At 45.6% G+C, this 72,089-nt stretch overlaps 2 long non-coding RNA genes and 3 pseudogenes across 3 annotated transcripts; 4 read left to right on the forward strand and 1 right to left on the reverse strand.

Annotated features, from left to right (window-relative positions):
• The first annotated feature begins 542 nt into the window (after nt 1-542).
• On the forward strand, nt 543-3,154 carry LOC138850486 (ADP-ribosylation factor GTPase-activating protein 2 pseudogene; annotated as a pseudogene).
• A 3,189-nt stretch (nt 3,155-6,343) lies between these two features.
• On the forward strand, nt 6,344-11,912 carry LOC127493523 (syntaxin-18 pseudogene; annotated as a pseudogene).
• A 6,609-nt stretch (nt 11,913-18,521) lies between these two features.
• LOC127488716 (uncharacterized) lies at nt 18,522-30,915 on the forward strand. Its single transcript, XR_007916494.2, has 2 exons — nt 18,522-19,722; nt 30,607-30,915. It is a non-coding gene; the product is annotated as an uncharacterized lncRNA (long non-coding RNA).
• Nucleotides 30,916-37,104: 6,189 nt separating this feature from the next.
• Nucleotides 37,105-41,325, reverse strand: LOC100339116 (forkhead box protein K1 pseudogene; annotated as a pseudogene).
• Nucleotides 41,326-45,168: 3,843 nt separating this feature from the next.
• On the forward strand, nt 45,169-54,874 carry LOC138850487 (uncharacterized). Of its 2 annotated transcripts, none has more exons than XR_011390296.1 (4): nt 45,169-45,355; nt 46,043-46,089; nt 46,332-46,450; nt 51,953-54,874. It is a non-coding gene; the product is annotated as an uncharacterized lncRNA (long non-coding RNA). The 2 variants fall into 2 exon arrangements; XR_011390295.1 differs by having other exon boundaries at nt 45,176-45,355; nt 46,355-46,450.
• The last annotated feature ends 17,215 nt before the right edge of the window (nt 54,875-72,089 follow it).

The raw sequence follows: 72,089 nt of genomic DNA on the forward strand, positions 1-72,089 counted from the left end.
TTAAGCTTTTATTAGATACATGTTCAATCACTAGAACTCTTTGTTAATAGGCCTATTTATTCATGTGTATTGTCTAAGTTTATCTTTGTTAATATTCTTGCCCTGAATTTTTTGTTATCTTATATTGATCTATCATTGCTCATAATTTTTAGTAAAAACTGTTGTAATGGTATGTTTTTTACTGCATTTATCCTTTGTATCTTTATATTTAATGTGAATGTATTGATTGGCAGGTTACAGTTGTGTGTTACTTTCTTTTTTAATACAATCTCAGTTTGTTTATTTCACATAGACATTTAGGTCATTTATATTTGGAATGTTTATTGAATAATTTACATTAAGTTTTTTAATTTGTTCTTTTTTCTTTCTATTTATCTGTTCTTATACATTTCACTTTACCTCTTTTTCACCTTGTTTAAATTAGCTAAGCATGCTCTAGGATTCTGATTTATTTTATTTATTGGCTTATTAGACAATCTTTTGCTTTGTGTTGTAGTTGCTTTAGGAAATATAATATATAAAGATAATTTACAGGAGAGAAAATGGCAGCGGAACCGAGCAAGACCAAAATCCAGACTCTTTAAGAGGCTTCGAGCAATTCCCACCAACAAGGCCTGTTTCCACTGCGGCGCCAGGAATCCGAGAAGGGCCAGCATCACGTTTGGTGTTTCTTGTGCATTGACTGCTGCGGGGTCCAGCGCTCCCTGGGCGTCCATCTCAGCTTCATCAGGCCCACAGAGCTGGATTCCAACTGGAGCTGGTTCCAGCTGAGGTGTATGCAGACGGCCTTTTTCCACCAGCACGGCTGCACAGCCAGTGATGCCAACAGCAAGTGCAACAGCCGAGCAGCCCAGATGTACCGGGAGAAGATCCGGCAGCTGGGGAGTGTGGCCCTGGCCTGGCGTGGCACTGACCTCTGGATAGACAACGTGAGCAGTGCTCCTAGCCACTCCCCAGAGAAGAAGGACTCGGATTTCTTCACGGAGCACACTCAGCCCCTGCCTGGGATGTGCCAGCCGCTGAGCCTGCAGGGATCCAGCAGCCAGCCCCGTCCGCAGAGAGCAGTGGCCTGGCCCAGCCGGAGCACGGTCCCAACACCTACCTGCTTGGCACCTCGCCCAAGGCACCTCTGGAACTGAAAAGCTCCATCATTGGCAAGAAGAAGCCAGCAGCAGCTAAGAAAGGCCTGGGTGCCCAGAAGGTGAGCGGCCCCAGCTTCAGCGAGATCGAGCGGCAGGCCCAGGTGGCAGAGCAGCTCCGTGAGCAGCAGGCGGCGCGTGCTAAGAAGCAGGCCGAGGAGTCCATGGTCGCCTCCAGGCGTCTGGCCTACCAGGAGTTCCAGCTTGATCGGAAGGAGGAGGAGAAGCAGCTCCAGAATCTGGAGGGGAAGACGCGAGAGCAGGCGGAGCGGCTGGGCGTGGGCTTGGTGAGCCGGAGCTCCGTGTCCCGCTCGGTGCTGTCCGAGATGCAGGTGATCGAGCAGGAGATCCCAGTGACCGCCAAGTCCTCCCGCTCGCAACTGGACCTGTTTGACAACATTTGGACGTTCACCTCTGGACCCCCAACGTACAAGGACACCCCCTTTTCCTTGGGGGAAATTTTGGTTCCCGCTGGGATACGGATACCACCTGGGGCATGGACAGGGTAGAGGAGAAGGAGGCAGAAGTGACCATCTCGAGCATCCGGCCCATTTCAGAAAGAGCCACAAGCCAGAAGGATGTGGAGAGCCGGAGCTCAGGCCTCGAGTCCAGCGAAGCACGCAAGAAGTTTGCAGGTGCAAAAGCCATCTCATCCGACATGTTCTTTGGGCGGGAGGTGGACGTTGAGTATGAAGCCAGGTCTTGGCTGCAGCAGCTCATGGGCAGCAGTGCCATCAGCTCTTCAGACCTCTTTGGGGATGTGCATGGAGCCCATGGAGCAGGAAGCGTGTCTCTGGGCAATGTGCTACCCTCAGCGGACATCGCCCAGTTTAAGCAGGGTGTCACGTCTGTGGCAGACAAGTTGGCTGTGTTGGCCAATGGCGTGATGAATTCTTTGCAGGATCGCTATAGTTCCTACTGATAGCCCCGTGGCTCAGGCATCACTGGGGAGAGCAGCAAGAAACCCATGGTTCTCAGGGCATGGGTGCCTCCTGTGGAAGCTGGGTGGCTTGGTTACCTAAGTGTGTGCTGTGCAGGGGGGTGGCCCTAGAGGACCCTGGGGGGGGACTCCTGTGGATTGAGCCCCTCCCCTGTGTGCCCTCAGCCTCTCCTCTGTGCAGTGTCCTTCCACTCCTGCCCCCAGAGCTGCTGCTCACTTGTCCTGCACACTGGAGGGATTTCTCTTGGGGTGGGAGGCCCAGCCCTTCCCCATGCAAGGAAAGGGAAAAGTGTACACCTTCTGCTGGCTCCAGGATCCTTCTAGGTGGTCTGAGGGCTCGGGCCTCTGCCCTCTGGCACCAGGGAGACACCCAGCAAGAGGGGAGCTGCCGAAAGCCCCCCAGGGAGGGGTTCTGGGCTTGCTGCTGCCTCTGCTGCTGCTGCCAGTGCCTCTTCTGGGTATCAGGAGAAGGCAGAGGAGAGGAAGGACCTTGGTCTGGGCCTTACTAAGGGCTAGAACCTTCACCTGGTACCTAAAGGCTTCATTTGGGATCAGGCCTGAGTGATCCCATGTCCCCTTCCTCCTCCTCCCCTGTGACTGTAATTGCTTGGAGAACTTTCTGGGCCTCTCTGAAGCCTGGCACACCATCTACTGTGGGCCATCGGCCCTCCGTTTTCTGAGATGTTTGGCCCTTCCCCTGGCCCGTGGCCACAGTGGGTCCCATCTGGCCTGTGTCCTGACTCTGGTTGCTGTGAGCCTCACACCGGCCAAGAAAGCAGAAGACATGAGGGAGAGAAGCAGGCTCAGAGGGACCTGGCCTGGCATGCCCCTGAGAGCTCGAGGGGCTGCGTGGGGGCCTCTCTCTGGCAGCCGGGCCATGCACTGTGTCATCTTTGGTGCCATCCTCCCCTGCCATGCTGGCACTCTGGGCCCCTCCGCCACCTCCGGGTTGCAGGTTGGGCTCCAAGCAACACAGACCACTCCCTCCGCACTCGCCCAGAGTGACGGGACTCTTTCTGGACTGTTTGTATTGAAACAAAGTGGTGTCAAAATAAAGCCCCCACGGGGCTGGGGCCCTGCCCAAAAAAAAAAAAAAAGAAAAAGAGAGAGAGAGATAATTTACAATGTTTTAACATGATGCTATATTAAACTTCATGTACTACAATATTATATTTTTGTTTCTCTTTTCCTGGCTTTCATAATAGTGGTTAGTTTTTAAAATTCTATATATTTTTATCTTCTATGCAATATTTCTATTTTTGCTTAAACAACTTATATTTAAAATAGATTTAATTCCCTAAAAATGTCCATCTATATTCAGTATTTTTAGTGGTTTTTGTACATTTTTTGGATGCCCAGATTTCTATGTGGTATTATTTTCCTTCTAATTAAAGAGTTTCATTTACCATTGAATTCCTAGGGGCCAACACCGTGGCATGGAGGGCTAAGCCTCCATCTGCAGCGTCAGCATCCCATATGGGCATTGGTTCTGGTCCCAGCTGCTCCTCCTCTGAACCAGCTCTCTGCTATGGCCTGGGAAAGCAGATGATGACCCCCAGTGCTTGGGCCCCTCCACCTGCATGGGAGCCTGGATGAAGCTCTCCTGGCTTAAGATCACTCAGCTCCAGCCATTTTGGCCATTTGTGCAGTGAAACAGTGAATGGGAGACCTATTTCTCTGTCTCTCCCTCTCTGTGTCTGTAATTCCACCTCTCAAATAAGTAACATCTTAAAAAAGGAAAAGGTTGAGTTCCTAATTCATTAACCTGGCACATTTCTGGCAGTTGTGGTCATTTGAGGAGTGAACCAGTGGATGGGGGAGCTCATTTTCTTTCCTATTAAAATAAATATTTTTTAAAAAACCTAAAAGCAATAAATTATTTAATTGAATGGTTTAGAGTCAAGAGCAAATTGATTCTAGCTGAAAAATCTTTAATAATTTTATTTTATTTTATTTGAAAGGGGGAGCGGTGGGGGATGGAGATCTCCTATCTACTAGTTCAGTTTCCAAAGGCCTGCAATTAGCATCTGGGAAATCAATTCACATCTCTCAAAGGGATGGCAGGGCTCCAACTGCTCGAGGCAGTATTTGCTGCCTTCCTGGGTGCACATTAGCAGGGAGCTGGAATCAGCAGCAGAACTGGGTTTCAAACACAGACACTGATATAGAATGTGGGCATCCCAACTGGCTGCACAGCTGCTCCACCAAAGCCTGCCCAGTTTCCATTGTAGCAAAAGCACATTGGTATTTAACAATGTCAACTATTTTTTTAAAAAATTCTCAGTTTAATGATGCAAAAATAGTTTTAGAACTGGAAAGAACTGCACATTAGTGGGGCTGGCGCTGTGAAGTAGAGGGTGAAGCTGCTACCTGTAGTGCCAGCATCCCACATGGGCACCGGTTCAAGTCCCGGCTGCTCCACTTCCAATCCAGCTCTCTGCTATGGCCTGAGAAAGCAGCAGAAGATGGCTCAAGTGCTTGAGACCCTGCATCCACAGGGAGATCTGGAAGAAGCTCCTGGCTCCTGGCTTCAGAATGGCGCAGCTCTGGCCATTGCAATTATCTCGGGAATGAACCGGTGGATGGAAGACCTCTCTCTCTGCCTCTTCTTCTCTTTCTGTGTAATTCTGACTTTCAAATAAATAAATAAATCTTTAAAAAAAAGAATTGTTAAGTAATCATACATTATTTACTCTTTAAAAAAGATCAGAAGGATGACTAGATAAAACACTACCCCAAATATCCATTTCTTTTAAAAAGACAGAAACTTAAATCATACAAATATTTTTGTAAGACCAATCGTATAGTATGCATACAATACAATAAACATGATTTTTAGGAGTACTGAAAAGATTCTAAAGCAGTCATAACTTTGTTTTTTTTTTAAAGATTAATTTATTTATTTGAAAGTCAGAATTACACAGAGAGAGGAGAGTCAGAGAGAGAGAGAGAGAGAGAGAGGTCTTCCATCCAATGGTTCACTCCCCAAGTGGCCGCAACAGCCAGAGCTGCACCGATCCAAAGCCAGGAGCCATGAGCTTCTTCCTGGTCTCCCATGCGGGTGCAGGGGCCCAAGGACTTGGGCCATCTTCTACTGCTTTCCCAGGCCATAGCAGAGAGTTGGGCCGGAAGAGGAGCAGCTGGGACTAGAACTGGTGCCCATATGGGATGCCAGTGCTTCAGGGCAGGGTGTTAACCCACTGTGCCACAGTGCCAGCCCCTAAAACAGTCATAACTTTGGATATTAACATTCTATGGAGAAAATAATTGCAGAAAAATGAGAACATCAGGGCTTTTTTTTTTTTTTTTTTTACTCTTGAGGCATTCTTAAAACCATCATGCTAAGAAATTGAGTAGAAGGTGATTGTCAAACAACATTTTTATTCAGAAGTTTCACTAAATAAAAAAAAAAAACCTACAAAATTTGCTGTCAAAATCCACTGAAAAAATAGCACAGAAAAACATGAGCTCTTCAGAATTAAGAATTGTTGCAGGGTTATAATTAGAAATAGGAGGAAAAGTACCTAGCACACAATGTTCTCGATCATGTCTAGGGGATCTTCCTGGAACTTAGCTTCCTGAGAGGAAGCACATTTTACTGTTTCTCATAGTGGAATGAGTCTGATAATTTTTTGTGCTTTATTATCACTATAAAACTATAGATAGTTATGGCAGAGCTGTCCTTTTGTGCCTTATAAGACTTTCATCTGAACTATTCATACTGTAATTACCTCAATTGAATCATATGCATTGTCAGAATTCTACAGGTCAAGTTTGATTACTAGTCAAGATGTCTTTTATAATGTTCAGGTATGTTTTAGCTTTGGAACACAAAATGTTATTGTGTGTGCAGAGGTACAGAAGTAGAATCCAGGGCATAAATAGAACATTTGTGCATCAAATATTCTTTGAAGAAGGAATGACTGCAATTGCAAAAATTTTTTTGAAAGCAAGAAACAATGGCTTAATGGGATGTAAGAAGCCACTGCCAAGTAGGGGAGATATGCTATTTTATTATCCTGCAATAGCCAGAAGGATTTTGGAACACTGGAAATGGGAAAGAATTAAGCAGAGGAAATTGTCAGATTTCTAATAATATAAGAGGAACAAAGAAAGAGGGGGGGAAGCATAGGGGAGAAGGAGAGAGAGAGAGACAGAACCCAAAACAATTTGCATATTGCTTAGGTTATAAGTTTCTTTGAATCTCCCAGGTACTTTTTATGGAAATAGCTTAAATTCTAGGAATTGGGGCTGACATTGTGACATGGCAGGTAAAGCCACCACTTGCAGTGCCCGGATCCTATATTGGCACCAGTTTGAGTCCCAGCTGTTCCTTTCCAATCCAGCTCTGTGCTATGGCCTGGGAAAGCAATAGAAAATGGCCCAAGTCCTTGGGCCCCTGCACTCACATGGGAAACCCAGAAGAAGCTCCTAGCTCCTGGCTTTGGATCAGCACAGCTCTGGCCATTGTGGCCATTTGGGGAATAAACCAGCAGATGGAAGACCTCTCTCTCTCTCCCTCTCTCTCTCTCTCCCACTCCCTCTTCCTCTCCCTCTCGCTTCTGCCTCTCTGCTGCAACTCTGCCTTTAAATAAATAAATAAATCTAAAAAAAACCCTCTAAGAACAACTAACTACCTTGAGGGAAATAAATCACAATAAGAATCCAGTGAAATAAGATATACTGATGTAACATCAACATCAAAACTTGAAAAATGGATTGCATTGGCTTGGAAGAAAGTTCTGGACATAATAATTAAGCATTTGTCTATAACAGTGCTGTATAACCAATATTCTATTGTGTGCTGGTATAAGAAACTGCCTACGATGAAAGAAAAATATTTTCAAATGTTTAGGCTATGAAGGAGTTTTTGAGATTCTTCATTTACTTTTCATACTGTCCAACATCGATATAAAATAAAAATCCAAGAAATCCAAAAAATCCAAAACAGCTATTGCAAAAAATGTAAAAATTCAGTTCATACACAAAAGTTTAGAAAATAGAAATACTCATCTGGCTTGATAATCATTTACATCTGAAAATTCACAGAATTTATAGGAATCTGGATTCCTATGACCTTACTGCATTTTAAGGATTATGTAGTCATTTAGGAAAATTAGAGAGCTGAAGCTTCCTAAAGACTATCCTGTGGCCACTGTGGAAAGATAAACATTGTATTGCTCTGGGAGAGTGAGAAATAAGAGAATATCAGGATTAGGGTGTGACTAAGGAATACACAACAAATCTGCCATTAAAGTTTGCAGAAAAAAAAATCTAGGTAATAACAGTGACTTCAGATAAATTTATTTCATCAGTTCATAAGATAATGTTAGACATGGTACAGGCTACAACAATAATGTTTTTAGATATTGATGACAGTTGAAATAACCATGTGAAAATAATCAAATATACAATTCATATTTTTATTTCCAGATAGCACTAATGGCATGCTTGATCACTGAATTAGCCACATAATTTTAGAGCAAACTAAATTTCCCATTAAAAATTAAAAGCATAGAGAATGATGTTTTCAAAATATGATATTAAATTAAGATTTTTGAGAAAGTCAAAGAAATGAATATTATTCCTTTACAATGAGAAAGCTATCTTCTGTATAAATGAATAACTGTGCTGTCACAGAAAGCTCCAATTTAGAAATAAAAGCTAATAACTAATAGGAATAACTAATATCTAATAGCTCTAGGAACAGACACTCTGCAGCTTGAGACACACACAGCCCCAATCTGAGAGTGGTTATGTCTCAGCCACTCTGCTTCCTGTTGAGCTCCTTGCTAACACATCTGCAAGGCAGTAGCATGACAGCACCAGTGCTTGGGACCCTGACACTTATATGGGAGACTTGGATGGATCCTGGCTTCAGCCTTGCCCAGCCCTGGGTGTTATGGCCATTTGGGGTGTTAATCAGCAGATGAATGACCAGCCTCTTGTCTCCCCTCCCCTCCCCTCCTATCCTCTTCCCTCTCTTCCCCTCCCCTCCCCTCCTCTCTTTTTCCCTCCTCTCCCCACCCCTCTCCTCTCCTCTCTTTTTTTCCTCTCTCTTTCAAGTAAGAAAATCTTTAAAAAATAATAACTTTAGATTAAATTGCAGATTTTCTTTTTTTAAAGACTTTTTTTATTTGAAAGGCAGAGTTACAGAGAAGCAGAGGCATAGAAAGAGAGAGAGATGTTGTCCATCTGCTGGTTCTCTCCCTGGATGGCCACAATGGCAGGAGCTGCATGGCTCCAAAGCCAGGGGTCAGGAGCTTCTTCTGGGTCTCCCACATGGGTGCAGAGGCCCAAGAACTGGGGCCTACTTCTACTGATTTCCCAGGCCATAGCAGAGAACTGGATCTGAAGTGGAGCAGCCAGGATTTGAACCAGCACCCATATGGGATGCCGACACTGCAGGTGACAGCTTTACTTGCTATGCCACAGTGCTGGCCCAAAATTTTTTTAATTTATTTTTTATTTAGTAAATATAAATTTCCAAAGTACAGTTAATGGATTACAATGGATTCCGCCCCCATAATTTCCCTCCCACTCACACCCCTCCCATCTCCCGCTGCCTCTCCCATTCCATTCACATCAAGATTTATTTTCAATTATCTTTATATACAGAAGATCGATTCAGTACATATTAAGTAAAGATTTCATCAGTTTGCATCCACACAGAAACACAAAGTGTAAAATACTGTTTCAGTACTAGTTATAGCATTACTTCACATTGGACAACACACTAAGGACAGATCCCGCATGAGAAGTAAGTACACAGTGACTCCTGTTGTTGACTTAACAATTTGACACTCTTGTTTATGGCGTCAGTAATCTCCCTAGGCTCTAGTCATGAGTTCTGGCCCGAAATTACAAATTTCCAAAGAAACACTATTTGTCAACTGCTAATGTAGCCATTAGTTATTAGAAATACCAGTGATTGGCTGGCACCACGGCTCAATAGGCTAATCCTCTGCCTGCAGCGCCAGCACACCAGGTTCTAGTCCTGGTCGGGGTGCAGGATTCTGTCCCAGTCGCTCCTCTTCCTGTCCAGCTCTCTGCTGTGGCCCGGGAGTGCAGTGGAGGATGGCCCAGGTCCTTGGGCCCTGCACCCATATGGGAGACCAGGAGAAGCACCTGACTCCTGGCTTCGGATTAGCGCTGTGCGCCGGCTGCAATGCCTGGCCGCAGCAGCCATTGGGGGGTGAACCAACGGAAAAAAGGAAGACCTTTCTCTCTATCTCTGTCTCTCTCTCACTGTCCACTCTGCCTGTCAAAAAATAAATAAATACAAAATAAAAAAAGAAATACCAGTGATCAACAGATAATGGCAATTATCTTAAGAGTAATTGAATATCTGTTTAATGATAAGGTATGGTTTTGCAACTAGAAGAAAAATAATACATAAAAAGGAAGCAAATTTTCACAATTTTAATCTGCTGGCCAGTCTCAACACCACTCATATCAGGAGACAGGTGACTAAGTTCTATGCAACATTTTATGCAAACTTAACCATTAAATACCATGTATAATGCAATTTTTGCTGGGAAAGTTTAATTTGAGTCTAATAGTTCTTTACTTTTGAGTTCTCCATTTAAAATAATTAGAGGGAATTGAAATGATTGAATCATCACCAAAATAGGGAATAGGGATATATGTCTACTCATCAATAAATCAGAATATTATTAACAAAAGGACTGTTGAAAATTAAAAAGTCAGGGTACATAACAACCACCTACAACTGGTTCTGAATAGATCCTGTTGTGGAAAATAAGCTGTCATGATGATTTTGAGGAAAAATATTAAACTGGAATAGTTGATGAGCAATTTTAAATTTGTGATATGTCATCTTTACAATGTAAGATAATTTTATCTGAAATATGCAAGAATTAAAAATTGAATTATTTATATTTTTTGAAATGTTAATATTAACTGTACTTATTTAGAGATGCAAATCAATTTTATGTATACCATAAATAGATAGCTCAGATTTGAAGGAGCTTTACAGATTTGTGTGTGTGTGTGTGCATGTGTATACGTAGATACATGAAGCTTCTTCAAATCTCAGCACACACACACACACACACACACACACGTGGTAACCTAATACTAAAATAGTTGAGCTAGGGGCTCACTTTTCTCTCTGATCATCGGTATAAAGATTTCTTCTTTAGCACAGCAGAGAATTGTTTTTCCTGCTTAAGTGTTATTCAAAGTATTTTGTTGGAGGTAAATGCTGTTCAAGCATCCTTAGTGTCCATGAATAGTATTTATATAAAAATCAGTAGCTGACCCTTCAGATTCACAGGTTAGACAGTGACAGAGAGAGACAAAAAGGTTTTCCTTCCATTGGTTCACTCCTTAAATGGCTGCTACAGCCGGAGCTGCGCCAATCTGAAGCCAGGAGCCAGGCTTCCTCCTAGTCTCCCATGCAGGTGCAAGGCCATCTTCCACTGCCTGCCCAGGCCACAGCAAACTGAGAGATTTTCTTCTGGAGCATAGGAAAGATTATATTAATGCTTACAGCCACGTTCTGTCTGACTGTGGCAGGATGACAGACACAGAGGAGACCAGATAGACCAGGACGCACAGATCTTCATGAGGACCTGCTCGGAAGCAATTCAGCAGCTCAGGACAGATGCGCACAGGGAGGTCCACTCCCAGCAGCTGAAGGAGCACAGCACTGCCGTTCTGGATTTCATCGAGGCTTACTTAAAAAGAGTGTGTGAACTTTACTCAGAACAGAGCCATCCGAGTTAAACGAGTGGTGGATAGGAAGAGATTATCTAAGCTGGAACCAGAACCAAATGCAAAAACAAGAGAATCCATCTCTTCTGAGAAAGCGTCACAGAATCCTTCAAAAGACTCTGAAGAGAAACCTGCCTCTGAAGAGTTCCCAGAAAAGACTGTCTGAAGAGCAGCCTGACTGGAGTGCCCGGGGAGACGGCAAAGGAGAAGACGAGTTATCCCCAGAAGAAATGCAAATGTTTGAACAAGAAAATCAGCGGCTCGTTGGGGAGATGAACAGCTTGTTTGACAAAGTGAGGCAAATCGAAGGGAAAGTAGTTGAAATTTCCAGACTCCAAGAGATATTCACGGAAAAGGTGTTGCAACAGGAAGCGGAGGTTGACAACATTCACCAGTTGGTGGTTGGAGCGACTGAAAACATCAAGGAGGGCATCGAAGACCTTAGAGAGGCCATCAAGAACAACGCCGGCTTCTGCGTGTGGATCCTCTTCTTCCTCGTGATGTGCTCCTTCTCCCTGCTCTTCCTCGACTGGTAGGACAGCGAGCCGGCCTCGGGCGGCGGCGCCGGCAGTCTGCACGGGCAGCCTGGCAAGCGTGCGCCTCTGCATGTCTCTGGCACTGGGGCGTGACTGTCACCAGGGTGTCACAGAGCTGCTTCAGGGGAGAGGGGCCTGAGCAACACCTGCGGATTCCCATGCGAAGCGACACCCAGACCTGAGTCCTTAGCTGAGCACCTGGGAAAGAACATGCCGAGCACACGGAAGTGGTCTGTGCAGCAGTCACTGGGCAGGGTGGGCTCGGGGAGGGGCGTTAACCACCTGACCGCGAGGCTGCCGGCCAGGCGGCAGCTCCTCACTCAGCAGAGTCTGACCCTGCCTGTCCCCGGAGCTCCAGGGAAGAACGCGTCTAATGACGGCTCTCACAAATGCTCGTTCCCTTGTCTTTGCACGGCTTCCTGTCTGCCCGAGTCAGCGGATGCGCGGTCCGAGAAAATTCCCACCTGCCGTGTTCATCCAATAAATCTGATGACGGCCCTCTGTTGTGTTGTCGGTGAGTTAACAGCCCGGGCCCTCGGCCAGAGGCTGCCTGGCCCGACTCAGCCCAGAACCACTCACGGCAGGTGCAGGCTAGGGTACCTGTGGCCTGCTTTCCCATCACTGGGTCTATGGAAGGGGCCACGGTAGCTCGGGCCTACTGTCCCAACCCCCGGAAATGTCAGCAGGGCAGCAGCCGGTTACAGCCAGAAACAAGGCCCGAGTCGGCTGTGTGTGCGGGGTGTGTATACAGGGTCAGCGGCAGCAGCACCGGCGGCCTAGCATCCCTGCACAGAGTGGGCGTGGCGAGTGTGCTGCCTCTGCTCCTGAGCTCCCTGTGCCTGCGCCCAGGGCAGCACTCGCCCACCTGCTGAGGGCATGGGTGTCAATCATCCTTGATGTCGCTAAGCATATTCCGGGGAGCAGCAGTGGGGCTGACCGTGGCCACCGTGCCAGTCTCATTATTTGTGATTTATTTCTGACCTCAGCTGTGTGATTTTTGGCGCGCCAGCCAGAGACAGCACAAACAACATGGAGAAAATGGCTGCGAATATCTTTTTTTCTATTTAATTGTCTTACACATTTAGTTTATCTAAATGGTGGTTTTTGTAAACATTTTAATGTCGAGATTCAAATTGAAACGTGATTTTCTTACAAAAATAATCCTCTGGAAGAGGAGCAACCGGGACAAAACTGGCACCCCAACCCCTAACTGGCACTAGAACCTGCGGTGCTGGGGGTGTAGGCATTAGCCTAGTGAGCTGCGGTGCCAGCAGCAATGTGCCTTCTTCAAGGCTTTTGGCATAACTGACAATCTGCACAAGAGCGGCCAGCACTCTGTCCTCTGGTGAGCCATATTTCTGTTTCTGTGTTGCTCTTCCTGTTTGTGTGATCCTCAGAGCAGAGAAATTCTACCCAGGCAGGCTCTGCGGGAAGCAGGAAGAGGGGTGCTTCTTTGTAACAGTTCTTTGTGGAACTGCTACAAACACGGTATCATGCATGTCTCCCTTGGTTTCATCCTCACTACAGCTCTGTGAGCTAGATTGTCCTCATTTCGTGTAGAAGGAAACCAAGGCTCAGAGAGCTCAGCCAAGGTGCCTGAGGTCGCACAGCCAATAAACAGGATGCCAGAATACAAGGAGTCCCCACCTGTGCCCTTCCCACTCTGCCAGTCAGGGGCTGTGAGCCTAGGTAGGTGCAGACCAGCAGCTCCTCTCAGTGTCAGATGCAGAGAAGTCACCAATTGCATCGCTGCTCTAGCGCCTCCTTCACTGATGGGTCTCAAAGCCCCAGTTGCTTTATATTAATCAGCGCAATTCCGAAAATATGACAACTCCAAAATGTAATTAACAGTTCATCTTTTTTTTTAATCAGCAAAGTGAATGATCCTTATTTTCTTTTTCTTTTTTCATTTTCGTTATTTATTTGACAAGCAGAGTTAGACAGTGAGAGAGAGAGAGAGACGGAGAGAAAGGTCTTCCTTCCATTGGTTCACTCCCCAAATGACCTCTTAAGGGCAGCGCACTGCGCTGATCCGAAGCCAGGAGCCAGGTGCTTCCTCCTGGTCTCCCATGCAGGTGCAAGGCTCAAGCACTTGGGCCATCCTCCACTGCCTTCCCAGGCCACAGCAGGGAGCTGGACTGGAAGAGAAGCAACTGGGACAGAACCAGCACCCCAACTGGGACTAGACCCTGGAGTACCGGCACTGCATGTAGAGCATTAGCCTAGTGAGCCGCGGCACCAGCCTAGCCCAACTTTTAATCAATAAGATTATGTCACTTGCCCAGAAAAAAAAAATATAAACAGAAGTGTTACTCTAGGATAATGTCACAATGCTCTCTAATAAATCTTTCATTCAAGGTTCTTTGCACAGGGTGAAGTCACACAACTGAGTGTTTTCAAAAGTGTAAGCTACTTGAGTTTATGCCTATTTGCTAATGTGTGCTTGTGTGTTAAAGTCTCTCACTTGACAACAGGTTTGGGTAGAGGGGAAAAGGAAAGAACTTTAATCCTCAATTGTTTCAAATTTTACTTACATCTAATGAAAGGAAGTAATGTATATGATTACCAAAACTGGTTTAACTGTTTACAGTATGCTTAGGCCACAAACATCCTTTATTCCCTTTGTTATTATCTCTTTCACATTAAAAAGCTCAATTTTTTCCAACTTTCTGTGTTAGGCAAACTTGCTCCACTATTATCTTAGTTATGATAACAACAGTTATAATTTTAGTTAAAGAAAATTTCTGTAAATGATCCAATGACAGCTTATCGTTTTATTTATCTTGAAAATACTTGCTTCCCTAAATATTTCAGACCATATATAATATAGGAGTACACAACATAGTGAAAATGTTGTTTCCATGTTACCCATGAAACAAACATATTTCAATTTACTGCTTAGAAGCTATCAGTACCCATGAAAACCATGCAACACAAGGTAGGAACATAGTATTAAATTTAATGGAAATCATGGAATGTGGGCTTTCTAATTACCAGTAGTTATCATTTTGATTGGTATGTATTAGCTAGAAAACCTACAGGAGAAAAAACAACACAAAGGATATTAATGAAATAAATTTTTATATATACTAGCCCATTTCCCTTAAAGGAAAAAAGATTCAAACAGAAACAAGAGTCAGTTACATTTAAATCAGTATTCTTAGAAAATTTGATCCCATCTGTTAGTATAAACATGGACATGTAAGTAAATCAATTTCAAATCAGTTCATCCTTTTTGCTTTAGATAACTACAGCACTTGTAAGTGAATGTCATGAGGACATTTAAAATGTCTTGCCAATGAGGTAAAGTCAGCTCAGTTAGTGGAAGGCTAATCCTGATAGTAATTCCATCATCACCAGGAAAACGAATCCTACTTCTGGGAATCACATCTCACTCTCAGCCAATGGTGAGGGGATAATAAGGTTGTGTATCTTTTTTTCAGATTGAGAAAAATTTTCTTAATATTTAATCATCTGAATGAATGCCCAGGTTTCTTCACCTTCAGTTATAAGCATGAATCATTTTCAAGCAGAACTTTAAGGAGAAAGAGAACAAGTGAAATTTTGCCTTGGAAAGAAGTGATGTGCAAAGGGTCAAAGTACTCCATCAGTGTTGTCCTTAGTAGAGCCATTTGAACGAATGAGGACTAAAAACTTTAAAATAGAAGTAGAATTGTGTTATTCCATCCATTAGCCTATGTGCTTTGTGAATTCTAATTACTAATAGTTCATTTATTCAGATGCAGAGACAGTTATGTCTCCTAGACTTATTTCTGATCTGTGTCGTTCAATCATAGGGATACTTGTATTTGAGTACAATAAATGACCTTGTTTTTACTTATATATTTTTGGAAACCATAAAATTAATAATCTTTCTTCATTAATAAAACTCATGAATCCCAGTATTTGATCAAAAGACATGTCTAATGATAGGACTCGTTGCCATTCCAAAATTGATTTAGTTGAATAATTACCATGGGAAAGGGTTAAAGATCCAAGTAATTTTACCTTAATGCTGGTTTTCAATTCATATCTTCTATTAATATTTTATAATCCATTCCACCCTCTTGGACGTAAGTGTGTAATTGCTATTCTGAAAATTTTTGATGAGGAAGATGGAATTAGACTGGTTACAGCTTATCTATATGATCACTTGATTCATTGATGACACTGCAAAGACCTCAACTTCATTTGTAATGCTTTGTCTGTCTCGTTCACTGTAAGTTCCAAATAATGTCTTAAGCAATGCATTTCTCTTTGAGAATCACCTTTACATTACACCTAAAGAATTCTAGTGAAAACTGTCAATATTGAGCATTACTAAGGCCACATATTCAATAATCATGTTTCATCTAAACAAATATCATGCAAATTTCTAATCCAATCAAAATTTATAGCTGCAATATATATTCATCTCTCAAAACAGTCTACCAAATATTCTTACTAAAATGATACAACAACACTATGATAAACAACGATTTGAAAATGGGAAAGCTAAGATTTACAAAAGCTGTGACTACACGTTATAGACCTGCAACCTTAACTGGGCTTTTGATTTGGAACTTATGCTTACAAAAGTGATGTTGATGCGTGTATGATAATTCAATGAATGTAACACCTGTGAGAAAATGATGTGAATGCTATTGAAATAATAATAATGATTGTAATTAGGAGAATTTAAACTTTTATCAGGAAGGTGATATTTGCAAGAATACTACTTTTTAGGTATATTTTGATTGTGAAAGACACATTTACATTTTGTCATGACATTACAGACTTGCTTCCTCTCCGATACTGAAGGAATTACTTGGACTCTAATAGCCTGATTTGCAACATGGACACATTGATGTTCAGTGCTGCATAAGGAGGTTGTTATCAGAATTCGCATAGGGTATCTCATGTAATCCTCACCACCTTACAATGAGGTGATTTTTCAGATGGTTGAAGAACTAAATCTGGGGAGATTTAGTTAATAAATCTCTTCATTCTTACATAGGAATGAATTCTGATTCATATCCAGATTTCTCTGGCACAAAAGTTCATGCTTTTTTCACTATGCCATGTAGTTTACCTAATAGCATTATTTAATAAGACACAATATCACTGATGATGTATTTGTAGAATCTTTGAATGGAATTGGAATGCTGATCATTTTTAGGCAGCTATAGAAATACAGAAATTACTCTGCCAGAAAGCAATGTGTAACCAATTCAAGTGATACCAATGAGTTTTTAGAAATTGTACGCAAAGCCTTTTAACAAAATGGTTCATTTTTCCCAATACACACATCTGGCTATTCATAGCCTTTTTAAATGGAGAAATATAATTTTCAGAAATATGGGTTTACAAAACATGGTGGTCATGAACTCTTTTCTATATTTCCAAATTGGACAGCCAGACACAAAGTTCCTCTGGGTGGTTGGCCCAGTGAATCATGTCACAAAGATAGTACTGGTTGAAAGAACTGAGTGCCAAACTCAACTCTAAATGTTCTATTTCAATCCAGCGGATTCTATTGTGGCTGCTTTTGGAAAAATGGCAGGCTGGCTTACTGCCGTATTTCTCATTCACCCCTGTATTGGAGGGAAAGAACCAAAAATTTAGAGAGATATATGGATTTTTTAAAAATTCCTTTCAGCTATATAATTTAATATCATTTTAATTGAGCACCACTGATAGCTAATAAATAATTCAAAAAGGGGTCTTCCTAACTTATGTTTAGACAGGATGAAAACTGATTCACATTTGGAATAATTGCTTTATGACTAGTTGAATTAATCATGTGTGCAGAATATAATAGGTGGTAATTGATTCCTTAAATTTAAGAAGTTTGCAACATAACTAAATGCAATGGTATTGAATTGCTTTCAAAGTATTCTATAGCATGACCAGACACACTGAGAATTAGGAGTAATAAAAAGATTACTTGCTTACAGTCTTCAGGTCTAAGTAGGTATGCAGTCTAAACTGAAGGAATTTCAAGTAGTCCACAGCATAATCAAACAGAAGAGAAACTTAATGAGAAAACACAAATACCTGTGTTGTAAGCACAGGCATAATAATAAAACAACTTCACGCCCCTTGGTGAGATCAAGGACCACGACAGCCCCATCAAGGCCATCTGCACCAACGCCAAGCACATGTTCACGGCTTCCAGTGACCTGACAGTGAAGTTCTGGAGTGTGTGGAGGGTGCCCGGAGGCGCATCCTAGGAACAAGGCCTGAGGGATGCCCGACCCTCGGCCCAGCCGCCCCGCCACCATGGAGGGGAAGCTGTGGCTGGGGGTGGAGGCTGCGGCCCCCTCCCGCCCTGCTTGCTCTGGGCCTTCCCACCGAGTGCTGCCCCTCAGAGAGAGGTTGGGGAGACTGAGCCGCGAAAGCAAGGGGCGTCATCCCTCTTCCTCCCCCTTCCGCCGTGGTCTTTGCTGAGCCTCTGGGTTTTTCCCTGGGGCTCAGAGGGGAACTGAAGCAGCCCAGCCCAGCCCAGCCCCATGGCGCCCCCCAGCGAGCGGGCCTTCCCCTGTGACCCAGCCCGGCCTCCGGGCCACTGCACCTGCCTCTGAGCTAGAGTCCTCAGGTAGCCCCGGGAGCCAGGTGCAGGCAGCTGGCCCTGTGCCCTGGGGACGCCAGCAGTGGCTTGGGCCAGGGTGGAGCTGCTTGGGGAGATGGTCAGAAATACTCCCGCTGTTTAATTTATTATGTTTTTTGTTTTTGTTTTTTTGCTGTTGCCTCCTGGAAATGGACTTGAAGTTTCTTCCCACGTGTTCTCTCCAGGAATCCCCAGGGCCACAGCCTCCATGTACTGCGCACAGGAGGGTAGTGCCCCCTCCCACTCTGCAGCTGGGGCCTGTCCCTGCCCCTGCGCCCGGGGACCCTCCAGGCTGTCCAACAGTACAGTGCCTTCTCCTGTCCTGGGGCCTGGCACCGGTGCGGGGCAGCCTCACACCAGCCACACCCGCCGCGCCACACGTGTCTTCTACCCCAGGAGCTCGTGCCCGCCACCCCCAGAAAGGTAGGGCCTGCGAGGTCACACAGAGAGCAGCTCAGTGGACGGCCCCCCGGCAAGTTTGGCGGGGGGTGAGGGTCCCCGGGCTTCCCCACCCGCCCCGGGGGGCTTACGCTATCTCAGGGCTCCCCGTGCTTCTTCCACCCTGGTTTTGTCAGCAGCGCTTTCTAGCGTTAAAACCGGCCTGGGCGTGGGCCCCACCACTGAGGAGCTCAGTGAGCAGCTTCCTCCTTCCCCTGGGACTGTGGCCTCCCAGCTCCAGAGTCCCGGCGCCCCCTGGTGGGGCAACTGTGGATTTGCAGGAACGCTCCACATGGGCGGGCCCAGGCCCCTCCCCGCCCACACCAGCCCTGGGCTCCTTCCCCAGGGCACGGTGACTTTGAGACTGCCTAGCTGGGGCTAGGGTGGCTGCCGTGGCCCAAGGAAAGCTGGGGGGCTGTCCTCCTTCCACGGCTGCTCGCGTGTGGCCCTCAGGGACATGCTGCTTGATTCTGGCTGTGCTGACCTGCGAGGAGCGCCTGAACCCTGCCCCTGGACACCTGGACAGTCTCCCGGCGAGGCCTTCCTCTCCCCTGGGTGCCGGGCCCCTCAGCACTCAGAAGTGGCCTCAAGTCTCTTCCTGCCCACGTGCACCCCTCCCCAGCCACCTGCCACAGAAACTTGCCACCTGTAGGGAGGATGCATCACACGGCCATTTACCTACAGGCTGCCGGAGCTGGAAGACCCGCACCCGGGCTGACCGTGCCTGGGGCGCTCTTGCAGTCCCTGGAGAGGTGCTGGGCGCCATGTCCGTGTCCTGCTGTTTCTGCTGGGTCAGTTACCTCACGCGGGGCCGGCTCTGCTATCGTGGAGAGCGTCACTGACTTATGTCCCCGGAAGTCCTGGGCCGCTCTGAGCTGTGCTCCGCGGGCGCTGTCCCTGCTGTTCTCTCAGGGAGCCTGAGGCCCAGGGCCGGGGCAGGCCCCAGCTCTGCTCAGCGCTCAAGACCCCACGTGTCGGAAGCACAGTATGGTTGCCATGGAGCACAACGGTGGGCCTGGGCCGCAGTTAGACCGCAGGGGCCCAGCTGGTCCTGATCCTGAGACCGATCCTGTTACTTCCTGTCCCTCCGTGCTAGTCTGAAGACTCGAGACGAAGCCGCGTGTGTGTGCCGGGGGCCCTGTCCAGACCCCGGATCTTCACACACCTGGGCACAGCCAGGGTCCCCACCCTATTGAGCCTGCAGAGCTTGGACCCCAGAGTGCCCACGTCTGGGGCCGAGACCCAGTCCACACCTTTGAAGCTGACTGCAAGCTCCCGGGCAGAAGGTGGCTCCCATCCCCGTGGCAGTTGGGACCAGGCCCCGGTTTCGGTGTGAACCAGGTCAGTGTTTGCTTTCCTGTGAGTGACTGACCCCTCCGAGGCTCCACCTGGTTGCTTCCGGAGCCTGCTGTGGACGGGGGAATCGGCCAGGCGGAGGCTGGTGCACCTGTGGCCCGGCTGCAGCTCGGGAAACACCCAGTCCTCGGTGATGGCCCTGCTGCCCACGCTGGGGCTGTGTGGTGGGCGCAGGTCACTTAAGAGCACAAGCCGCTGTGGGGAGGGAGGACGCTGAGTCGCTGGGACCCCTCGTGCTGCCTGGTGTGGGGGCTGTGGTCGGCACCCAGCCCCCCACTGATCCTGCTGGGCTCCCCAATGTCATCTGGGGCCGTGTGGGCCCAGACCCTGCCCTAGCCGGTGTCCGCCCTGCAGGAGTGATGAGCGCCTTCCCTTGCTGGGCCAAAGCCTCCTCAGGCCTTCCAGGGCCTGCCCCCCCACCCCCCCGCTGGCTCCCAGACCCTCTGCTGCCCTCTTAAGTGCAAGGACAAAATCTGCAGGGAGGTTCTGGGTCATCATCTGGCCCCTGCCCATCCCCAGCCCCCTCCTTGCCTGGCTCTGTCCTTTGAAGCTGTGCCCCCAGGGCCTAGCATCATAGTGCGGGGGCTCGAAGTTGTGGGTGGGGCCGATGGTGCTGGTCACACACTCGCCCAGCTTGAACATCTTGACATAGTATTGGTCCTTGGAGCCGGTCACCACGAGGTCGTGCTGGCTGGCAGTCTGGGTGACCATCAGACACGTCATGGGGCCGATGTGGCGGCCATTGGAGGGTGAACCAACGGCAAAAGGAAGACCTTTCTCTCTGTCTCTCTCTCTCACTGTCCACTCTACCTGTCCAAAAAAAAAAAAATTACCTTAAAATTATAAAAGCCACTCATGAAAAACCTACCATGAATGTCACAATTAATGATGAAATATTGAAAGCTTTTCCTCTGAGATCAGTAAAAAGACAAGGGTTAGATTTACCACATGATCCAGCAATTCCAAGTCTGAGTAGACACACAAAAGAATTGAAAGCTGGGTTTCAAAGATATATTTGTACACTCAGTCATTGAAACATTATTCACCACAGCAAGGACGTTGAAGTAACCTAAATGTGCATTAGTGGATGAAAAGATAAAAAAAATATATGACATACAATAGAACATTGTTGAACCCTGAAAATGTAAGAAATGTTGACACATGTTTAAACATGGCTGAATTTTGAGGATACTATGCTAGATGAATTAAGACAAATACTAGAGAACTTTAAAAATAGATATGAAATTAAAATAAAATGTAAACTTTATTTCTAGCATTAAAATCCATCAAGCTCAAGACACTTATTTAAACCTAGAAATCTTTTATTTAATTTGTTCAAATTTCATTAATTGCATATATACAAATTTAGGAACGTAGTGATTCTTCCCACTCAACCTTCCCTCCTGTCCTCACTTCCACCCCTCTTCCTCCTCCCTGTCTTATTCTTATCTTATTTTCTACAAAAATATTTTCAGCAACTTTATACTAATGAGATATCTTTGTTTTCATACCTTACATTAAGTAAAGAGTTCAACAAATAGCATGAAAAAACAAAAAGTCCCCAACAGTGAAGATAAGGGCTGTTCAAAATCATCACATTTCAAAGTGTCAATTCTACTCTATAGATCACCTTTTAGGTAATCTATTAGTTACCACAGATCAGGGAGAACACGTGGTATTTGTCAAGACAGTTTTGTAAGTGATGGCATCAGCCATTTAGTGCTTCCCTAAAGAATTAAGTTTTTGGGACTTTAACTATGTAAATGCAACCTTTCTTATATTGTTAGTTGGGAAAAAATGGGTGATGGGTGTTCCGTAAAGACTTTTTAAGACTAGGAAGCAAAAATAAGTTTAAAGGAACCGAGTCAGTATTGTAAGATGGGTTTATAACAATTTCCCTGTGAAACTCTCACCAAATTGCCATTGCTTGATGAGAGGAATGAGCAGGAGCATTGTCACTGTGGAGAGGGACTCCCTGGTGGGGGTTTTTGGGTGTTATTCTTCTGAAGCTTTGACTACTTTCTCAAAACAATTCTTTTCAAAAATCCTTCAGGATTCCACTTGCTGACATTTTCCATTGGGATGCTGTGTTCTTGTCTGTGACTTATCTGGGCACAACAGTTTTGGTATGTGTGGAGCAGAAAGCACTCCACTTTAATTTTTCAGTCCAAGCTGAATCAATTGTGATGTCTATGGTCTTGACTTATTTGTTCTTTTAATCATTGTCCACATCAGTTAGAGCAGGAAAGTATTATGTTGTTTTCCTTGAAAATGGATGTGGATGGTCTGGCACTGTGGGCTTCATTTTCAGCATTGTCTCATTTCATCTTAAAACGAGCTACTCTTTTTCAAACTGATGATTTCTCTGGAGCATTGTTCCCATAAAATTTTATAAAGCATCAATGATTTCACCATTCTCCCACCCAAGCTTCATTATCAATTTGAGGTTCGTCCTTGCCTCAAGTTTTCAATAGATTAATTTATGTATTTTACAGAATGAGAGAGAGAGAGAATCTTCCATTTGTTGGCTCAGTCCCCAAATGGCCACAACCCCTGGGACTAGTCCAATCCAGATGGGTCCAGGAACAACATCCTGATCTCTCACGTGGTGCCAGGGGACCAAGCACTTGAGCCATCCTCCTATGCTTTCCCAGGCATATTAGCAGGGAGGTGTATAGGAAGCTGAGTAGCCGGGACTGGAACTGGCACTCCTATATGTGATCCCAGTGTTGCAGGTGATGGCTTAATCTGGTATGCCACACTGCCAGCCCCCTCTTACTTCAATTTTAGTAGCATTCATGTTGCTATTAAAGAGGATTTTTTCTTTTTTTTCTTTTTAACAATTTATTATTTTATTTGAAAGTCAGAGTTACACAGAGGGAGGATAGGCAGCGAGAAAGAGAGAGGTCTTCCATCCACTGGTTCATTCCCCAGTTGGCCACAACAGTTGGAGCTACACTGATCTGAAGCCAGGAGCCCAGAGCTTCTTCTGGGTCTCCCACATGGGTGCAGGGGCCCAAGGACTTGGGCCATCTTCCACTGCTTTCTCAGGCCATAGCAGAGGGCTGGATTGGAAGTGGAGCAGCCAGGACTTGAACCAGTGCCCATAAGGGATGCTGGCACTACAGGCAGAGGCTTTACCTGCAACACACAGCACTGACCCCAAAGGAGCTTTTTTCAAACTGATGTCTCATCCTTCTTAGTGACTCAAGCTATTTCATGTTCTACTGTGGTGTGGATACTTTCGATGTTGTCTGTTTCACAAAGTTCAGTATTTTAAGACAGCAGGTGAAAGCTCAGGAGACTGGGTCCTTGTCATTCATGTGGGAGACCTGGCTCCCAGGGCTTTATGGCTTCTCTTTGGGACATCTGAATTGGCAGCATTATTACTCTTGTACTTTGGGTCCATTATTATGTATACTGGAGGTTACTTGAACACAAACACAGAGATGTCATGAGAGTTAATCTGATAACTGAGATGACTGAGTGACTCATGGGAGGTTAATGTATACAATGTGGATATGCTGGATGAGGAATAATTCACATTCCAGGTGAGAGATTGCAATATGGGTCAAAATTTTCTCATGTTACTCAGAATGACACACAATTTAAAAATACACATTATTCATTTCTGAAAATTTTCACTTAATATTTAAGATCACAGGCAGTTAAAACTGCAGAAAATGAAACCACAGATACTGTACTTCTTTGAAGGAAGAGATCTACCTATGCTTTGCACTATCTAGTGTTATTCTCTTGAGAATTCTAGTTTCCAGGGACCTTCCAGTTAACTTGTGTTGAACCAGTTGCCAGGACACACTCAGGTGTGGCAGGTACTTTTAGTTGTTACTCTTTCCGAGTGCCCTCACACATAATGAGCAGGAAATCCTCTGGCCTGCTTGACTGTAAGCTCAAGTCTCATTTTTGTTCATCTGTAATGATTGCTGGATGTCAATTAGTCTCCAAACACAATTTAATCATAGGCAGAAGAAGGGCCAACATAGATGATCTCCAAGGATAATGCTGCAAGTGCACCAGTGGCAGGGAAAGATTACCTCAGTTCTTTGTCTCTGAAAGAAGAATTTGCATGTGGACAAGGCAGAGAATAAAGCAAGATTTATTTATCAGAAACCTCCTCCCAAAGCAGCCAGAAGGGGGTTCCAAGAGAGCCAGAAACCCACCGAACTGTGAGGGTCTGAGTCTTTTAAACAATTACTGGGGAAAAGAAAAAAAAAAAAAACTGAGTAGTAGCTAACAATGTTAGAAGGCAGGGACAAAACCCATCAAGAGTGCAGATTTGTGATCTGGTCTGTCCTCTCTAGCTTGCAAATGATGAGACGAAAACCACCAGAATAGTGGAATCACCACTCCTTTGCTACTTTCATAAGACTGAAAGCTCCCAAGGAGTGGGATGGCACTTTGATCTTAGTAAATGTAACTTTTGGGGAAGGCAGGCATTTCGTGCCCTCTTAGAGGGAGTCTCCTGTCCTCATTTTCACCAGGACCAATTCAACTGCCTATTGACTCTTCTGACTCCTCATAGTATCAAAGCATAAGAACTAGGTCAAGAACTTTTAAGGCCTCATTAGAATATTTTATATTTTCTGAGCAACACTGAACACCAGAAAGTTGATTGTTTTCTCCCCAAATCTCTGTGTTTTCTTCTGTTTCATAAAGAAACTAAGACTTAGTCTTCTTGCTATTACCAACAGATTGGAGAACCCCCATTTAGAATCCTTCTGAATTTTTAAATAAATAATCTCATGAAGTAGGACTTTTAGAGCAAATGCTATATTCCTCTATGAGAAGGTCATATGCTGTCATAATCTTTGAAATTCTTCCTAGTGAATTAATTTGGGGGAATATTGCTGGATGACATTTCTCCTTCTCACCCTTCCTAAGAGCATCCCAAATAACAGATTGAGTGGGCTAACCTCTTTGCATTGTAAATGATGTTAACCCAAATCAAGCTAACTTAAGCCCCAAAGGGAATTAAATGACTCAGTTTATAAAGCGCAGGATTCATTGTGGCACTGGCTTATTCCTGTGATACAATACTTCCACATCATTAATTTCAAGCTATCAATGTGACATTACTGAACATGGAGGTGAGAGGTGCATAAGTGGCTTTTGTAAAACAGTACGAACTGACACTGACTATATACAAGGTGTCAAATTATAGAGTTGAGTAAAGCACAGTCCCTATTTTGGCAGAATGAGAAGAGGTCACTTAGTATTTCTTATAGCATTCATATGGAACCTGTCAGTTGCCAGGTACTCAATTTCATTGTCTATTTGTTATAAAACATTAGACTATGAATCCAGAATGGTTAGGATTAGACACCAGATCCACAGTTTGTTAACTGTCTGATCCTGAACAAGGCATTTAACCCCTTTGTGTGAAGTCCCTAATCTATAGAGGATAGTAGCAATACCTGCCTCATAGAGTTCCTTTATGAATGAAATGGATTGATACATATAAGATATTTAGGGTAATTTCTCACTCATGTTGAGTATTAATCAAGGATTTGCTTCCATACATTATTTTTAAGCTCTTCCTAATTGTCATAAAATTCCTTAGATTCGTATGTGTTATTATCTGCTGTGAAAAAGCTGACAGGTTAAGTGGGTTGACCAAAGAGGTATATAATTCATAACATGTTTAAGCTAATGTTTGACCCTGGGTCTGTATAACTACAAGTCTCATGCTGGTTCTACATGTTATAGTAACAGCAGCATCATTACATTTTAGCCACCTACCATACTAGAAACTTTAAATAGATTTTCTAATGTATTCTTTACAAAAATACAATGGTGGGTGGGTGTGGTGGCGCAGTGGGTTAAGCCACCACTTGGGATGCTCACATTGATATCAGAGTGCCTGGGATCAAGTTCTAATTCCATATCCAATCCACCTCTTTTTTGTGCTCCTGTTTCAAGCCCTGTTTCCTCATTTACCATGAGACAGGACGCGGAGCTTGGGTAACACGAAGATGCCCAATGGGAGGGAGGGAAGTAATGCTTATTAGCAACAAAAGGAGGGGAGAGAGATTTCATTTTCCTTTTTCTCAGTGCAAGGTCAGAGAATACTTCATGGAGAAGGTAGCATTTTCACAAGGTCTCGTTAGGTGAATTATAAGCAGTTGATATACATGGGGAGTACATTTCTTGTAAAGGAAACAGCCTGAACAAAGGTACAGAGGCTGGGTAGCAGGCCTATGTTTGGGGAGGGCAGTAGACTAGGAATGCATGCATGGAAAGGCTGGCCTGGATTGTGGAGATCTCCCCAGCACCACACTGTGGAACTGGGACTGAATTCTATGGCCTTAGGAAACCACTCAAGGTTTTTGAAAAGGGGATCTACACAATCTGACCTGTGTTTCAGAAAATAAGATTTGTCGCAGTATGTAGGCTAGACTGGGGAGGAGGAGGCCTGGAGCTGTGAAGATGAGTTATGTGTTATTGCAATAGTTTGAGCAAGAGATTACAAAAGTCAGAATTAGAGTGGGGGTGGAGAGCAACAGAAGACTTTGAGAAATGCATTGCTCTAAAATATCATCAACAGAATACTCCCTGCTAATGAAAACACTAACTCAGTCTACGTAAGCTACTGGTGGTACATCAGTAACACATTTTTTTTTTTTTGATAGGCAGAGTGGACAGTGAGAGAGAGATACAGAGAGAAAGGTCTTCCTTTGCCGTTGGTTCACCTTCCAATGGCTTCCACGGCTGGCACGCTGCAGACGGCACACCGCGCTGATCCGAAGGCAGGAGCCAGGTGCTTCTCCTGGTTTCCCATGTGGGTGCAGGGCCCAAGCACTTGGGCCATCCTCCACTGCACTCCCGGGCCACAGCAGAGAGCTGGCCTGGAAGAGGGGCAACCGGGACAGAATCTGGCGCCCCGACCGGGACTAGAACCCGCTGTGCCGGCGCCGCTAGGCGGAGGATTAGCCTATTGAGCCACGCGCTGGCCATCAGTAACACATTTCAATTCAACATATCTTTATTGACCAGCTACCAGAAGACAGATGTTGTGTTAGGCCCTGAAAGGAATACAAAAATAAATAGAAAACAGTTTCTCCACAACTATTTTTTTTTACATAATTTTGCTGTGTATTATTCCAAGCCTTTTTACATACTAAACTAATCCTCAGGACAACCCCACATAGTAACTTATTTTCTCCATTTTATAGGTGAGAACATAGAAGATTAGGGGGATAAAACCATTTGCTAAAGGTCAAACAGGGAGTTTAAAGGTCACACTGTTTTCCTAGTACTCCCTCATACACAAACACATTGGGTTAGGCACAGATACCCTCCCCCCCCCGCCCCAAGCTGGGCTGTGTAGAGCTTCTTAGCTGACATCCATGCTTCCACTCCTCCCTTACCTGCATCTTCACTCAGAAGCTAACATCATATTTTTAAGAACCTAAAACTGGCCAGTGCCGTGGCTCAGTAGGCTAATCCTCCACCTAGCGGCGCCGGCACACCGGGTTCTAGTCCCGGTCGGGGCACCGGATTTTGTCCCGGTTGCCCCTCTTCCAGGCCAGCTCTCTGCTGTGGCCCGGGAGTGCAGTGGAGGATGGCCCAAGTGCTTGGGCCCTGCACCCCATGGGAGACCAGGAGAAGCACCTGGCTCCTGGCTTCGGATCAGTGCGGTGTGCAGGCCGCAGTGCGCCAGCCGTGGTGGCCATTGGAGGGTGAACCAACGGCAAAAGGAAGACCTTTCTCTCTGTCTCTCTCTCTCTCACTATCCACTCTGCCTGTCAAAAAAAAAAAAAAAAGAACCTAAAACTAAACACACAAGCTACTGCTCCGATTTCTCTGATTTACATCTTTCCATGATTTCCCACAACACTTTTTTTTTTTTTTTGAAAGAACTTCGGAGGATTTGGTGTAGATTTTAGCCCATAGAACTACCTTTCAGGACAACATATGCTTTTTTGTTTTAAAAGATTTGTTTTTATTTATTGGAAAGACAGAGTTATAGAGAGAGGTAGAGACAGAAAGCAGCAGAAGAAGGCCCGAGTCCCTGGGACCCTGCACCCTTATGGGAGACCTGGAAAAAGCTCCTGGCTTACCTGGCTTCAGGTCAGCTCAGCTCTGGCTATGGCAGCCATTTGGGGAATGAACCAGTGCATGGAAGACCTCTCTCTCTGTTTCTACTCTCTCTGTAACTCTCATATAAATAAAATAAACCTTTAAAAAATTTTAAAGAAAAAATTCAGTCCGTGATCTTGGGGGATGAACATAACTTGGTGAACTCAGTTTTTTAATTTGCAAAGTGGGACTAATGCTATCCATCAAAATGGCTCATGTTGAGCATTCAATAAGATAACATGTATAGGTTGCCTAAAGCAATATTTGCTGCCTTGTAGGTACTGAATGTCAGTTATTAATTTTAATGATAAGGATAAAAAACACTTAGATGAGTTTGAGAGTGAAATCATTTGTCCATTCCTTGCTTCCATCATGCCATTTCGGCACTGACAAGAAGAGAAATAGACTTTCTTCCTGACTTGTCTTCCTGATGGGAGGAAGCCATGCAATCTTTTTCTGAAGCTGAGAGTCGCAAGGCTCTGAAAGTAATTTCCAACAGCTCCTGATTCTCACCTAACATTATCATCTTCTTATTTATTTTTAAAGATTTTATTTATTTATTTGAAAGAGTTACACATAAAGAGATAAAGAGAGGCAGAGAAAGAGAGAGAGAGAGAGAGAAAGTCTTCCATCCACTGGTTCACTCTCCAATTGACCACAGTTGGGGAAGCTGTACTGATCCAAAGCCAGGATCCAGGAGCTTCTGCTGGGTCTCCCTCATGGGTGCAGGGGCCCAAGCACTTGGGCCATCTTCTACTGCATTCCCAGGCCACAGTAGAGAGCTGGATTAGAAGAGGAGCAGCCAGGAAAAGAACCAGTACTCATATGGGATGCCAGCACTGCAGGTGGTGGCTTTACCCACTATGCCACAGCACCAGCCCCCTGCCTCCTTGCTTTTAAAGTGGAACTAATTTCTAGTAGATGCCAACCAAATTCTTTTTCCTGGTTTTTCTCTTCGAGCTAGCCAGATGGCCTGGTGCTAGAGAGGGGTAGGGAGGAGGCTTCAGTTCTGCCTGCAAGAGCTGTATCACCTCTAAAACAACTCCACATGGAGAGCGAGGAGAGGAGTGGTGCTTCATCTCCTGACCCTGAAGTCACAGCAAGTGTTTCACAGGGGAGGGATGGTTTCAATCAGCCGAGCTTGCATGTGGAGGCCTCCTGGCTCCTCTTCTCCACCTTCTCTTGTGCCAGAATCTTACTCCAGAAAGACTGAACCAGGCCACTGATAGAATTACATCCAGTGCAGTCCTCACCCTGGGGTGAGCTTCATGACCCTGAGCATGATGTGAGTCTCAAAGCAGGCACCCAATAAACACACGTTGAGTGACTGATAAATTATAAGTGTATAATGGACAACTTTACATACATACAAATTTACAGGCCTCTGCTATGAGGCATCTGTCTCCAAACACTTTCTCCTTTGTGTTCCCTTTCGTGTTTTTTTCTTTTGCTCCTTAGGTTCACTTGTTATGCCTCCTCCCATCCCCATATACACTTGCACATGTGTGTGCACACACACAGTCCTTAGATCAAAAAGATATGGATATGTAATAGGTCAGTTTTGATTATACTAAAAACAACATGCCCACTGAAATTGTAATAGACCTCAGCAAAATTTCTGTTCTGCTGCTAGTTTAATCACATTGAAAATGTAAGCAAAGAGTGATGGAGTTTATTCCACTATTAGGAAAATGTGATATCCTGTACACTCATAAAATTATAGTTATTTATTTACTTCCTTTTTTATTTGTTTGAAAGGGAGAGGGAGAGAGAAAGAGAGAGCAAGAGTGATCTGGGTGAGGCCAAAGCCAGGAGTTAGAAACAGTCCAGGTCTCGCACATGGGTGGCAGGGTCGCAACTACTTGAGCCATTACCTGCTGCCTCTCAGTATGCACATTAGCAGGAACATGGGATTTAAAGTTGAGCCAGAACTAAAATCCAGTCACTCTGATATGGGATGCAGGCATCACAAGAGGAATCTTAACTGCTGTACAAAATACCTGACTCATATCATATTTAGGATGAGTTGGTGAGACCTAACTGGCTTTTTAAGCCTGGATAATACCCACAAAGGAAGACATTCTAGACTAGAAAGTAAGCAGAAAAGTGTGACAATATGTATTGACAAAGAGTGGCCAAACAAATAAAGGAAAGAAGGCTGCAAAGGTAGTATATAAAGAACAGGAAAGAGAGGGGTATTTGCCCATCTGCCATTGCTAAAAGCACTGTGATATATCGGTCAGGTAACAATAAAACCATTCACTGTGCATTTTATGTTTCAGTGGATACAAGAACCCATTAGAATGCATTGGAGGACATTTAACCTAATATGGAAGAATAACTATCAGGTGGTCAACACAGGTATGAGTAGAGCAGTGTGTGTATACTAGGGTGAGCAGAGAGCAGTAACTTGGAGATATGCCAGTGAATATGGAGCTCCACCCCATGTCATGAGAACTAGGCTCTTGAAATGGAGCTGTTGTGGAAGATCAAGGTATATCCGAATCTTGGTAGGAAGGGCACTGTAGTTGATAATAAGAAGTGACCACAAATTCTTCTCATCCAAATTCTCATTCCTATACTCATGCCTTTATGTAATGTACACTTTTCGACTCATTCTATCCAGAGGTATAATCTCTTTTCCATCCATTCATTTAAGATTTCGCTGTTTGACTTGTTTTCTATGTTTAATGTGTTGTAACTAAGTGCTTGAAAATGACATATTTTTGGGTTTTTGTCTTCTTCTCTCCGTCCTTGAAAATCCTGCAGTTACCACCATGTAAAGATTCCTGGGCAAGCCTGCTGAGTGGTGAGAGATATTCCCATCACCCTCTTTGCTCAAGCTGAAAAACATCAACAGGCTATCAGTCGTGAAGTCATCAAGCAAACCAGGAAGTTGCCTACAGCACATGAGTGAGCCTGGCCAAGATCCACAGAAGAACCACCCCCAGAAAGCCAAGTCCATATTGCCAACACAGGGAATTGTAAGATAAATGAATGGTTGTGATTATAAGGCACTAAGTTTGGGAGTGGTCTGTTCTGTTATACAGCAAAAAAAAATTAAAAACTGAAATACCAGATGAGTCACTAGTTGAGTTTCTCAGCAATTAGAATTGAGCAAAGAGATGCTCTAAATCTTGAGAACAAATTAGGAGGCCAGTGACAAAACTGTACAAACAGGAAAATGGGACTTCATGTGAGGTAGATAAGGAGAAGCAAATCTGTCAGATTTGGGGTCATTACATTAAGGCTGGGAAGACTTTCAAAAGAAATTTTATTAAAGATTTATTTATTTTATTTGAAAGTCAGAGTTACAGAAAGAGAGACACAAGGAAATCTTCCATCCTCTTGTTCACTCTCCTGATGGTTACAATGTCCAGGACAGGGCCAAACTGAAGACAGGTGCCTGGAACTCCTTCTGTTTCTCCCATGTGGGTGCACACGTCCAAGGACGTGGGCCATTTTATTTTGCTTTCCCAGAGGCATTAGCAGGGTGCTGGATCAGAAGTGGAGCAGCCCCTACTTGAACCTGCACCCAAATGAGATACTGGCACTGAAGATGGTGGCCTTACCAGTTACTTTGCAATGCTGGCCCCTCAAAAGAACATATTCATATTTAATGTGCCATTGCAGACACAAACTTCCCAAGTGCTTCCTGTGTCATTCAGTGTGGTTTCTAGGAAGCTTGACTTTTAAATTTCCCTACCCATCTTTTCTATCCATTTCCATAGAAACTAGTTTGAGTCTTTTCCTAACTCTTCAAATAGCTGACCACACTTTTTCTTCCTGTCTCAACTGAAGATCTTACCTACTATGTCATAGAGAAAGTAGAAGAAACAACATAAGAACTGAGTCAATTCTCTGTGACAAGAGGTTCATACTCAAGCACCCCAACCCAGACTTGCCTCCTCCCCAACATGGAAAAATTGCCACACACCTGAGGCTAATCCTGCTGTCTAGGACGTGTCTATCATCTCTCTGTACTTTCTTCTGTAACTCCAGTGTCTTTTCTTTTACTCCTTACTTCCCATCAGAATGGAAATATCCCAGTAATTTCCATTTCTGAAAGCTCCCCGTATCACTTTGTTCTTAAGTGGCAATCCTATTTTTGTCTTCCCTTCATTTTCAAATTTTTGGGATAAAATGGTGCATGCTTATTGCTACTGTGTTCTGCTGCCCATTTGTCTTCCAACTTTGTTTGATTTTGCTTCTGCCCTCAACATTCCATGAAACTGCTTTCTTCTTAGCTGTGGACCAGCCTGGGCCTGACAAATGCATTTACATCGATCTTGCTCTTCTTAATTAAATGTGAAATGTTATGAAAATCCATCAGGTGCCCTTAGGATATTGTTTTAGATATTTTCTACAACTTCTCCAAGCTAGAGGATGTCTGATCAATTATTTATTAGGAAGTGTCAGCCTCTTGAAAAAGACAGACTGCAAAGTTAAGAGCTGAATTCTAGTTAATCCTGATGGATCTGTGTGATGCTAAGGTTCTTTATGTGTGAGAAGCATAGTGTTGGGGTCACCTGCTTGCAGGAAAGCCACACCAGTACCATTAGTGTAACAACTGTGTGCTGGTCCAGAGTCTAGGATGTGACTACAGATGGTAGGAGAAAGAGACAGCCAGAGCCTACATTATGTGCGGGAAGTTAGTCCTGTCTACAAATGGCCATGTGATGGACTTTTACACTGAAACTTGGAGCCTACCCGGTGCAACCAAACCAACTTGATTCTCTGCTGGAGACTCCATTCCCTGCTTACACAAGTTCTTTTCAGTGGTCCCTTGGTTTATTCTGGAGAAAACTAACTTGCAGTCAGAAACCTAGTAGCAAGAGTGATGACGTGAAAACTGAGGTTTTTTGGATTGTGTGTTTTCAGCTTCTGCAATTCAGGAAAATAAGAAAGTGAAGATTGGTAATGGACATAGAGGGCTAATGCACAATATTCAGAAAAAAGACTTCTTTTTTATTTTATATTAATTAAAAAGTTCAGTTTACTTTGAAAGGCAGAGTTACAGAGAGAGGGGGAGAGACAAAGATGGGTCCTCCATTTGTTGGGTCACCTCCCATATGGCTGCAATAGCCAGGGCTGGGCCAGGCTGAAGCCAGGAACCACGAACCAAGGGCCAAGAGTTTCATCCACATCTCCCACATGAAGGTAGGGGCCCAAGTACGTGGGCCATGTTCTGTTGTTTTTCCCAGGACATTAGCAGGGAGGTACATCAAAAGTGGAGCAGTCAGGACTCAAACCAGCACCCATATGGGAAGCCAGAATCATAGGCTGATGATTAACACACTGTACCACAATGCAGGCCCCCAAAAACTTACTAAATATTAAAGGAAGCACCTTGAATAAAGCAAATATGCAAGAGCCTTTAAAAACTATAGTCTTTAAAAACCTTAAAATGGGAGAACTTCCAGAAATTCACCATCATAATTAAAGCTAAAAATACATTTAGGTGTGTCAGTGTACTACTTAACATTTAAATAAAATTTTAAAATTTTATTTATTTTCATTTTTTTATTTGAAAGAGGGAGAAAGGAAGATATGTGTATGTGTGTGTGTGTGTGTAGAGAGAGAGAGAGAGCGAGAGCGAATATGAATCTCCTGTCCTGTCTGTTGGTTCAGTACTCCAAATGCCTGCAGTAGCTGATGCTAGGCCACGCCAAAGCCAGGAGCCAAACTTCAGTTGGGTATCCCACATGGGTAGCAGGAGCTCAAGTATGTGAACTACCACCTGCTGCTTCCTAAGATGAGTGCAAGCAGGACGTTTTACTCAGAGTGGAGCCAGGAATCAAACCCAGACGCTCCAATATGGGATAGGTTTGAGTCCTGGCTGCTCCACTTCTGATTCAACTCTCTGCTATGGCCTGGGAAGGCAGTAGAAGATGGCCCAAGTCCTTGGGTCCCTGAACCCACATGGGAGACCTGAAGGAAGCTCCTGGCTCCTGGCTTTGGATTGGCACAACTTGGGCTGTTGTGGACATCTGGGGAGTGAACCATTAGATGGAAGACCTCACTCTCTGTGTCTCTACCTCTGCCTCTCTGTAACGACACCTTTCAAATAAATAAATAAATCTTTAAAAACTATATGCTATAAAACAATATTAACCAAAACAGCAGAAAACATGTGTGTAATTGATACATAGATCAATGGAGTAGAATAGAGCATGCAGAAATACATTTATAAATTAAAAGCCAATAGATCTCTGAATGAAGCACAATGAATACACACTGGGGGAAGGAAAAAAAAAAACAAAAATTAAAACTTCTTGCATGGCAGAGAATAATTGGAGCAAAAAGGATCAGAAACCAATTTTTTTTAAATATTGCATTTGTTTATTTGAGAAATAGAATTACAGACAGAGAGAGGGAGATAGAGAAAAGGTCTTCCACCTGCTGGTTCACTCCCCAAATGGCTGCAATGGCCAGAGCTGGGCTGATCCAAAACCAGGAGCTAGAGCTTCTTCCAGGCCTCCCACGCAGATGCAGGGACCCAAGCACTTGTGCCATCTTCAACTTCTTTCCCAAGCCACAGCAGAGAGCTGGATAGGAAGAGGAGTAGCCAGAACACAAACCAGCACCAAATGGGACACTAGTGCTGCAGGTGGAGGCTTGGCTGACTGTGACACAGCACTGAACCCCAAACCCATATTCCTACCCAAGGAAAATATTCTCAACAACTATCATAGAAATAAGAATAATTTCATTAATGTATAAAACACTTCTATAACAGATTATAAAAAATGAAAAGATCCAATAGAGAGTGGTAAAATATTAGTATGCAAATTACAGAAAAGGAATTACAAAGCTCTTATGTAAATATTTACTAATAGCAAGAAAAATATTAGGTAGATTAATTACTATATTGTTCTTAATAATAGCTGTGCAAAAAAGCTCTGTTTGATAGCACAACTTGTTGACAAATCTGTGGAAAAATAGATATTTTCTCACATTGCCTTTAGAAATATAATTTTTTTTTTACTTATTTAACAGGTAGAGTTAGATAGTGAGAGAGAGAGACATAGAGAAAGGTCTTCCTTCTGTTGGTTCACCCTTCAAATGGCCGCTATGGATCGAACTGCAGCTATCTGAAGCCAGGAACTAGGTGCTTCTTCCTGGTCTCCCACGTGGGTGCAGGTGCCCAATCACATGGGCCATCCTCCACTGCCTTTCCAGGCCACAGCAGAGAGCTGGACTGGAAGAGGAGCAGCCAGGACTAGAACCCGCAGCCCACATGGGATGCCGGTGCCACAGGTGGAGGATTATCCAAGTGTGCCATGGCAATGGCCCCTAGAAATATTATTTTTTAAAGGTTTTATTTATTTACTTGACAGGCAGAGTTACAGACAATGAGAGAGAGAGACAGAGAGAAAGGCCTTCACTCCATTGGTTCACTCCCTAAGTGGCCGCAACAGCCGGCGGTGCGCCAATATGAAGCCAGGAGCCAGGTGCTTCTCCTGGTCTCCCACGTGGGTGCAGGGCCCAAGCACTTGGACCATCCTCCACTGCCTTCCTGGGCCACAGCAGAGAGCTGGACTGGAAGAGGAGCAACTGGGACTAGAACCAGTGCCCATATGGGATGCTGGTGCTGCAGGCGGGGGATTAACCTAGTGCGCAACTGTGCCGGCCCCAGAAATATAATTTTTAATTAATTTATTTATTTTCAAGAAATACAAGTTTCATATGTACAACTTTAGGAATGTAGCTATTCTTCCCAGCATACCTGCCCTCCCACCCACACTCCACCCCTCCTTCTCCTTCCTCTCCCCTTTCCAGTCTCATCTCATTCTCCATGAAGATTCATTTTCTTTCTTTTTGTCTTTTCTTTTTTTTTTTTTTTGACAGGCAGAGTTAGACAGTGAGAGAGACAGAGAGAAAGATCTTCCTTTTTCTGTTGGTTCACCCCCCACATATGGCCGCTATGGCTGGTGCGTTGTGGCCAGCCCACTGCGCTGATCTGAAGCCAGGAGCCAGGTGCTTCCTCCTGATCTCCCATGGAGGTGCAGGGCCCAAGGACCTGGTCCATCCTCCACTGCCCTCCCGGGCCACAGCAGAGAGCTGGACTGGAAAGGAGCAACTTGGACAGAATGCGGCACCCTGACCGGAACTAGAAACCCGGGTGCCAGCGCCACAGGCGGATTAGCCTAGTGAGCCATGGCGCTGGCCAAGATTTATTTTCAATTAACTTTGTACACAGAAGACTAACTATAATAAGTAAAGATTTCAACAATTTACACACACACACACAAAAACTGAGAACAAGTACCACATTTAATTCTCATAATACAACTCAATTTACACAGAGGTCCTGCATGAGGAGTTAGTGCACAGTGACTCCTGTTGCTAATTTAACAGTAAACACTTTTATGATATATGATGTCAGTGACCATGTGAGGCTCTTGACATGAGCTGCCTAGGCAATGGAAGCCTTTTGAATCCACAGACTCCATCAGTATTTAGACAAGACCATTAGTAAACTGAAAGTTCTCTCCTCCCTTCAGTGAGAAGTACCTCGTTTGATGGCTATTTCTTTCTGTTGGGATCTCACTTACAGAGATCCTTCACGTAGAATATTTTTTTGCCACAGTTGTTGGCACTTGGCACAGGCTTTTCAGAAATATAATTTCTTTTTTTTCTTTCATAGATAATTTTATTTCTGGTTATAGAAACAAATGCTAAGAGGATAAACAAAACTTCCTCATCCACATCCAACAATTTAATAGATAAAAACACTTAAAATAAATTTAAAAGGTAGAAATTTTAAACTTTGTTATAGCTTTAAAACATTAACGTCTGATACAATTAGAAATCACATTCAGATCTTGAATTTTTTTTTAAAGTATGGCTCCTTATTAAAAAAAAAAAACAACAAAAAACAAAAAACACTGTACCCTACTTAAGAGAGACGGCACCGGCGTGGGCCTGTCGGCTTTCTGTCCCCGAGTGCCAGTGTGGGCGGCCATGGGTGTGGGACGGGCACTGTGCCTGGACAGGACCTGCATGGCCTGAGTTCTGGAACTGAGGTGCCCACCTGATAGGACACCACTGCTTTTTAAAGCTCTGATTATTAGACATATTGTGAAAAATACTCAGTCACTGTAAAAAAAAAAAAAAACACATTCACACACACTCCCACACTCTCGTACACACACCCTGAACACCCGCCCCTTCCCCTGAAATTATTTTTACAGTGGAATCATCATTCAGGTAAGAAAAAAAAAATCTCCCTCCCATACATGGGCCTGTGGGACACAGCTCAGTCTAAGGACAGACCCGGAACACAGCTCCCGCCTCCCCTCCCGAAACAGAAGTGAAACCACCTAAGGTGTCCAAACGTCTTCCATGAAAGGAAGTCACGAAGGAGGGCAGAGAGGGCCCGAAGGTCACGGGGGCAGCCAGCTGCAGGATGGTGACCGTGTGTTCAGGGACTGCATGGGCCATCTGGCTGGCCATGGTCTGAATGACCCGGCTGGCCGCAGGGATTGTGGCAAATGCAATGGTGGGTTTCTCTTCCAATCCTCTGGCTTCAGTGCCCAGGTCCAGCACGGCCGAGCCCACTGCATCGTGGGGGCCTCTGGCCGAGACCTGGCTGGCGAGGATGTATCCGTTGGTGGAGCTGGCAGCGGTGGTGACACTGGGACCATGGTGACGGTGGGGGCCTGCTGCAGCAAGTGGATCGCGTGGTCCGAGGGCTGCTGCGAGGTCACAAGGGAGGCCGGCATGTAGGCCACCGGCTTGGCCATGAGGCTGGACAGCCGAGGGGGCACAGCCATGACCACTGGCTGGGCGCTCACGGGGGAGCCTGGCGCACTCTGGGAATATCAGTACTCAGGAAGGGAGGCTGACTTTGACCCAAGGTCAGGTTCATGTGAGACGGAGGAGCCCTCCCGGAACAGACACTCTGGTGACCGCAGGCCACTGGAATGAGGGGACATGAGCCCGGGGTGGGGGGGTGAAGCAGGAGCACTCCTGGAGGACAGGGGCCCAAAGCAGGTGCGGAAGCAGGACACGCCCTGCTGCCGACGCTTCCGGAACTCCTGCTCCACCAGCTTGGCCTTGGAGGCCGGGTCGATCTGCCAGAAAGACCTCTTCCCCGGCTCCTCCTGGGAGCGGGGGACTTTGATGAAGTAGGGGTTCAGAGAGATGTTGTGGAGGATGGAGTTCTGCCAGCCCTTGTCGGCGGTAGGGTGGTGGGGGTAATGCTTGGTGATGTGTGCACAGATGCCGCTGAGTGTGAGCTGTCTGTCCTGGGCCGAGGAGATGGCCTGCATGATCAGCTGCGCGCATGAGTACCGCGGCTTCGACTCGTCCTTAGGGCTGTCGCCTCCGGAAGCGTCTGCCTGCTGCTCCGAGGCGGCCTTTGCGGCAAACTCGGCGGCCAGCTGCAGTCCGAGGGCACGTTCTGGACGAAGCGGTAGTCGGAGGACCCAGCTCCATGTGGACTGGCCGGGCAGCAGTTAGGGACGCTGATCGTGCCGGTCAGGGAAGGGTCGGGGCTGACCATGCCCCGGAGATTCGGCTCCGGGATGTGGATTTTGAGCGGGGAGATCTGGGGGTACTGAGGCCGGAGCGGGGACTCCGGAGCCTCCTCTTTGTGGTACAGAGACATGAACTGGATCTATGGCCGTGCTGGGGAACCGGAAGGTGCACTGCTTGGGCAGCTGCAGGGCGGGCGCGCCGCGCCGCTGGAAAGCGCCGTCCACGAAGACGCGGTCCTTGCCGAGGCAGTGCAGGTAGAAGTGCGGCTCCTGGAAGCTGAGCTGCAGGTGGCACCGCGAGATGAAGCTGGGCAGGCGCCTGCTCTGGTCCACGGAGCCCTGCGAGGAGCTGCGGCCGATGGTGACGCTCGGCTGCCGCATGAGGAACTCGAACTCACGGCCCTGGAGCCACGCAGGCCCCAGGCTCTGCCGCACCGAGGCGGCCTCCAGGGCCACCAGCGCCGGCGCCGCGCCCGCGCCCCCGCCCGCGCCGGGCCCCGGGCCGGCGATCGCGCCTGGCGACGGCGGTGGCGGCGGCCGCGAGGCACAGCACGGGGCTGCAGGGCGCGGGCGCCGCTGTCCTCGCCGACTTCGGCTATGTTCGCCCAGAAATAAAATTTCTAAAGGGAGATTGGGGGTTTTAGATTATTATTTGAAAGAAAGAGAGCAGAAAAAGGAGAGGGCGAGGCAGAGAGAAACAGAAATATCTCCCATCTGCTGGTTCCCTCTCTGAATACCTGCACTACCCAAGGCTGGGCCGGGGTAAAACCAAAGATTGGAACTCCACCTGGATCTTTCATGTGGGAGGCAGGCACCTAACCACTTTAGCCATCACTTGCTGCCTTCCAGGTGCATATTATCAGGAAGATGGAAGCTTGAGTAGAGTTGGGACTCAAAGACAGACTCTTTGGTATGGGACACAGGTGTCCCAAACAGCATCTTAACCATTAAACAAATGCTTGTAAGTTCATGGTAATATCCCTAAGAAGTATTTTATAAGTTTTATTTATTTAAATGCACATGGAATTTTATTTCTGAGGATTTATCTTCTACAGAAATATTTTCATGTATGTGAAATATTCCTTAAAAGTTAATAATTTTAGCATTATCTTACTGCAAAATAAGGGAAAATGCAGATAAGTTCCTCCAGTACATATTTTTTTTCATTCTGTTTTCTGTTGCAATAACAGAATAGTTGAGACTACTTTAATTGGTGAAGAAAATAGGTTTATTTTGACCTCTGGTTCTGGAAATCCAAGAGTGTTGTGCTATATCTGCTTGACTTCCTATAAGGGCCATGTACTATATCAACTCAGGGCCAAAATATGTAAGCCAAGCATGTGCATATGGGCTAGAGGCAGGAGACAAAGGAGTTGACCTGCTCTACACAGCCTGCTTTCATGAGAATTGATCCAGCCTTGCAAGAAATAATCAAATCCTCTTAAAGTCCTAACCACCTCTTAAAGATCCCACTATGTCTTAGCACTGTTACATTGGGAATCAGATTTCAACATGAGTTTTGGTAGGGAAAACACATTTCCAAATGATAGCACTAGGTGATTGAGAAAATAAATTATGGTATATTCTTAAAATGGAATATTTTAAGCCATAGAAAAGGAAACATTTTATGTACTAATAAAGAAGATACATAAGGTTTTATTACAGATAAAGCAAAATATAAAACATTCTGCAACAATATGTATAGCCATGACAAAAGTGGAAGAAGAGACTACATACATACTCATGACTCATGGTTGATGTGGCTAAAACACTCTGGGTGTCCCTGGAGGGATACTGAAGAAATTAGTTGCAGCTGTATATGTAGAAGGGTACTCGACGGAGAGACAGAAGCTGGAGGATGAATCATCACAGGGTGCTCTCTTGCATCTATCATTGTGAACCATGTGAATATATTACTATGCAAAAATTAAAGAAAATGTGGAGAGCAGAGAGAGAAAGTCAATGAGAACAAAAACAAAAATGCTTCTGTAAAAGAATGATAGGGTAGGTGGAGGAATTCGTTTTCTCCATGCCTGGAGTTTTAGAAAGATAAAATAATCAAGACTGTATCACATGAATAAGCACAAATGGATATATGGACTAGAATAAAGAACCCAGACCAAAACCCACATAGGCGATGATACCTGGACTATGAAAGAAGCAGTATTGTAGTTCAGTGATACTGCAATATTTGGCTTTCCTTGTAGTCACACCTTGAAAATGCATTCTTACCTCCTACTATACTAAAACTCAATGAAGATAAATTAGGAATTTACATGAGAAAGACAAACATTTAAAAGTTTTAAAAGAAGCCATAGCAGAAGACTTTCATAACCTGGAGATAGAAGATGTTTTTAAAAAACAACAAAAATGCAATTCAAAGGGGAAGAAATTAGGTAAAACCATGAGGCAGCACAAGATCAGCAGTTGTCAGTGTCTGGGACGGGAAAGGAAGGAACAGGAGGAACACAGAAATTTCTTTTTTTCCCAGCTGCTGTGAAAATACTGTGTCTGATGCTATAAGTGCATATTCATGTTATTACACATTGGCCACACCCATGGAATACATAAACACCAAGAGTGAACCCTGCTGTAAACCATGCTCTTTGAGTGACAGTGATGTGTCAGTGTTGGTTCCTCACTGTAACAAATGCCTCACTCTGGTGAGGAATACTGATAACAGTGGAAGCTGTGTGTGTGGGGGGCATAGTACATGGGAAATCTCTGTACTTTCTTCTCAATTTCATTGTGAACCTAAAGCTTCTCTAAAACAGGCCTTTAAAACATGAAAGATCTCCATAAATTTGATTACATTAAAATGAAGAAACTAAGGTGCTTCTCACAAGGGGTTGCTTGTAGAAGCCTGAGTGGGGTTAGGCCCCTCCCTCTCCTCCTTTTCTCCCCTCCTCTCCCTCACTCTCCCTTCCCCTTTACTCCCCCCTCTCCAGCCCTCCCCCCCACTTCCTGGCTCCCAGTGACCCTTCACCTTCATGCACGCTGCCATGGCGGCATCTGCCACCCCCACCAGATGCCTGAACCACGGAGACCGCCTGACCTTGAACCTACAAACCTATGCTTCCTGCCATTGTACCTGGGCAGGCAGTGGAAGGTGGCCCAAGTCCTTGAGTGGGAAGGAGTACTTGAGAGATGCTCAAGCCAGGTAAAATCACCAGTTCTTTCCTTTCATTTATTTATTTGAAAGGCAGAGAGAGAGAGAGATCTTCCATTCACTGGTTCACTCCCCAGATTCCTGCCACAGCTGGGGCCAGGTTGGGGCTGATTGAAGATGGAAGCACCAAGATCCAGGTCTCCCAAGGACTGAACTTGAGACGTCACCGGTGCCTCGCAGGGTCTGCATTAGCAGAAAGTGGAGTCAGGAGCTGGAGCTGGGAGTGGAACCCAGCTGTGGGCATCTCCACCACCAGGCTGAATTTTCGCCCCTCCTCTGGCTTTTTCAAGCAAAGTCAGTTCCTGGTATTTCCTTGCCTTGGGTATTTTTGGGGATCAGAACATAGAAGCAACTGGAAGCCAGTGGATTGTCCTGTTCTTTGTGATAACCTTGACTCTTTATAGAGATCCTGAGCGGTGTCCTGGAGGGGGAAGGAAAAGAGGATGGACCTTTGACAGCAACAAGAAGGAAGAGGGAGAGATTTTCACCCTAGAAGGGGAAGGGACAGAGTGTAATGAGAGCTGGCAGGAGTGGGGAGAGGTCCCACCCCCCAATGCTAGGCAGTGTCTGGAGGTGACAAGGCCTGGGACCCTCAGGGAGGGTGGATCTTGAGTTGAGAGCTTGTACTCCTCCCCTAAGAGTCCCACATCCCAGAAGGAGCCCCAGATCAGCACAGCCACCAGGCCCAAGGTGCACAAGGCCCCGGGCCCTGATGGGTATTGCCACAGCCGCTGCTGAGACAGCAGCTTCCCCGAGGCCCTGACACTGCTTAAGGCCCTGGGACCTTGACAAGAGGTGGAGGTTGGGGGAGGGAGGCTCAGTAGTGTGCCTGGGATTGCACTTCTGGCCAGCTCATTGGGATAGTGGCTTGAAGTCAAATTTGAATCAACTTTGGAAAAATAAAGAAATGTGCCAAATGAAAAAAAAAAAAAAAAAAAAAAGAAGAAGAAGAAGAAACTAAGTGCATCGAAATTCAAAGCACGAGTGTAAAAAGCCAGGTCAGAAATATTATATACATACACACAATCTAGGAATCGATAAAGAAAAGACAATAAATGCACTCTTGTCATTAACAAACATTTCACGGAAGAGGAAAGACAGCACAAATGGCAATGGGGGCAGATGTTTGGCCTAGCCGGTAAGTTGCCTATGTCCCACATCGGAGTACTGGGTTCTATACCTGCCTCTGCCTCCTCACTCTAGTTTCCTGCTATGGGGACCCAGGGAGACAACAGTGCAGGCTCAGATGAGTGGGTCAGAATAAATTGTGGAGCAGTACATAGCAGTAAAAATGATTAAATTACCAAACACATCTCAACGTGGATGAATCTCACAATGTTGCCCTAAAAACAAAATTTTTTGAAGATTTAATTTATTTATTTGAGAGAGAGAATTATAGACAGAGAAGGGGAGAGACAGAGAGAGAAGTCTTCCACCTGCTGATTCACTCTTTAAGTGGCTGCAATGGCCAGAGCTGTGCTGGTCCAAAGCCAGGAGCCAGGAGCTTCTTTTGGGTCTCCCATGTGGGTACAGGGGCCCATGCACTTTGGCCGTCTTCTGTGGCTTTCCTAGGCCATAGTAGAGAGCTGCGCTGCCACAGCACTGGCTCCCAGTAAACATATGTTCAGGTTAGTAATTACTACCGCGGGCAAAGAACATTGATGTGATTTGGGAAGAGAGCAGAGGAAGCTTCAAAAGAATTGTTAACTTTTCTTTTGTAAGTTGAGCACAAGGTACACGGTTGTTTTTTAAAAATTATTATTCTTTAAGCCACCAATAGATGCATCATCACAAACATTTTTTCAATTAAAAAAGGAATTAAGGACAAAACAACCCCCAAATTTGGAAACTATTAAAATTGTGCAATGATTATGTATAGGACTTAAGATAAATCAAGGCAACTAAACTGTAAACATCTGTATTTAAGACTGAGTGGGAAACGGTAAATAAATAGCAAATTTTATCACAAGTGTGTAACTGTTCTTTCGGTGTACAAAGATACTTTAAAAAGTTCATAGGAAATATATATTTTGAAAAAAGACTGCCTGGATTTCAAAATGTTTTTGTATCAAAATAAACTTATCTTTCAATTCAATTTTTCAACAAACTTTTTGAAGTACCATCACATAATTCTGATTTGATAAATGTCTTTGGTGGATAAATGGATGAATACAAAGCAGGGATTGAAAACTCTTTGCTGGGACTTGAAAACTGTAGGCTTCATTGTACTGCTAATGGGAGATAAGGAATTACCAGCCAATGGTGAAATGCTTTGAAAATGTGTTCTGTGGAACTGAAGCTATTAAAAATGCAGAATAATCATATACTTAGGATTAAAGGGAACCACGGACATAATGAAGACAACTTGTCAACTCATTTAATCGGCAGACTCACAGTCCCAACTCAGACACAGTTTAACAATTTCTTACATATGGCAGACTAATTTGGGGAGTATCCTGTGGGAAAATTCGATCTTCATGAGAAAACAATTCTTAAAAAGACAGTTCTCTTATGTCATATTTCATATTTTATATGTGCAAAATGCTGTCAACTACAGTGTATTGACTACTTACAAGATTTTTATGATCCTATACATATTTCATAATTGAGGAAATCCAAACCAGAAAGGTAATATTTCACCTTGTCACACAACTAATTACAGAAATATTCAGCTGAGAATAGACACTGAACAGAGACGCCACTGTCCAATGCTCAGAATTAAGTGATATGTTGTCCAGGACACAAATTTGTGACCTGCCTGCCTACATTAGCTTCAGATTGAATGTCCAAGATATTTTTTTTTTTTTTGGACAGGCAGAGTGGACAGTAAGAGAGAGCGACAGAGAGAAAGGTCTTCCTTTGCCGTTGGTTCACTCTCCAATGGCCGCCGCGGCCAGTGTGCTGCAGCCGGCGCACCACGCTGATCTGAAGCCAGAAGCCAGGTGCTTCTCCTGGTCTCCCATGGGGTGCAGGGCCCAAGCACTTGGGCCACGCTCAGTCCACTGCCAGGGCCGGCCTGGGGAGTGCTGTGCCCAGGGTCCAGAGCAGGCAACGGCTCACACGGGGCTCGGTCAGCCTAGGCTGGGCCACTCTGTCTGCCTGGACAACGCAGTGAAGAGCTGGAACACCCAAACGCCGCCCACGGGCCACGCGGGATGCGGGCGCTTGCCCTATGTGCGGGCCCCCAGGAGCCCCTGTGCTCAGAGGCTGGGCGCACGGTTCCCAGATGTCACTGATGTCCCTGTGCTCACATGAGCCCGCCCACGGCCATGCACAGCTGTGGTCCAGGCACTGGAGACAACCAGGGGCGGGCGCAAGTCCCAGAGCCCGTGCCCAGCCTACGCTTGTACCACCACGGACAGCGGCTGTGAAGCCCCGGGCCGGAGAAGCGCCAGGCTCCCGTCTCACGCAGAAACCCGGCTCGTGGCCTCAGTGGTCTCTGCAGGCAATGGGCGGTAGGAGACTCCGCCTCTGCCCCTCTGCAGCGCCCCGCCTCCCCTTCCCGACCGGCCCCGCCCCCGGGTCGCGTGACGCGCAGGGGTTCTCCCGTTCCCCTGCTGTGATGTCACCGCGGCGAGCGGGCCAATGGGCGCGCAGACCGGCGGCGCCTGGGAATTCCGCCGCCCCGCCCCCAGCCCCGCCTGACAACCCGGCCCGGCGCCCCAAGCAGTCCCGGGCGCTGCGCGTCCTGTCCCGCCTGCGGCCCCAGCCCCTGCGCCGCTCGTCCGGGCCGCGATCCTCCGCGGGACAGCTCGTGTGCGCGCTTGGGTCTGGGCCGGCCTCCGAGCCGCGCGTCCCTGCTGGCTGGGCCATGTCGAGTAGCCAGGTCGCCAGACAGCCCGCTGCGCGGGAGCTGGGGCCCTGGGTAAGCGGAGCCCGGGATGGAAGAGGGCTGGGGGGAGGGGGTCCGGGGCTCCCGCGGGACGCTGGGGGCGGTGCGGGGGCTGCGGCGACTCAAGGACGCTGCGCTCGGGGGAGGAAGCGGCAGAGGACGGGGAAGGCTTCCGCACGAGGTGCCCACGAGGCGTCCCAGGAGCAGTGAGAAAGGGGCGGGGCCTGACCATGAGGCTGACGAGGGGGCGGGGCTCTCCTGGCAAGCGCGAGTGGGAGGGGCCTGACCCGCGGGGGCGGGGCCCAGCGCAAAGAATGAAACATGGCTTAGAGGGCCTAGGGGGCGCGGGCTGCAGTCGGGAACGCCCCGCGGTGAGGCCACCTCCCTGACCATGTAGCCAGGCCCTGTGTGACCCTGGGAGCAGGAAAGGGCTGGAGACTCCTGTAATGAGGGTAGGGGGGCTTCCAGGCCCGACCTTAGCGGGGAGACGGAGGGGGCCTGAGCACGAGGGAGGCTGGGGTGCGTGACAGGAGCTGAGGAGCGGGCTCCAGGGAGAGTCAGGGAAGAAGACAGTGGCAGGGGGGGTGGGGCGGGCCTTGGATCCAAGGGGCGGGGCTTAGGCCCGAGGGGCAGGGCTTGGAGCCCAGGGACAGGGCATGGGGTGCTCAGGTCCTGGGGCCACCCCACATCCTCCCCTGAGTCCAGCCTCCCTCTCTGCAGGGTCTGCTGATCTCTCCTCACTCGCTCTCATGGTCTCCAGGACACAGGTGATCAGCGCTCCACGGTCCCCGCACGCCCGCAGTGCGAGTGGGGCTGGGGGAGGCCTGGGGGGCTCCTTTTAGGGGGGATTCTCGCCTGACGGGCGGTTGAGGTGGGCCCCGAGGGGTCCCCCCCGAGACAGGAAAACCAGTCGCCTGCTCAGAGAGCCACACAGTGGGAGAGCAGGGGTGGGGCTTGGACTTGGGGTCTACAGGCTGTGTGAGCTTCTGCAAACCTTATCCCCGCCAAGGCCTCAGTGTTCCTCATCTGCAGGATGGGCATGATTGAGAACGCAGGGACCTGAGTAACTGTTCAAAGCAGTGTCCTGCGCACAGAGAGCCTCAGCGACCGTGAAGTGTTATTGGCACAGTAAGTGATTGCTAGTCTAAAACAGCTATTTTTCTTAAGAGTTAAGTTTGTTTTCTTATTTGAAAAGCCAAGAGATAGAGCTCTTCCATGCGCTCATTCAGTCTCCAAATGTTCATGACAGCCAGGGCTGGGCTGGGTCAAACCTGCTTGGAGCTTCCACGTGGGTGGCAGAGACTCAGGGACTTGGGCCATCCACTACTGCTTTCCCAGGCCACAGCAGAGAGCTGCATCAGAAGTGGAGCAGCCAGGACTCGAAACGGTGCCCATATGGGATGCCGGCACTGCAGGTGGTGGCTTCATCTGCTGCGCCACAGCGCCAGCCCCACAAGTTTACAGTTTTAGCAAGTTTTCAAGAGGAGCTGAGAGCTGCTAGTCTGTGAGTTCCCTCAGCCTGTGCCGTCCAAGGCTGCCCAGGGAAATGCAGAACCTTGGCCGGATTGTGACGTCCTGTCTCATAAATTCGCTGGGCCTCAGAGGGCAGCGGGGGCCCTGTCGTCACGAGTGGCCAGTGGCCCCACGTGGATGGGTCCCGGCTGGACTCAGAGTGCTGACTCTGTGAGCTGATGTCTTATCTTTTGAAAGGCAGAGCAATAGGGGGAGAGAGAAAGAGAAAGGGAGAGAGGGAGGGAGAGAGAGAGGGGGAGAGAGAGGGAGAGACAGACAGGGAGAGGGGGAGAGAGAGAGACAGAGACAGGGAGAGGGAGAGAGAGATAGAGAGGTAGAGGGAGAGACAGAAAGAGGGAGGAGAGAGAGAGACAGCCAGAGAGAGGGAGAGGGAGAGACAGAGAGAGGGAGAGAGACAGAGAGAGGCAAAGAGACAGAGAGAGGGAGTGGGAGAGGGAGATGGAGAAGGAGAGGGAGATAGTGAGAGGTCTTCCATCCACTTCCCAAATGGCTGCAACAGCCAGGGCTGGGCCAGGCCAAAGCCCAGAGCCAGGAGCTCCATCTTGGTCTCCCATGTGGGTGCTTGGGCCGTCTTCCACTGCCTTCCCAGGTGTTTTCACAGGGAGCTGGATCAGAGTGGAGTGGCTGGGACTCCACCAGTACCGGGATATAGGGTGCTGTGCACCGGCCGTGGCTGAAGACGCTGGGCCATGGGGCCAGCTCCTAGCGATGCAGCCCGGAACCTTCTGCAGGGCCTTGGGTTTCCAGGTTCCCCCAGCACAGGTGCCCAGGAAGGATTTTCTAGGTCGAAGTGACCTGACCTGGACCGTGCCAGTGACCTCACGCAAGCCCAGCCTCAGGTTCCCCAAATGCCGGAGGGGGCTTGGCACCCCTCCTGACTGCACCGATGGCCCAAGATAAGGGTGCAGGGAAGCTGCCTCCCCCAGAGCAAAGGTCCGGCTGCCAGGAGCCACACCCCGGGCGCAGGCAGGCTGGGGAAGGTGTGTTTTAGTCTTCCTCTTCTCCTCCTCCCTCTCCTCCTCCCCTCCTCCTCTTCCCCCTGCAGTACATTCAATAATTTGAAGCACAGTCAATAATTAATAAAACATATTTCTGGCTATTGCAAAATCAACATAGGTTTATTGAGGAAATTGATAAGGGAGAATGTGATTGGACAGAGTTCTCCATCCTGAGCTTGCTGTGAGGAATGATGAGAGTTGTCCATGGTAGTGTCAGGCTAGGTTGGAAAGGTAGGCCAACAGGTTGGAGGTCAAAGGAAAGGAGAATTTGTAGAAAATGTAGAATTGGTGGGACTTGAGTTTACAATGAGATTAAAAGAGGAGATGGTGGAAAGAGTAAAATATTGTGGAACTTAATGCTTTATAAAATGCTTCTTATAAAATATTTCATTCTTATGAAAAGAAATGGAATTGGTGTAATGAATCCCTAAATACCTAGCCCCCAGCTTGAGGAACAAATTAAACCCATGGATTTAAAGACACTGTGAAAAACTCCCTTTCTCAATTTTCTGCCAAAGGAAACCACTGCTCTCCACTTAGTGTTCATCATTCCCTTACTCTTATTTAAAGCTTTAGCATATATGAACTTAAATAACACATTGTTTTTTCATAAACATTTTGTATTCTTCTGCGAATTTTCTATTCAACCTTGTTTATGAGTTTCACTGATGCTAAAAACAACTATTTTGCTTTATCTTATTTTTTTCTCCTTCAATCTTGCCAAAACCATTTCTACTTAATTAGATTCTCAAAGAAACATATTCCTTGGCTAACTGATGTATCTGCATTTTCTGTATGTTCCTATAATGGTTTCCGTGTTTGTATTTCCTACTATTAGTTCTAGTCTTTAGCTAACTTACACATTCTGTGTTCAACTCGTTTGTAAAGACTGAGAATTTCCCTCTATAACTTTAGCTGCATCTCTCAGTTTTCTTACTTGTTGCTAACTGGTTTGTGATTTCTGTTCTGATTTATATTTCTCTTAGTTCATGAATTACTTAGAAGTGTCATTTTAAGTTAGCAAACACATGAGGTAATTTTTCTTCATTTTGTTATTGTCATGGGTGTCTCTATGATACTGAATTCTTTGGAGTTGACTGAGTTGCTTTATCTGTGGTACTTAGTTTTCTTTTTTTTTCTTTTTTTTTTAACTTTTATTTAATGAATATAAATTTCCAAAGTACGGCTTATGGATTACAATGGCTTCTCCCCCATAACGTCCCTCCCACCCGCAATCCTCCCCTTTCCCATTCCCTCTCCCCTTCCATTCACATCAAGATTCATTTTCGATTCTCTTTATATACAGAAGATCAGTTTAGCATACATTAAGTAAAGATTTCAACAGTTTGCTCCCACACAGAAACTTAAAGTGAAAAATAATAGATGATTTTTTAAATGATGATGAAATCAGACCAGACCTATTGTCATGTTTAATCCCAGTGAGAGTCAAGTTGGGAATTGATAATTTCTTTTTTTTCTTTTTTTTTTTTTTTTTACAGAAGATCAGTTTAGTATGCATTAAGTAAAGATTTCAACAGTTTGCACCCCCATAGAAACACAAAGTGAAATATATTGTTTGAGTACTCGTTATAGCATTAAATCTCAATGTACAGCACATTAAGGACAGAGATCCTACATGAGGATTAAGTGCACAGTGACTCCTGTTGTTGACTTTACAAATTGACACTCCTGTCTATGGCATCAGTAATCTCCCTATGCTCCAGTCATGAGTTTCCAAGGCTATGGAAGCCCTCTGAGTTCTCCGACTCTTATCTTGTTTAGACAAGGTCATAGTCAAAGCGGAGCTTCTCTCCTCCCTTCAGAGAAAGGTACCTCCTTCTTTGAAGACCTGTTCTTTCCACTGGGATCTCACTCACAGAGATCTTTCATTTAGGTGTTTTTTTTTTTTCTTTTTTTGCCAGAGTGTCTTGGCTTTCCATGCCTGAAATACTCTCATGGGCTTTTCAGCCAGATCGGAATGCCTTTAGGGCTGACTCTGAGGCCAGAGTGATGTTTAGGACATCCGCCATTCTATGAGTCTGCTGAGTATCTCGCTTCCCATGTTGGATCACTCTCCCCTTTATTTATTCTATCGGTTAGTATTAGCAGGTACTAGACTTGTTTATGTGCTCCCTTTGACTCTTAGTCCTTTCATTATGATCAATTGTGAACTGAAATTGATCACTTGGACTAGTGAGATGGCATTGGTACATGCCACCTTGATGGGATTGAATTGGAGTCCCCTGGTATGTTTCTAACTCTACCATTTGGGGCAAGTCAGCTTGAGCATGTCCCAAATAGTACATCTCTTCCCTCTCTTATCCCCACTCTTATGTTTAACAGGGATCACATTTCAGTTAAATTTCAACACTTAAGAATAACTGTGTATTAATTACAGAATTAAACCATATTAAGTATAGCAGACAAAAAAAAAACTACTAAGAGGGATAATGTATTAAGTTGTTCATTAACAGTCAGGGCTATGCTGATCATGTCACCGTTTCTCATAGTGTCCATTTCACTTCAGGAGGTTTCCTTTTTGGTGTTCAGTCAGTTGTCACCAATCAGGGAGAACATATGGTATTTGTCCCTTTGGGACTGGCTTATTTCACTCAGCATGATGTGTTCCAGATTCCTCCATTTTGTTGCAAATGACTGGATTTCGTTGTTTCTTACTGCGGTATAGTATTCTAAAGAGTACATATCCCATAATTTCTTTATCCAGTCTACCGTTGATGGGCATTTAGGTTGGTTCCAGGTCTTGGCTATTGTGAATTGTGCTGCAATAAACATTAGGGTGCAGACCGCTTTTTTGTTTGCCAATTTCATTTCCTTTGGGTAAATTCCAAGGAGTGGGATGGCTGGGTCGAACGGTAGGGTTATATTCAGGTTTCTGAGGAATCTCCAGACTGACTTCCATAGTGGCTTGACCAGTTTGCATTCCCACCAACAGTGGGTTAGTGTCCCTTTTTCCCCACATCCTCGCCAGCATCTGTTGTTGGTAGATTTCTGTATGTGAGCCATTAGTTTTCAAAAACAAAAGTGTGTCCTTGAGAAAACTGTGTTCTTGAAATAAGTGTACTTCAAAAAATGCATGATGGGGCCAGAGTTGTGGAATAGTGGAAAAAACCACAGCCAGTGATGCTGGCATCCCATATGGGCACCTGTTCATGTCCTGGCTGCTCCACTTCCCATCCAGCTCCCTACTGATGGCCTGGGAAAAGCAGAGAAGATGGCCCAAGTGTTTGGGCCCCTGCCACCAACATGGGAGATCCAGAGGAAGCTTCTGGTTCCTGGCTTCAGCTTCGATAAGACCTATCTCATCCTGACCTCCACCCTGTACTCTGACTTTCAAATAAATAAATCTTTATATATATGTATATATATATATGTATATATATAACTTACATAACAAAGTATATATGAATTTTTATGTATAAAATATAATTAAGAATTATAAGTTCATGAAAAATGGAACTAAAAGATAAGTTATTTTAATGCAAAAATTAAAGCTCATGCATTTTTTTCATACAATGCATTTTCCATGAACTTTGTGAAATAATCTCACGTGTTCACTGTATTAGAATCCAAAGCCAGGAGCCAGGAACTTCTTCCAGGTCTCCTATGTGGGTGCAGGAGCCCAAGCAACTTGAGCCATCTTCCATTGCTTTCCCAGGCCATAGCATAGAGCTAGATTGTAAGAGGAACAGCCAGGACTAGAACTGGTGTCCATGTGGGATGCCGGCACCATAGGCAGAGGATCAACCTACTGTGGCACAATGCTGGCTCCTATGTTTCTTCATTCTGTTTTTCTCCTCATTTTTAGAAACTGTTTATTTTTTCTATTATGCCAGAAGAAATCTTTGAAATTTTAACTTGTGGATTAAACAATAATATAAAACATCAATATACTTATCTTTTTCCTAAGCAACATAACAGTATAGTACACTCTAATCACCACCTGCTATATTCAACAGTATTTTAAATCTATCTTTAATGGTCCTTCATATTGTTATTTTAGTTCTCTCCAGTTTTTGCTACTTACTTGTGTTTTTGAAGTCTGGCAATTTCTTCATCACAGTTTCCTTTTATATTTCAGATGTTCCTCCTGAGATCATGTTCCCTCTTCATGAACAGCATTCATTAAAATTCACTGGTTGTAAATATCCTCACTTACTTGTTATTTAAAAGTGTTTTTATGTTTGGCTATTGTTTTGCATTAATTCACTGGGAGTGTAATTCTAGGTCAACAATTATCCACTTTCAGCACTTCCTGGGTATTATTCCATGGTCCCCTTGGGTTCTGCCGATCCCTTTGAGAAGCCAGTGGCAAGTCTAGTTGTGATTTTATGGTAAGAAATGTGTTTCTCTCTGGTAAGCTTAAAACTCTTTGTTTGATTTGGCAGTCTGCCATGTTACTCAGTTCAGGAGTAGCTGTGTTTTGATATATTCTGCCTGTAATATGCTATGATTTTTTGAGGCTACAGAGCCAAAACTGCCAGCAATTCAGGACTCTTGAAGGTTCCATCCCAGGACTATGGAATGTATTTCTATTAGGCTGCATTCCTCTGATTCTTCTCAGCATTATTTTGTACTTTTCCATAGCCTTCCATGTGTCTCAATAAACATAATCCATGTGTAAGTTTTTTATGTTTGTCATTTTCTAACTGCTTTTTTTGTTACTAAATGAAACTGTAAATTAAATTTTATTTATTTTTTTAATGATTTACTTATTTATTTGAAAGACAGACTTACAGAGAAAGGGAGAAACAGAGACAGACAGATCTTCCATCCACTGGCTCACTCCCCAAAGGGCCACAATTGCCAGAGCTAGGCCAAGCCAAAGCCAGGAGCTACATCCACATGGGTGCTCCAGGGCCTGGGGCATGGTCTGCTGCTTTCCCAGATTCATGGGCAGGGAGCTGCATCAGGCGTGGAGCAGATGGGGCACGGATCAGCACCTGTATAAGATGTGGGCATTACAGGCCGTGGCGTCACCACTGTACTAGGATGCCAGTCCTGTAAAGTGCATTTTATAAACTGAACTTGGAACCAACAACCTTATTGAACTCATTTATTAATCCTAATAATTTAATTATAGATGCCTTTGAACTTCCCTTTGCTTTTATTTCTTTGTCTCTGTCTTCTTTCTCTCTTTTTTTGAGAGAGAAAGCTTCTGAGGGTGATATTGTGGCTCAGCTGGTTAAGTAAGCTGTGACGTGCAATGCCAGAATCCCATAATAGTGCTCCAGTGTGAGTCCTTGCTGCACTGCTGCTGATCTAGCTCCTGGCTATTGCACCTGGGAAAGCAACAGAAGATGTATCAGTGCTTGGGACCCTGCCACCCATGCGGGGACACAGGATGGAGTTCTCAGCTCCTGACTTTGGGTGAACCAACCTTTGCCATTGTGACCATTTGGGAAACAAATCAGTAGATCTCTGTCTCTCTGTCTCTGTCTCTCTCTCTCTCTCCATCGCTACTTTTAAAATAAATAAAGCAAATTTTTTTCGTACAGGCAGAGTGGACAATGAGAGAGAGACAGAGAGAAAAATCTTCCTTTTGCCATTGGTTTGCCCTCTGATGGCCGCCGCGGCTGGTGTGCTGCGGCCGGAGCACCGCACTGAGCCGATGGCAGAAGCCAGGTGCTTCCTCCTCGTCTCCCATGGGGTGCAGGGCCCAAGGACTTAGGCCATCCTCCACTGCACTCCCAGGCCACAGCAGAGAACTGGCTTGGAAGAGGAGCAACCGGGACAGAATCCGGTGCCCGGACAGGAACTAGAACCCGGTGTGCCAGTGCCACAAGGCGGAGGATTAGCCTATTGAGCTGTGGCACCGGCAATAAAGCAAATTTTTAAAGATCCATGTATTTATTTGAAAGGTAGAGTTACAGAGAGGCAGAGGCAGAGAGAGAGGTCTCCCACCTGCTGGTTCACACCCCAAATGGCCTCAATGGCTGGAGCTAGGCTGATCTAAATCTAGGAGCCAGGAACCAGGAGCTTCTTCCAGGTCTCCCATGTGGGTGCAAGGACCCAAGCACTTGGGTCATCTTCTACTGCTTTCCCAAGCCATAGCAGAGAGCTGTATTGGAAGTGGGCTAGCCGAGTCTCAAACCAATGTCCATATGGGATGCCAGCACTGTAGACGGCAGCTTTACCTGTTATGCCACAGCACTGGCCCCCAAATCTTTTTTTTTTAAATGCACAACTTCTTTTCACTTGTTCACTCCCCAAATACAATAGCCAAATGTGGGCCAAGTAGAAATCAGGATCCAGGAAGTCCATGCTGGTCTCCCACATGAGTGGCAAGAGCCCAAGTACTTGGGCAGCTTGCTGGTGCTTTCCCAGGTTCATTGGCAGGAAGCTAGATCAAAATTAGAGCAGCTGGGCCCAGAACTGACACTCCACGTTGGGATGCCAGTATTGCCAGGAGTGGCTTAAGCTGTTGCACCGCAACACAGGTCCCTGTTTTGGATTTTCTAAGTACAGAAGTATATGTCTACAAAAAATAGCAATGCAATTTCTCCCCTTAAGATATGGATGAAGACTGTATGCCATCATCAAATTTCTAGAACTCCTTCTTCCTATGTACAAAGGGGTATAAATAATACACCCTCTGCAAGTTCAAGTACCTGAACTTTAGGGCATAAATCACAAGATCAGTCAAAATATTATTTTTTTCAGGTTTCTGACTTTTCTTCACAAATGTTTAGTTCAACACCTCAGATTTTCCTCATAATTTCCAAAACCTCTACAAGATTTAGAGAGTAGATTTCAACCTGAACTGAGTTTTCTGGAAATTCATCAGCATGGATTTTCATGCAAGTTATACCTCTCAAATGTAAGTGCAAAGTTGTTGTTGGTAGTACTAATGTATAAAATTATCTATGAGTTCCTACAGCCCACACAACCCTTGATTATTTCTTACACACCACATGCTCACATATCAGGTTGATTGCTAATAACAAAGGAAAAGAAATGAGTTGAGGGATAGTCCTTGTAAATAAATTGTTATCTTACTGAATTTGAGCCTATATAATGTTTAAAAATTCATTTTCATTAGTTTTGTTTTGGCAAAGCTCAAAATGGATTAAAATTTCCCAGTTTGATTCATATACTAGTGAAGAACTTTAGAGACTGGGAAAAAGCAAGGAAATGAGATTAAACTTGGATATGGAATGCTTGTTTTTACATTCTACTATTTCACATATCACAGGACACAAGGTATGTTGGATACAGAAAGACAAATATTGCATGTTCTCTATTTGTAGGAGTTCACTTTTTAAAAAAATTTGAAACAACAAGAAATGCCTTTTTTTGCAAATCTAGTTTTGTCAAACTTTGTTTTATACCTTTGATAAACTAATTGTTAACAATGTTATACCACTATAGTTTTAATGATCTGTGAATACTTGACTCTTTTATTTTTATTAATATAAAGAGAACATATGTTATGCTCACCATAGATAAAATTCCAAGAAGACAACCACACTTCCCTCACTCCCCAACTCCACCCCAATTTCCCTCCCTCCCTCATTTCTCATAGTTTTTGCAAAACCATAATTTTAATACACTCTAAATTGACAGGCTTAATTCACCACTAGTCACAGTATTCAACAAGTTAAGATAGGAGTACTACAGAGTATAAACAAGGCTAAAAATGACAATCATTTCCCCAAATGACCATTTCATTCCTATACATTTTTGGTACTCTATATTAACTACCACATATCAAAGAAAACATGATATTTATGTTTTTGAGACTGGCTTATTTCACTAAGCCTAATGATATCCAGCTGCATCTACTTTATTGCAAAACACAGAGCTTCATTCTTCATTATGGATGAGTAGTATTCCATAGTGTAGATACGCCACATTTTCTTTATACAGAAATCAGTTAATGGTCATCTGGGTTGACATTATTTCTTAGTTATTTTTCATTCAACTGCAATTTAAATAGGGGTACAAATAACTCTATCATATACTGAATAATTTGGATAAATTACCAACAGTGTGATGGCCAGGTTATATGATAGATCTATTCTCAGATCTCAGAGAAATCTACATATTGTCTTCCACAATTGCTGTCCTAGTTTATATTAAAGCCAAAAGTGTATTAGGGTACCTTTTTCTCCATATCCTCAGCAGAATTTATTGTTTTGTTTTTTTTTTTATTTTTGGATGATAGAAATTCTTTTTTTTTTTTTTGGCAGGCAGAGTTAGTGAAAAAAAGAGAGAAAGCTCTTCCTTTTTCCATTGGTTCACCCTCAAGTGGCTGCTACAGCTTGCACATTGTGGCTGGCGTTCTGCACAGATCTGAAGCCAGGAGCCAGGTGCTTCCTCCTGGTCTCCCATGCAGGTGCAGGGCCCAAGGACCTGGCATCCTCCACTGCACTCCTGGGCCACAGCAGAGAGCTGGACTGGAAGAGGAGCAACTGGGATAGAATCCAGCACCTCAACCGGGACTAGAACCTGGGGTACCGGTGCCGCAGATGGAGGATTAGCCTAATGAGCCCAGCACTGGCGGATTATAGACATTCTAATTGGGGTGAGATGACACCTCATTGTGGTTTTTATTTGCATTCCCCTGGTGGCTAGCATTCTTTCATGTCCATTGGCCATTTGTATTTCATCCTTTGAAAATTGCATGTTCGTGTCCTTTTCTCATTTCTTAACTGTGTTGTTTTGTTGTTGAGTTTCTTCAGCTCTTTATCAATTTTGGTATTAAATGTATAGTTTGCAAATAGTTTCTCCCACTGTGTCAGTTGACTCTTCATTTTGGTGAGTGTTTCCTTTGCAGTGCAGAAGCTTCTTAGGTTGATGTAATCCCATTTGTCTCTTTTTGTTTTTATTGGATTACTTTGAAATTTACAGTGTATGGGTGAAATACACAGTTTCTCCTTGATAATTGTTTATAGCCCTTGTCTATATTTTTGCTAACCGAGGATCACTTTGCTTATTACTTATTGGATTCCCTATTTACTGGACCATTAAGCCCTTGAATACAGTATAAATGAAAGATATGTCATCTTAAAAGTGAAGGAGAGAAGGAGAGAACAAAAGAGGGAGATTGGGAAGGAGAGAAGGGAGGGGGAGGAAGGGAGAGAGAGAGGTGTATCATTACATTCTCAGAGTTGTATCTATGAACTACATGGAACCTGTTAAAAGTGAAAGAAAGAAGATACCAAGAATGTATATAGCTTAGGAAAACAGCAACATTACCACCTCTAGAACTTAACATGAGTTTTTTTACAAGCTTGAAGTATACTTATCCCCATTCTCTATAAGGACTATTCTAATTCTGGCTAAAATGTTGCTTCCTTAGGCACTTTTACTCCCATAGGTCCCAATTTAAATTTTTCTACCTCATGTCATCCTATCATCTTTCAGGTTCTTTGTCATAAATTTTAAATCCATCAATTTGTTTTCAATATACTTAATCAATACCCAGAGAACTCATTAAAAAGTAGATTCCTGCATCTTACATCAGAAACTTCTATTTAGTAAATCTATGTTGGGGCCTCACTAATCCATATTTTTAATAAGATTATCCAAATAATCTTCATGTTGGTATCCCTAGGAGTGCACTCTGAGATATTCCCCACGATGGTAGCAACAATGTTTATTCCTACATTCCTACATTATAGCAATGGTAAATACATGTTGAGGGCATTGCAAATTGTTGCTCAAAAATATTCACTATATTATGGCAAGTAAACAGGTAGACTAATGTTGCTTTGGGATCATAGTTACCTTTAGATCCTGGGAAACCTTGAATATCTAAATGGTGAGTGGAAGTTAAAAAAAGGAGAGATGGAAGAACCTGAGACAGGGTTGGTGGGAGGGAAGAAGCTGAGTTCTGCTGTCTCAGCAACAAGTCAAAGTTGATGAGCTGTCAGCAGCCAGTCTTTATCCTGATGAGTCAAGGACTGCATACAGCCCTCCCCTCCCCCACTCTAGGGTATCCAGGTCAGAATTTCAGCTGGATAAGGGCATTATCTTCCTTTCAACACAAGGCTGCTTTCAACACATCAGGAAACACCATGTCACTCCTTGACAGAGGCTGGCAATTTGAATGAGGGAGATAATCTGATGCCTTTAAAACTGGCTGAGACAGCTCTCTGCTGTGGCCAGGGAGTGCAGTGGAGGATGGCCCAAGTACTTGGGCCCTGCACCCCATGGGAGACCAGGATAAGTACCTGGCTCCTGCCATCGGATCAGTGTGGTGCGCTGGCCGTGGTGGCCATTGGAGGGTGAACCAATGGCAAAGGAAGACCTTTCTCTCTGTCTCTCTCTCACTGTCCACTCTGCCTGTCAAAAAAAAAAAAAACTGGCTGAGATTTTCATTTGTGATTCCACATGACAGTGCTCCCCCCTTTCTCTACTTTGCACCCTGCAGTGAGGTTTGGCAGTCTACATTTTAAGGAAGGGTTGGTGGTGTGCTGCTACAAGGGAAATGCAATGCCAGCATTTCTGAGATCTGATATGGGTACTATTAGGGACACTGCTTCACAGGGGAGTGGCTCCTGTGGGGACTACAAAAGTGAAATGGGCCAGAGGAACTTGAGAGCTAAACCTTGGGGTTAACCTCTGGAGCTATAGGTAAGCAAAAGTAGATTGTGTTCACTGTTTTTGAATGTAGAAAAATATTTAGAATTTTGTTATTCAACTTTACTTTCTAAGCATAAGCTGAGGTTACAGCAACTTTAAAGGAAGAGGCAAATCTCAACAAAATCTGGAAATCAATACTGAGAAAAATCATTTCAGTATCAAATGGTAAGGACAGAGCTGGAAGAAAAAGCAATTGCTGCAAGGGACTCAATAGCTATATGAATCCTTTCTGTGTTTTCATGAGAAACAAACTTTGCTAGTGACTTTTTATCTGCTATTCTATCTTTTTATAAATATCTGTCTTTAGATGTTCCTTTCTACAGAACTGGCATATAGATAAGCTTTGAGGAGGCAAAATCTCTTTAATAGATCCTCTTTGGGTAAGATCTATGGCCTCTTCCAGTCTTTCATCACCTTTGATCAGTAAATCTCTTAGCTTTTTAAGATGACTTTTAAAATGAGGTTGACATAAACAGCAGTATCAGCCAGAAAGCCCCAGGAGTACTTGACTGCAACATTCTGTGGTGAGAAATGTGGCAGCAGAGTTCAGAGGGGATTCATGTCCCTCTGGCTTTTGGTTTGCACTCAAGTGCTGTGCTGAGAGGAACCAGAGGCCAAAGTAAGAGCAAAGCTTCATTAATCTGTATCTACCATCATCTTACCCATCTGGCATGAAGACTGGCCTCTTCTGTTTTCAGTTACTCCCGGTTAATATTTCAAACAGCATTTTTATTTCTGTGGTCTCAGATTATAATCAGACTCCTGCCAATCTCTAAAAGCCCTGTGCGTCTACTATCGCTGGTCTATTTTCTTGACTTAATCTGAATTACTTGAATCATCATGCTGACACTTGGCCTCTAATCTGAATTTAATCACAATAAATATGAATTTCAGATGATGTTGTTTCCCCAATCCTCTTTCCCCAAGCATGACACTATATGAAGAGGGAAGGCTACTTAAAAGAGGATTCTTGGGTCCCCACACAAACGTATTTCATAAGTTTCTTTGTATGTGATATTTGCTAATTTATATTTTATTCAGCTTTTATGCAAGCAAGGATTTCCACTTCCAGCTATGGCAGAATGACTGCTATCTAATTACTACTCACTGTAAATAGCTATAAAAATGGTCAGACTGGATGAAAGAATACTTTTCAGGTATTAGAAATCATTCAGTGCAGGACTGTGATGCCTGAGGAAATAAATGAAGCAAACATCAAATCACAATCTTGTACTCAAATCACTTTCACCATGATGACCCAGAACAGGTTCCAAACAGAGCAAAGGTAGATTCTGGAGGCTATGTGATAAAGACAAGACCTAAGTGATGCTGCCACAGATGAAGTTTGCAGGGCAAATTATCAGCAAGGAGGATGCCATGCAGGGAAGGAACTCCAGACATCTTGGAACTCTAGACATTTGGGCCAAATGCTGACTGCACAAGGAATGATTTTGTAAACTCTGGGAGGAATAACTACTTCTGAGTAGAATGGATATTCCAGAAACCACAAAGTGCTGAAATGAAACTACATCCATCCAGAGAGGAGAAAGATTATTAAATGTCTAAGGCATTCATTTGATATCCCCAGAAAGTCCACACAGTAGGAACAGGGTTACTGTAAGCCTTAAGTAAGGACAAATATAGACACAGAACCAAAGTCAAATCCCTTAAAGGAAGATAACAAGCATTTACAATGCCCAATATACAATTAAAATTTCTTGTTTTTTATTTTATTTATTTGAAAGACAGAGTTAGAGAGAGAGGTAGAGACAGAGAGAGGTCTTCATCTGCTGGTTCACTCCCCAGATGGCTGCAAAGGCTGGAGCTGCGCCTATGCAAAGCCAGGAGCCAGGAGCTTCTTCTGGGTCTCCCACAGAGGTGCAGGGGCCCAAGGACTTGGGCCATCTTCTACTGCTTTCCCAGGCCATAGCAGAAAGCTTGATTGGAAGAGCAGCAGCTGGGACTAGAACCAGCACCCATATGGGAAGCCAGTGCTTCAGGCCAGGGCTTTAACCTGCTGTACCACAGTGCTGGCCCCAATTAAGATTTCTTAGAAAAACTAAAACAAATAAGCAAGAAAATGTGACCAATAACCAAAAGTAAAATCAACCAATAGGAAAAAGCCCAAGAAATGACAGACATCTTGGAATTAACTGAAGAGAACTTTAAAAGAGTTATGGAGTTTTCACCTTTTTAAATATTTGTTTATTTGAAAGGCAGAGTTACAGAGAGGCAGAGAGAGAGAGAGAGAGAGACGTCTTCCATCTGCTGGTTCACCCCCCAGTTGGCCGCAATGGCCAGAGCTGCCCCCATCGAAAGCCAGGAGCCAGGAGCTTATTCTGGGTCTCCCACACAGGTGCAGGGGCCCAAGGACTTGGGCCATCTTCTACTGCTTTCCCAGGCCATAGCAGAAAGCTTGATTGGAAGAGCAGCAGCTGGGACTAGAACCAGCACCCATATGGGAAGCCAGTGCTTCAGGCCAGGGCTTTAACCTGCTGTACCACAGTGCTGGCCCCAATTAAGATTTCTTAGAAAAACTAAAACAAATAAGCAAGAAAATGTGACCAATAACCAAAAGTAAAATCAACCAATAGGAAAAAGCCCAAGAAATGACAGACATCTTGGAATTAACTGAAGAGAACTTTAAAAGAGTTATGGAGTTTTCACCTTTTTAAATATTTGTTTATTTGAAAGGCAGAGTTACAGAGAGGCAGAGAGAGAGAGAGAGAGAGAGAGAGAGAGAGAGAGAGACGTCTTCCATCTGCTGGTTCACTCCCCAAATGGACACTTTGGCCAGAGCTGAGCCAGTCTGAAGCAAGGATCCAGGAGCTTCCTCTGGGCCTCCCACAGGTGCAGGTGCCCAAGAATTTGAACCATCTTCTACTGCTCTCCCAGGCTATAGCGCAGAGCTGGATAGGAAGTGGAGAAGCCTAGACTAGAATCAGCGCCCATGTGGGGTGCTGGCACTGCAGGTGGTGGCTTTACCAAAGCATGTCCCAGTTTTCAATTTCTGATCCAACATTTGCAGATAAGAATTATAAACTTGAGACAAGTACACAAAAATACAAAGATCTGACAATGCTGAAATGAAAATAGCAAGCAGATTGTGGACAGGAGTTGACACTTATAAGAAGGAAAGTTGGAGACTGAGTTACACGCTTCTATACCTCTTACCTTTTTTTTTTTTTTAATCAGGCCGAGTGGACAGTGAGAGAGAGAGACAGAGAGGAAGATCTTCCTTTTCCATTGGTTCACCCCCCAGTGGCTGCTGCTGCCGGCACACCACGCTGATCCGAAGCCAGGAGCCAGGTGTTTCTCCTGGTCTCCCATGCGGGTGCAGGGCCCAAGGACTTGGGCCATCCTCCACTGCATTCCCGGGCCACAGCAGAGAGCTGGACTGGAAGAGGAACAACCAGGACAGAATCCAGTGCCCCCACCGGGACTAGAACCCAGTGTGCCGGTGCCGCAGAAGGAGGATTAGCCTATTGAGCCACTGTGCCGGCTTATACCTCTTACCTTAGGGTAAGTCATAGTTAACGTCCTGCAGAGTAGAAACGAGTCTAACAGAAAACTCAATCTTTCTGCATGGAAGAACCAGAATAAGAGTAATGAATTTGCTATGACCGAGCTATCAGGAAATGAGAATGGTATACAACAAAGAAGAGGGTCAGAGAGAGATAGCCCCAGATTGCATGTGTGTATACATTCTGCCTGCCACTCTGGATAACCCTGAATCAGACATGTGAGGTAAGACTCCAGATTACTGAGTCTGATTAAAGAAACAAATTTAAGCCAGAACTAAAGTGCAGAATTTTTTTTAAAATATTTTTAAAATTTATTTGACAGGTAGCATTAGACAGTGAGAGAGAGAGACAGAGAGAAAGGTCTTCCTACCATTGGTTCACCTGCCAAATGGTCGCTATGGCCAGAGCTACGCTGATCCGAAGCCAGGACCAGGTGTTTCCTCCCAGTATCCTACATGGGTGCAGGGGCGCAAGCACTTGGGCCATCCTCCACTGCCTTCCCGGGCCACAGCAGAGAACTGGACTGTAAGAGGAGCAGCCAGGACTAGAACCCTGCACCCATATGGGATGCTGGTGCTGAAGGCAGAGGATTAGCCAAGTGAGCCACTGCGCTGGCTTATACCTCTTACGTTAGGCCCCCTAAAGTGCAGAATTTAAAGGTTTGAGTTCAAGCAAGCTAATTTTATGGTAAAACAAAGCTAAAAATACAAATTATTGGAGAAATACAATAAACTTCAGAGTCTCAAAAACATTATATTAATAATAACTAAAATACAATCCAGAATTATGTAAAAAATCAGAAAAATGTGACCATTCCCATGAGAAAAGATGATCAAGGAATAATAATGAAGAGAGACCCAGAGGTGGCTGAGATGTTGAAGTTAGCAGAAAATAATTCTAAAGAATTTATGCTTATGTGTATGATGTAATGGAAAATATACTTATGTTGAATGAAAAAATAAAAAAAGACAGACTTTAGCAGGGGAATAGAAATTATAAAAATATTCAAAATATTCAAATAGAAACTTTAAACTTAAAAAACACAATATTGGCCAGCACCGTGACTCACTTGGTTAATCCTCCACCTGCAGCTCTGGCATCCCATGTAGGTGTCGGTTCTAGTCCCGTAGCTCCTCTTCCAGTCCAGCTCTCTGCTGTGGCCTGGGAGGGCAGTGGAGGATGGCCCAAGTGCTTGGGCCTCTGCACCTGCATGGAAGACCAGAAGGAAGCACTTGGCTCCTGGCTTCAGATTGGCGCAGCGTCAGCCATAGCAGCCATTTGGCGGGTGAACCAATGGTAGGAAGACCTTTCTCTCTCTCTCTCTCTCTCACTGTCTATAACTCTACCTGTCAAATTACAAAAAAAAATTGCAATATCTGCAAATCAAAATCTTCATTGGATAGGCTTAAATTCAAGATGTCTCTGGCTAAGGAGCCAGTAAATTGAATATCCATCAGAAGCAATTAGAAATTTGGAAATGTAGATCAAAATGAAGTGTAGAAAGATCAGCAGTTTCCTTGTAGTATGTGGGACAACATACATGGAAGCCAAGTACAAGAATCATAGAAGAAAGGGGGAATGGGATAAAAGATACAGAAATGATAAAGACTGAAAATGTCTCCAGTTTCATGGAAGATGTAAACTGACAGATGCAGAAAGCTGAGCAGCTCCAACTCATATAAATGTAACTTTCTTTAAAATACATAGTGTTGTTTAATACAAAAATAACCTTATTTTCTTGTGGAGTTTATAGTGTATTTATGTATAATAACTACAGACACTCTACCATAAATGATAGGGGTTCAGAAAATGCAGTTACAGTATTGCAATGTTTCCACATTTAAAATGAAATAGTACAGCATTAAATCACAGAAATAATTAAAAGTTAAGAGTGCATATTGAAACCATTAGAGTGCTCAATAAAAATAAAAACAGTGTAGCTAAAAAGGCAGTAGACAAAAGGTAATGCCAAAAATCTACTAAAATAAATCAAAAATAGGAAGGAAGGAAGGAAAAAGACTCAAAAAAAAGAAGATGAAGAACAAGCAAATCATAAAATAGTAAAACAAATTCCAACCACATCTACAATAGTCATCGTCAGAGATTGTCAAAATAATCAAGACCAAGGATATTCTATCTTTAATGATGCATTGCAAAAACAAAATCCTGATGAGATGAAAGTAAACAGATGAATCCAGGACTTCTATTTGTGCAATCATATATTATAATCTGAAATAAGTCTGAATAAGTTTAAAAAGATCAAAATAATAAAGAATATGTCCTCTGTCTATACAGGGATTTATGGCTTTAAATTTTTGTTTATTGATTGATTTGAGAGGCAGAGAGACAGAGACAGACAAATTGAGTTCTCATCCACTTGTTCACTTCCCAAATGCTTGCAATGGCTGGGGCTGGGCCAGAAGAAGCCAGGGACAGAGAACTTAATTCAGGTCTCCCATGTAGATGGCAGGGACCCAACTTGCTGAGCCATCACTTGCTCCTTTCCAGGATGCATCTTATCAGAAAGCTGAAATCAGAAACAGAACTGGGACCTGAACCCAGGCACTTTGATATGGAATCGAGAGTCTTAGCATCTTAACCACTGGGACGAATGTCCACCTCCATCCTGAAATGTAATAGATGGCATGCTTCTTGGTATAGAAATATCAAAGTGAATACATAAATTTGGCAGTCACAAGATATTAGATTTATTTATAAAAACCATTGCATTTTACGTAATATCAATAAATAATTAAATTATAATTTAATAAGAAGTATTTAAATGCATCAAATAACAAAATGGCAAGAAATACATTTAATATTAATAAAATATATGCAAGATATCACATAGAAAGTGAAAACACATTGGTCAGAGAAAATAAAGTTAGGATAGATGGAGAAATAACACCATAGACTAAATTGTCAATTATCTCCTAACTAATGTGGATTCAAGGCAATCCAAATAGAAATCCCAGAACTCTTTCATTAGAATTTGATAACTGATCTTTTAAATTCATATGAGAAAATAAACAACCTATGCAAAGCATTCTTACAAAAGAAAAGCAAGGTTGAGGTTCTGTACTATCTAACTTCATGAAAAACCATAATAAACAAGACAATAGGACATAAGCATAGAGATTGACTAATAAATGGGAAAGAATAAACACCCCATAAGTAGTCCCAAACTTACATGTTCATTTTATTTCTGTTAAAATAGTTTAAACAATCCAATTCAAAGAAAAAGAAAATGATTTTAATAAATGATGGTCATGTGTGAAGAAAATGAACCCTAGCAGCAAAAAATGCTGAAAATATGAAAAGAGCTTCAGTAATTCAGGGGAAAAGTTGGAGTTTGCATCTTATTTATTATCTTTGCATTATTCTCTTTGCATTTATTGCTCAGTTTGCTCAGCCGCCCACCTCCAACACCTTGGAAGTCCAGGGGCTTGTAGGGAGCTCAATCCAAGCCTGGCTCACCCAGAGCAGGTGGGATCCCAGGAGTGACTGGCCAGCATCCCCGGCCAGCATGGGCCAGTGCCAGGACATGCACAGGCCACCCTCATCTCTGTTCCCTGTGGCGTCCTTGGCAGCCTGGGCCCTCAACATCACTGCCTCACTGAAACCCCCCCCCCCATCCCCATATACCCAGAAGGCCATGGGAGAGCCACGCAGCAAACCCTAGAATGTTGGTATGTGTGAGGGCGCCAATGGGGAGCTGCTGACCATGGGACAGTGGACGGACGCTGGCTGGCGACTCTGTGGGTGCCTTGGACATCTGCAGTGGGCAGTAGGTGCTGAGGGGTGGGTGCTGTGTGTGGGCCCCAGCCATGGGCAGATGCACAGTACAGAGGGTGGATTTTTGATGCAGGCAGCAGCACAGACACACACAGGGTAACTGCACCAGGAGAAGGACGCCAGAGTATGGAGAAGCCTGAGTGCCCCGTGTAGCTCTCTAGAAGTCAAAACTCATCCCCAGGGCTGGCGCTGTGGCATGGCGGGGAAAGCCACTGTCTGCAGTGCTGGCATCCCAGATGGGCACTGGTTCAAGTACCGGCTGCTTCACTTCTGACCCAGCTCTCTACTACAGCCTGGGAAAGCAGTGGAAGATGGCCCAAGTTCTTGGGCCCCTACACCCACATGGGAGACCTGGAAGAGGCTCCTGGCTCCTGGTTTTGGTTCAGCACAGCTCTTGCCACTGCAGCCATTTGGAAAATGAACCAGCAGATGGACCGCATTCTCCATTCTCACTCTCTGCCTCTGCTTCTCTGCAACTCTGCCTTTCCAATAAAAATAAATAAATCCTTTAAAAATATCCCCAGGGACAGGACGCTGCTTTTTCTCCTGGGATCCGGGGGTGGGGGTGGGGGAAGCATTGCAGCCAAGTGGGAAAGAGCATCCCGGGACCTGGATGGCGAGACACCGTCATCTGCCTGGGGTGGGCAGGTGTCACATGGTGTAGACAGCCATCAAAGCCTGTTCCACTGAACTTTACCTGGGTGTGTTTACTATTTATGGTAAAACACAGGAAAGTTGCCATTTTGGTCATTTTAACCATGCAGCGCATCCACCACCACCAGGTCCAGAATTTCTCCCCGTCCAACAGGGACCCCAGCCCCCAGCTCCACCACCCGCTGCCCTCCAGGATGGCGACTCCTGCTGGGTGCCACTGGCCCTGCCCACTCAGCGGCGTCCTCTGGGTGCATCTGTGCCAAGTCATCTGCGGAAGCTGCCTCGCCCGCTATGTGCACCTCTGCTTCCTCAAGTTCGTGGGAGATGGAATCGAAACATAAACCTGTCCTGGTGCAAACAGATTGGAAAAGTCTGCAGAAACTGTGTGGATTTCTGGGGAAATATTTTAAAACCCCAGTGATGGGCCCGCACTCTGGTGCAGTGGGTGGGGCCCCCACCTGTGGCTCCAGCATCCCATATGGGCGCCAGATCAAGTCCTGGCTGCTCCACTTCCAATCCAGCTCCCTGTTAATACACCTGGGAAAGCAGTGGGAGATGGCCCAAGTTCTTGGGCCCCTGCACCCATGTGGGAGACCTGAAGGAACCTCCTGGCTCCTGGCTTCATCTTGGCCCAGCTCCGGCCTTTGCAATCATCTGGGAGGTGAACCAGTAGATGGAAGACCTCTGTGTGTGTCTGTCTCTCCCCCTCTAACTTTTTCAAATAAATAAATAACATGCTCAGAACACCTATGTCAGCCTACAGTTGGGCAAAATCATCTAGCACAAAACCTATTATTTTAAAAACCGTGATGCACAGAGCCAGTGACTTCCTCATCAAATCCCAACAAAATGGGAAAAATCCCAAGCTTCACATGGAGCCGCAGAACATTCCAAGGAGCCGGTGCAGCCCTGAGGAAAGAGAAGCTGCAGGTGCCACCTGACTGCAGGGAGCCAGAGAGGCCGGCGCCCGCAGTGGAGCAGCCCCGGAGCAGCGAGCAGAAGACACTGGGTGGGGAGCAGACCAGACGTCCACTCACATGGATGCTCGACCCCGGCCTCCCAGCACACAGGAACCACCTCCAGGTGAACCCAAGGGAGACGGGAGCTCCAGGACACAGGACCCCAAAACACAGGCAACGAATGGAAAAAGTGGACAATGGGGTCGGGAGAAAGAGCATGAGGGGCAGGACACAGACTGGGAGGAAGAGCGTGAGGGTCCGGACACGGACCAGGAGGAAGAGCATGAGGGGCCAGACACGGACCAGGAGGAAGAGTCGGGGGGAGTGGACATGGACCGGGAGGAAGAGTGTGAGGGGCCGGGCATGGACTGGGAGGAAGAGTGGGGGAAGTGGACATGGACCGGGAGGAAGAGCGTGAGGGGCCAGACATGGACCAGGAGGAAGAGTGGGGGGGAGTAGACATGGACCGGGAGGAAGAGCGTGAGGGGCCGGACATGGAGCAGGAGGAAGAGTGGCGGGGAGTAGACATGGACCGGGAGGAAGAGTGTGAGGGGCAGGACATGGACGGGGAGGAAAGCTGGCAGACGCCCATGCAGTCAGGAACACACGACAAACAGGGCTCAAAGCGCGACCAAGAAAACAAACTGTCTAAAAGCAGGACAGAGACCCACGGAGACACATCTCAAAAGCCACACCAGTGTGCTCTACTTTATTATTTTAATATTTATCTATTTGAGAGGCAGAGTTACACAGACAGAATCTTCCATCCACTGGTTAACTCCCCAGATGGCTGCAATGGCTGGAGCTGTGCCAATCCAAAGCCAGGAGCCAGGAGCTTCTTCTAGGTGTCTTATGTTGGTGCAGTGACCCAAGCACTGGGCCATCTTTTACTGCTTTCCTAGGCCACAGCAGGGAGCTGGATCAGAAGTGGAGCAGGGGAGATTAGAACTGATGCCCATATGGGATGCTAGTGTGGTAGGCCGAGCCTTTACCTGCTATGTCTCAGCGCACACCCCAATAGATGCTGGAAAATGCTGTCACTCGTCAAGGAAACACAAATCAAAACCACGTGAACTGCCCCTCACTCCTGTTAGATTGGCTGTGATCAAAAAGACGAAAGCCAAAGCGGGGGAGGATGTGGAGGGAAGGGAACCCCTGCGTACTGCTGTGCGCATGAGACACACGTGAGCCAGGTGTGAAGCACGCATGAACCAGGCATGAGCCACATGTGAGCCACACATGAACCAGGCATGAGCCATGCTTGGGCTACGCATGAGCCACATGTGAACCAGGTATGAGCCATGCTTGAGCTACATGTGAGTCACACATGAACCAGGCATGAGCCACGTTTGAGCTATGTATGAGTCAGGTGTGAACCAGGCATGAACCAGGCTTGGGCCATAGGTGAACCAGGCATGAGCCACGCTTGAGCCAGGTGGGAACCAGGTATGAGCCACGCATGAGCCAGGTGGTAACCAGGCATGAGCCACGTGTGATCCAGGTGTGAACCATGCATGAGCCATGCATGAACCACACATAAGCCATGCATGAGTCATGTGTGAGCCACACGTTAGCCAGGCATGAGCCAGGTGGCCACTGTGGGAAGCCATGTGGAGCTCCTCAGAAAACTTAACACTAAGGCTGACAGGGGGGTTAAAGCCCCCATCTGCGACGCCAACTGCCCAAACAGGCACTAGTTCGAGTCCCAGCTGCTCCACTTCTGATCCAGCTCCCTGCTAATGCACTTGGAAAAGCAGTGGAGGACGGCCGAAGTGCTTGGGCCCCTGCATCCTTGTGGGAGACTCAGACAGAATTCTAGGCTCAGCCTGGGCCATTTTGGTCATTTGAGGAGTGAATCAGTCGATAGATGATTTTTCTCTGTTTGTAACTCTTCCTTTCAAATAAAAAAGTTATTTTTTAAGATTTTTTTAACATCCCGGGAACCTGCAGTGTGGTCTTGTGTGACAGGTGTCCATGAGGCTGATGAGTGAAGGGCGGAAGAGGAGGAGATTATGTGGGTTGCCCAGCTGGGCCCCAGATGCAGCCCCAGGCAAGAAAGAGGGCAGCTGTGCTGAGAAGCCTTGAGAGCCAGGTGCGGGGGACCTCAAGAAGGAAGCCAGGCACAAAAGGACAGGTCCCTTGCTCCATCACTGCAGAGCCCAGAACCTGGGGGCGGGAACGTCCTGAAATCCCAGGGCCTGACTGTGGTGCAACCCTGCAGCTGCCCCAAGACTCTCTGCACACACAGAGCCCTGACTGTATCTCAATAAAGCCTGTCTATGAGGCCTGGAAAACAGGTGCAGGCAGATAAAACCCAAGAGGAGGCGGTGTGCACACACGTGTGCATATACACACATACGTGTGCACACACATGACTCACGCATGTGAATGCACACAGAGAAACTCAGGAGATGGTGCAAAGAAGGGGCAGCCAGCTGAGAGCCCAGGAACCTGACCACACATGCGCACACACAGGCATGCACACACGTGTGTGCACACACGCACTGGGACCTGACCACACAGCCTGAATGATGACATCTCACAGGTGCACACAGGTCAGAGAGAAAGGACTCTGAGAATAAATCACAGATGTGTGTCTTCACTGTTTAAGGAAAGATCAATAGATACATTATGTGATATTATGTGATTCTAATCCAAACATCTACACAACAAGGTAGCAGAGACATAGGGAATTACAGGAGGGAAATCAGGAAGGAGACAGGAGAGCAATGGTCCAAAAGAAAGAATAATGGGAGATGGCTAATTCAAATCCAAAAGTAAGAGTGACTACATTCAATGTAAAAGTAATGCGATTCCAGCAGAAAGATAAAGATTGCCTGATGCTGCACTTTAAATGCCAATTATGTGTTGCTTGCAGTCAGCTTCAATTTTAAAGATGTGCAAAGTTGAAGGAGGAACCCTCAGCTCCCCGTGGCCCTGGGCAAGAGGAAGCTGGCAACTGAGCCTGTGCCCGAGGAGCACAGCGCATATGCAGCTAAGCCACAATGCCAGTCCCCCACCGGCCCGGCTGTCACAGCTGGCCTGGCAGTGGCCCTTCGTGAAGGGGGTGTGTGAGCCCAGGGGGAGATGCAGCAGAGACCTGGGAGGGGCCAGGCTCACCCCCCTGTAGAATCACCCCCGCCCTGGAAACTCAGCGACTCGGGAGCCCAGCACCAGTCCTCTGGAGAGGCAGCCGTGACCCCCGCCCTGCTACCCTGAGCCCTGGCTATCAGCCCACCCACAGTGTGACACCCTGGCAGGGACAGAGAGGGAAATTTATGCATTTATGTGTTATCATTTTGTAGGAAGGGCAGAGAGAAAACCAAAGGTGGACACAGAGAGAGATCTTCCATCTGCAGGGTCACTCAGCAAATGCCTATGACAGCAACGCCAGGACCCAAGACTCCCCCAGGGCTCCCCTATGGGCCAAGCACAACGCCAGGAACCCAGGACTTCCCCCAGGTTTCCTCCATGGCCCAAGGACAATGCCAGGACCCCAGGAATTCCCACAGGGCTCCCCCATGGGCCAGGCACTTGAGTACTCGAGCCATCGCCTGCTGCCTCCCAGGGAGCTGGGACCCAGAGCAGAGCCAGGACTGTCACGTGTTAAACACAAGCACACGGATGCAGGCACCCCTGTTGTGTCCTCACTGCTGCACTGCACACCCGCCTCCAGGGTCCTTGTCCTCTCACCCGCCTCGTGGCCTCACGGCCTCCCACCCCCATTGCACACAGGCGAGGGTTTCCATGGGCAAACTTGCAGGGGTGAGGACAGGACCTCTGCCCGCCGCAAAGATCCCAACCCAAGGTTGCACACTTTCTCCAGCAACATTTAAAGGCCCAGTCAAGGCTGGGGCCAAACCCGGGGAGGCTCCAAGGCCCGGGAGGAGGCCCCCAGGTTCACACAGCATGGTCAGCAGAAGACTGGGGGCCTCCCAGCTGGGCTGACCCCAGGTCCCTCCCTCCAACGGGAAAGAGCTCAGGGGTGGAGACACCCAGGACAGCAATACAGACCTGCGAGTCATGCACAGAAAGCAGCCAGAAACACAAAATGGCCCCGACAAAGAAAAACTGGACCCTGAGCAGAAACACCCAACAGAGAACTCCGTCCACCGCAGGAAACAGAAACCCAGCCAGGCAAAGCCCCTCACCAAGGCCAGGCCCTCCTTATGCCCTGCAGAGCCACAGGGTGAAGGGGGGGAGCGGCCAATAGATTATTCAGAAGGGGCGGGGTTGGGGCGGGGCCCCAGCATGGGTCAGGTGCATGATGGGAGTGGGTCATTTTATTACAATGAATGACATCACAATGACCTGAAGGTCGCAGTGGGGGTTGTCCTGGGGGCAGGCATGTTGTACATTTCCAGTCCAAGCTGGTTGCCAGTTGGCAGAAAGGAGTGGGGCTTGCTGGTGACTGCCCGGGGCTGGGGTGTAGACAGTGCACAGAAGTGGAAGCCTCAGGCCAGCAGGCCAGGCCATGCTCCAGCCCAACCACAGCCGTCCAGCATCCAGAGGCAGCACAAGCACAGCCAAAACTTGCCCACTGCCTGCAGCTGTGGATCCCGCTCTTGCCCAGTCAGCAAGGAGCTGTCCAGTGGGGTGTGGCTGGAGCCACCAGACCTCAGCTCCTCTCAGATCCTCATGCTGCCACTGCACAGCCTGTGGAGCCAAGCTGCAGGGCCCAGGGAAGCAGGGCCAG

This window comes from Oryctolagus cuniculus, chromosome 7 (assembly GCF_964237555.1).
Source record: "Oryctolagus cuniculus chromosome 7, mOryCun1.1, whole genome shotgun sequence".
NCBI lineage: Eukaryota > Metazoa > Chordata > Mammalia > Lagomorpha > Leporidae > Oryctolagus > Oryctolagus cuniculus.